This window comes from Coloeus monedula, assembly GCF_965178545.1.
Source record: "Coloeus monedula genome assembly, chromosome: 3".
In the NCBI taxonomy this organism is placed as follows: Eukaryota; Metazoa; Chordata; class Aves; order Passeriformes; family Corvidae; genus Coloeus; species Coloeus monedula.
Genome location: NC_138783.1, coordinates 111,442,898 through 111,503,100, shown reverse-complemented (window position 1 = coordinate 111,503,100; position 60,203 = coordinate 111,442,898). Strand labels below are relative to the sequence as shown.

The window sequence follows — 60,203 nt, the reverse complement described above, 5'->3', positions numbered from 1 at the left end:
ACTGACAAATATTCACCACTAATTTCTCCACTGGAAGATAGTGAAGCACTTAAATTGGTTACCCAGAGAGGACTTGGAGTTACCATCCTTAAGTATTTTCAGGGTGTGGCTAAGCAAATATATAGCTGCTCTCATATGGTGTTTGACAGGCTACAAGCAGAAAGTTGGACTAGAGATCTGCTCCTGACCTCATGAAGATCCTGTTTTATTGCTATGACCTCCAAGAAATTGGTTCCCTTCCCTGTTGTCCATATCCTCTGACAGAGAGGCAGAAATGGACAAATAAATTCCAGAGAAGGAGCAAGAGACAACATACCAAAGTTAAAATATAACAGACAGAATTGCAAGGTCAAGCAGTTTTGGCTTCTTCCTTTCTGGGCAGGGATTGCACAACTTTGGACTATTAGCACAGACTCAGACTTTAGGTTATCCTGCAGTATGAATCACAGTGTGCTTAGCTGATAATGCTCACAGACAGTGGTGACAGCTTATGCCAACATTATGCTATAATGTTTAAAATCCACCAAAAATAACAGTGCTATGTGTGGAACTTAACAAACTGGATTACTTCCTTGGATAACCAGCTTTACTACAGTTGTTTTCCAAACTTGCTTTTCCATCACCTCTGTTAACCAGAGAAATTTCCCAACTGGTTGCAGTAAAAAATCCAAAATTCATAAAAAATTAACACCCAACCTCTAGGACCACTCTAAAACAGTAGCAAATAAATCATAGAACTCAGAAAACATTTGGTTTTCATATGATGTAATGTAGAAATGATAAATAAAAATTACTTATTGCATATTAGGGTTCCTGTGAATGTGAAATTCCTGCACATTGTTTTTTAGAACTAATCACTTGTTATGTAACAAGTGTTAATTCTGTCGTTATTGAAGCTGACCTAAAACCATAGGAAAACATGAAATTAAGTCTCAGCTCTAATATTTTAACCTGATTTTGGAGATGTGGCAAACATGAGAAGCAGCTTAGTGAAACGCTGTCATACAGGTACTTTCCTGAAACTGGGGGGGACAGGCACAGCTATGTGGGTGCAGAAAGAAGCCAAAGCCAGGTCACAGAGGCAGGTCTGCCTGTTTAACTTTGAATCTCCCATCACACCATGCTTTTCCTGCACACCTCCAGAGTACAGAGACACAAAGAAAAGAGGTAGAGATTCACCTTGCAGCTTCAAGGAGAGAATTCCCCACCCATACTGGCCACGATATATATCTAAATGCAGAAACATTACCTGTACTTTATTCAGATAGTTATTTACTGGTTACAGTACCTGCAGCACACACTGACCTCAAGAATAAACATTCCTTCCTGACTTTGCAGCTAAATCCTACAGAAAAAATTAATAGTATTCCACAAACATTAAAAGGGATAATCCTCCAGTCTCCTGAAGTCACAGAGCTTGCTGCCTTGTGAGGCAAACGAACACTAAAAATGCAGGGAAAAAAACCCAAGAGCCTTTCTCTAAAACATTCACTCCTTCACAGGATTCTGCTGCTTTTGGCTCCAGGTTTCTGACCAAAGGCCACGGAACACCAGATAAAATTAAAGGATAAGCTTACCAAAATTGTTGCAGCAGCTTCTTGCTGGTCCCTGCTAGTTTTGCAATACTGACAAAATTCCTCACATTTAACAGCATTTTCTGTTTGCATTAAGACTTCTCTCATCCCACGAATAAAGTAACAAGAGAGGAAGGTGTATGACCCAGAGAGCGAGCTGTGCTGCTGTGCAAACGAGGGAAAACCAAGAACCAAGGTTCTTGCTCTGGCTGTCCCAGTCAGGGCTGGGCCAGGCTGGGGCTGACCCTGAACCTTTCCTTTGGTCAAACCCTACAGATGCAAAGATTTCTCTAAGGGCCCATTGCACCACTTGCAGTTTGTGCTTTTCTGTATGGGCTCATCGTGTCATATCATACCTGTGTCAATACCATTTTGCAGCTACTTTGTGTTAAATATTTGTACAGGAGCACGTGATGGTAGAATAAGGCAAAAGAAGACTTGCAGGATCAGCATGAGCAGGGTGGCTGCCCTACCAATGGGACTGTGGCTGTGGGGGGCTCTAGCACAGCCCAGACAGGGACTGTTGGCTCTGGGCTGAGCCAAAATGAGGGTTCTGGGCCCATGGGTATGGAACTGGGCAGGGCATAAACACTTATTCATACTCTTAGGGCCCTGATGAGAATGAAGTAGTCTACATTTTAAAATGCACATTTTCCTGGGGTTTTTTGGACCAAGTTTTCAATTATGCTATGGTAGTGTTAAACAGTGTGGGGCCCAGAAAGCGAAATATTGCAGCCTGCCTACCTCCTTAGGGTAAACTGCTTGCGTATAATCTGAAGTAGGTCAATTGCTAAATACTGAAGTGATTCCATTTAAGTTTCTACCCTCAAATACAATTGTCAGATAAGATTTTATGCCACCTGCACTGTAGGTGGTTTTGAAATATGAAAATTACTTTCTCATTTCCTCCTCCCCATAAGGAGAGACGCACTAGTGTAAATCAAGGTGATGGCGTATCTGTCAGAGAGTTGAAATTACAGTGCAAAGAACTTATAATTAAAACATACAAAAGAAAAGTTTGACTTTCTGGGAAATACAGACAGCTGTGAAAACGTCATGCAGGGTGACAGCTCCTGGTGGGATTTGTTCAGGACCCTTCATGCTGAACCAACCCTGAGACACTTGGGAAACGCAGCAATCTCCAGGGGAATTGTCAAACAGAAGTAAAATCCAAGAGAAATTAATAGTAAGGGAATGGAAGAGAAGAAAGAAAATAGAAGAAAGAGAAGAAGGGGAAGAAAGAGGAAAAAAAGGAAGAAAGAGAAGAAAGAGAAGAAAGAGAAGAAAGAGAAGAAAGAGAAGAAAGCCAGGCCATGGTTTCCCTCTTGGTTGTCCTCTGGCAAATGACTCTCATGACCTTCAAGCCCAGCCCCTGGGGGCTGAGCTTGTGTCATTAGTGACACGCAGGAGAAAGCAAATGTGGTTGAGGTGCCAAGGCCTCCAGTCTCATCCTGCAACCTCACAGGGAGGGGACAGTTCCAATGCCTCTTTGTCAGGTCACACCTTGTACTGGGGGTGACCCAACTCTGGCTGAACTGGAGTTAATTTTCCATTAGCAGACCTTACGGTGCTGGGCTCTGCATTGGTAGCTGGAAAGGTGTTGATAACACACCAAGAGTTTTGGCTACTGCTGAGCAGTGCTGGCACAGCATCAACGCTGTCTCTCCAACTTCCCACTCCCCCATCAGTAGGTGGGGGGTGGACAAGGTCCTGGGAGGGGACACAACTAGGACAGCTGACCCAAATTAACCAAATGATATTTTATATCATGTGATGACAGCTCAGATATAAAAGCTAAGGAAAGGAGGATGAAGGGGGAGCATTCATTATTTTACAGTATTTGCCTTCTGGAGCAAAGAGGAGGTGCTTAAGTCCTGCTTCCTGGTAATTGGCAGGACATCACTTGCTGACGGGAAGTAGAGAGAAAAAAAGCTTTGTTTTTTTGCTTTGCCTTTGTGCACACAACCTTTCAATTTTGCTTTATTAAGCTGCCTTCTCTCTACCTATGCTTCCTGTCTTATTTTCTCTGCTCTGTCCAGCTGAGAAGGGGTAGTGATGAAGCAGCTTGGTGGGCAACTGGTGTCCAGTGAAGGTCAATCCACCACACCCCTGTACAGGGGCTGCCTGATCCCAATTCCCACATGGACCAATTTCAGTAAGGTCCAGTGAGCAAGTGTCACCTACGAGGAAGGGAGCACCCAAGATTTACAGATACCTGCAGTTGAAAAGGAACCACCAACAGAGGATCCAAAAAATACTTTAAAAGTTTTATTAGTAAATTATACATGTGGCATGTAAACTGGTATAAGTTAACTCATCTTCTAGTAGCAAGAGAAATAAAAGAACAATAAAGAAAAAATAAAGTGGGAAGAGAGAGACAGAGAGAGAGAGGAAAAGGAGATCATCGGTCCTGGGACCGGTATCGATCTGGACAACAAGAGATCCGCGGTCCACAGGGGCACCATCTGCACACTGTGGGCGTCCCTTTTTAGAGATAAGCTTTCCTCGGGAGCTCAGGGTGCAGCGCCGGGTCCGGGCCCAGGGCGCAGCCGGGTCCGGCCTCAGCCCCGCCGTCGGCCGCCCAGGGAGGTGGTGGAGTCACCGTCCCTGGAGGTGTATAAGGAAAGACTGGATGTAGCACCCGGTGCCACGGTGGCGCTGGAACGTGGGTTGGACGCGGTGATCCAGGGGTCCTTTCCAGCGCCGCCGATCCCGTGATCCCGTGATCCCGTTCCTACCCCCCCTACAAGGCCTTTCCCCCGCGCGGCCCCGCCCTCACGGCCCGGCCGGGCCCGGCGCCGCCCCCCGCCGGCCGCCAGGCGGCGCTGCCCGCGGCCCGGCCCGGCCCGGCGCGGCCTCCTCCCGGCCGCCATGGCCGCGCCCGCCGCGGGGACCGAGCTGCCCGTGCCCGGTGAGTGCGGCCGCTCCTCGAGGGACCCGCGGGGCAACGCGTCTGCCTGTGCCGGCCCCTGCCCGCTTCACCGCCGCGGGGCTCCCCCGGCTGCGGGCTCCGGGCCGGGCCGCTGCCTTGCGGCGTCTGCGGAGAGACGCGTCCGCTGCCGTCAGAGCGGGGCAGGGGGCAGCGCCGGGCGCTCGGGGCGGGGGGGGGCGCGGTTAATTCTGAGCATTAATAGTTAGTTTGTGTCGCGTTTTGACCCAAGGTAATGGTCTAACGTTTGCTCGTTGCTGGGACAACAAACGCCTCGTGTATGTCCTGGGGGGTTTAATTTACCGAGTTGGTGGGATTCAGTTTCCAAGCTGATGGCAGCGTTGAATCACAGGATGGGTCCAGGCTGGAAGGTACCTCCATGGGTTATCTGGTCCCACCTCCCTGCTCAGGCAGGGTCATCCCAGAGCACATGGCACAGGATTGTGTCCAGCCGGTTCTGGGATACGTCTAGTGAGGAAAATGCCACACCAACACAGGAAAGAATTTCTTCCTCTTGTTCAGGTGGAACTTCCCGAGCATCAGTTTCTGTCCATTGTCCATTGCCTCCTGTCCTATTGCTCAGCACCACCGAGCAGAGCCTGGCTACATCTTCTCGGCACCCCTCCAGTTTAGATATTTATACACATTAATATGGTCCCTTATCAGCCATCTCTTCTCGATGCTAAACAGGCCCAAATCCCTCAGCCTTTCCTCATAAGAGAGATGCCCCAGTCCCCCAATCATCCTTGCTGCCCTCCCCTGGACCCCACTTCATGAGCTCCATGTCTCACTTATACTGAGGAGCCCAGAACCAGGCACAGTAGTTGTGTCCAGTTGAGCAATGATATGGCTTAGTCAAATGAATGAGATACAAAGCACATTGGGAAATGTAGCAGCTTTTTGTATACTCTGAATAAAGAACATACATATGTTTTCATGTTAACCCTTCTGAAGGGAAAATAAAGGAACCAGAGACCTCTAGGGCACAAGTGCCAAACAGATCACTAAGCAAGTTCAGAAGTGCACGGCTGTCTGGCTGGAGATGAAAACTCAAATCAGCGTTTTCAGATGCTGTTTAGCTTGCCTGTAGTTGTAGGTGTGTCTAGGTAAAATAAGGAAAAGCTCAACTCTTTCTTTAGAAGGCTTGAGTTTGTCTGCACAAAGCTTGTTGAGCAAGTGAAAGTGAAAAGCACATCTAGTGAGGTAATAATTTATACATCTCTGCTCCATCTGATACATAAAATAATGTCTTTTGAAAGAGGGAAAGCTTTTGCATTAAATAATTATTTTAAATGAAGTAAAATATACAGTTTAAGAAAGAATTTTTGGGGTTTGGAGCTGGGGTGCATATTGTTGATGAGATGGTTTTCATTGAAAATAAGTGCACTAGGATGTCTCAAAATAATTTTCAGAAGCAGTCCACTGTTATTGTGTGTATTTCTTAACACTTGTTATGTGTTAAAAAAATTTAGAAGGAAAAGATTTGGTTTATTCTTGGTTTTGTTTAAAAAAATTCTATGCTAGTAGCACAGGCTTTGACATTTTGAAATAGGAGGCCTAGTTGTGCTTGCCACATTGTCTGCAAGGATTTTGACAAATTATTTAACTTGTAAGTTCATTTATTTTTCTGTAGAATTAGTATTTTCTGTGTCAAGCCACATGCCTAAGCAAAAGATGAATGAATAGTTAACATTCTGTGTTTTGAAACAATGTTGCTAACACTTTTAAAAGTGTGAAGAATTGAGAAAACCAGGCAGGCAACAAATGCTGAAGAGCTGCTTGGACTTTATTTTGGGGTGGGTTTGTTTGGAGTTTTCAGATCATGGTCTTATCACTGAATCACAGAATGGTTGGGGTTGGAAGGAACCTCTGGAACCATCTAATTCAAGCCCCTTGCTAAAGCAGGTTCACCCAGAGGAGGTTGCACAGGAACACCTCCAGGCAGGTTTTGAACATCTCCAGAGATGGAGACTCCACAGCTTCTCTGGGCAGCCTGTTCCAGGGCTCTGCCACTGGCACAGGAGAGAAGGACTTCTTCTTGTTCAGGCAAAATGAGAGTTTTGCCAACCCATGTTTTGAAGGCTGAGAGAAGAAAGAAGAGAAAGATAAGAAAATAAAATGTGCCTTTGAATTGATAGAGCATGGCTATTTCAAAATAAGTGAGGCAAATTTTGCTTTTGCTAAAAGTTGACATCATCTTTTTTGTGTTTTAGAATCAGGTGCTGTTTTCACATTCGGGAAAAGCAAGTTTGCAGAAGATATTCCTAGCAAGTTCTGGTTCAAAAATGACAAGCCTGTACTTATATCATGTGGAGATGAACATACTGCTGTTATTACAGGTCAGTATTGGAAATGAAGGATATAGAATCAGAGTTGTTTAGGTTGGAAGAGACCTTTAAGATCATCAGGTCCAACCATTAACCCAGCACTGCCAAGTCCACCACCAAACCATGTCCCCAGGGGCCACTTCTATACATCTTTTAAACACCTCCAGGGATGGTGATTCAGCCACTTCCCTGGGCATCCTGTTCCATGAAGAAATTTTTCCCAATCTCCAGTCTAAACCTTCCCTGGCACAGCTTGAGGCCATTTCCTTTCATCCTCTTGCTTGTTAGCTGGGAGAAAAGGCCGCCCCCCACCTGGCTATGAGCTCCTTTCAGGAAGTTGTAGAGTGATAAGATCTTCTCTGAGCCTCCTTTCCTCCCACAACTTCCCTCATAGGACTTCTGCTTCAGACCCTTCTGTAGGCACATTCCAGCATTTCAATGTCTTTCTTGTAGTGAAGCTGATCTATATGATAAAAGGTGATATATTTGGACACCTTTGAAAGTTAGAAATCTTATTTGCATACTGAGGTAAAACATTAATTGAGGTTGGGGAGAGGAGAGAGGACTGTTCTGTGGGAACTGTTGGATGCCTTTGGAGTTAGTGTGAGGTCACTCAAGGTTTTCACAAGATGTGCCCAAGAACTGCCTGGAGGAAGCTTGTAATAACTGAGTGTATCACAAGATTTAAAGTAAGCGTAACTTTGTTCAGGCTGAATGTTTCTCTTGAATCTGACAATGTTTAGTATGTTAGATATATTGTATCATGGAAGTAACAGCATCTGCTGAACACCACAAGTTCACTAGAAATCTGCTGGAAACAATAAATACACTTGTATCTCTTAAATGAAGATTGGAACTACTGTTGACTGTCAGATGAAAAAAGCCCTTGCAAGAGCAACTCAATAAACTTCAGAATATCCTACAAAAATCAGAAATAAATGGAAAAAGTGTTCAAAGAAAACTCCAGTGTAATAGAGGGAGCATTATTAATGGCTTTTTTTCTTTGAAATGATGGAAACAGTACTCATTAAAGAATTTATTCATTTTATTTTACATGGAAGGGACTACTCTTCTGTGGATGAGCATGTGCGATGATTGTATTGACAATCAACTGCTGACAGATAATAAGACTTTGTTGTTGAAAAAATTTATATGTGTATTTTCAGGACTTTTAAATTGGACTGTAGTTATTCCTCATCAATATCCAATTGGTCGTTGCTTATTAAATAATTTCCTGAGGCTTCTTGCAATGTTCACAAGCAACATTGAAGGTGCTGGATTTTCAGAAAGAACTATTCCAGGCATGATAAAAAAGACTATTGATTTCATGGACTGCAGAACACCCTGAGGTGAAATTATACCATGAATTTTTCAAGCCTAACTTCACAGAAGATGAATTATACATTAATAGTTTGTTTTGAACAAAGCTTGACCCTTTTTCTTGGATTGAACCAGTAATATTAAATTACCTGTTGCATAAAATTAATTCGGATGTAACCTGGGGCACTGTGACATTTTCCTTTGGAATTTTCTTTTTACATATACTTTTATATGCACATACCCAGTTGGAAATAACACAGGTATAGTTCTCTGTTTAAACCAGTCAATTTAAATTGCCTCCCAGCATGTGCCTGGGCTAGCACTGTTAACCCCAGTCAGCAACAATCCCCTAGTTCACACGTCACTGCAATAGTGACCACTTAGATAAAGCTTTTGAAGAAGCCAGCTTGAGTAGGTTTTCATGCAGCACCATTTCTCTGCTATTTCCCCTTTCTCCATTATTTTAGTATGTGCAGCTTGTTTCAAAAATATCTCTGTAGCTTGCCTTAGCTGGTGTAGTGGGCAGGTACATCACCAGGGAAGCTTCTAGGTGATCAGATCTTTATTTCCTAAAAGCTTTAGCAGAGAAGGAACTGTAGAAGCATGAGAAAAAGACTTCTTTGGTAGCAAAAGGTTTTCTGGGTCATTGTAAAGGCAAAAGTGAGGGTAAAGTATGGATCAACAACAAGCAAAGGTAGAAAAACTCCAAGAGTCATACAAAACAGTGTGACAAAGGGAAAGAAAAAGCCTTTGTCCCTCATTTGTTCTTCACACCTGTGCATGCCCATGTGCACCTCACGTTTCTGCAGTTAGATGGAGATGGATGATACAGTGGAATTAAGCCCTTGGTGAATGATCCTGAACTGCAGTAACACCTGGAATAAACGCTCCAGAAGCACCTGCTGATAATGAGTTTACTGAGAAGGGTACAAACTTTGTGGGAAACCAGGAGCTTCTTCAGCTGAACCTGATCTGGAAGAGATAAAAGACAAACAGCACTGAGGAAGGAAAAGTATCTCAAGCAGGTGTGTGTGAATGCATGCTTCATTCTACCTTCAGTCTTTATTTACAGGTCAAAATTCTCCCCCCCTTTTTTTTCCCCACACTCTGAAAGAGGATGTGGGACATAAGTTTGTAAGGAACAGTGGGAATATGAGGTAGCTTAGAACAGAGGTAGATTAAAATATAGAAATATATCAATTTTGTACTTAACATGGCTCAACAATGATAAGTAAAACAATCACACGAACTGATACAAATCATTCCTTAATGCTGGATTTGGGCAGGAGAGACAGCTACATCTAGCACTGAATCTTGACTGAATACTAATGAAGAAAACATACAAGAACTAGTATTTGGCATTCAAACAAAATATTCAGAACCTTTCAAATACTTATTTTATCTAATCCAGCATCAGTATCCCTCTATGACTTTTATAAAGACAAGTGTAAAGTAAATATAAAGCACTCCATCCTTTGCCTTTCTAGGTCAGGAGTTAAGAGTCCAAAATTTTATTTACATGCTGTATCTGTATGTTGGAACAGAAGGGACCAGTGATAGTTACTTGCTGACTTTGAGTTGGCTTGCTGAGCTAGTGGAAGAAATGTTTCCTACTCCAGGAAGGAAGTTTGGGATTGAAATTTGTGTTTCTTTATTCTTTTTCTGTCTACCATTGGCATAACCTTAATTAAAATGTCCAAGCAGGAATTTTTTTAAGCAGTGGTCTCCTTTAGGTCTTCAATGCAGTCATGAGCAGTGTATATTCCAGTACCACTTGTAACATATTTAATTATGGTTCTTGCCTCATTTCTGTATATTTTGGCCCAAGAATACTGACAGTCCATTCCCTGCATCTTCCATAACTGCAGACTTTGGAAAGCAATTAATTCATCCTCATGGGAGATGGTGTGAAGAAGTATGGATATGCCTACATTTAAGAATCGCCTCCCAATGACTGTCTATTACATTTTCTTTCCTACAAAGCTCTTTAAGTTAACAGCTGTCTTATTGTTTATTTGCCTTGATTAGAGTATCCTAGGCAGCTTAACCACATTTAATCAAAGAGACTGATCCTGTTCACAAGGGGGAAAGTGCTGATGAATGAAGACACCTTTTCTGAACTCAGTGCTCTGGAGAGAATTGAAGCCCCCAGCATAAGAAGGCAGAAGAAAAGACAGAAGTATCAATTGTAAAAGCGGGAGTGAAAGGAGGTGCATATGGAACCACAAGAAGATAGTAGACTCATAATTTCAGGTTTTGTAAGGCACTGAACATTCAACAAAGAGACCTTGGAATCTCTAGGTGTTTTGCCACCAGTTTTCTTCTATTCTTTCTGCTTACCAGCAGGTCATCAGAACATGGCATAGTATCTTTTGCATCAGCTGCAAGGGGAGGATGAGAAAGACTAATACACATTTGTGTTGATGTGTATGAGCAAGCAGCATACTGTGCTGGTTTTGTTTGTGTGATGCCAAATGTCCTAAGCACGACCATTCTTGATGCTCAATAAAGTTTTTGAGAATATCATGACTTGCCTAACAAAACTGATGTCACTCCTATTTTCCTGGGATCTATTTGACTTGTATATGAGCTTTAAATCAACTGTTAACATAGTTTATTCATGAAATAACTCAAATAAAAATAATAATTAAAAACAATCATGGTGCCTGGCATATGAAACTCTGTACAATATACTGCCTTTTATGTTTTATTCAGATACAGTTTCTCAGTAGGATCTTGTAGTAAGTGCTCAAAGTTCGGACATTGTCTCCCTATCTTATTTCTCTCCCACACTACTATAATTTAGAAAGCAAGGGAGGGAATACGTAAAACATACCTTTAAACATAGGTGATTAGAGTACTTGGCTGCCTGTTATGACAAAGCACATGAGATTTCAGCTGGTATTTCCCAGCTGCCCAATGAATGCCTTTAAAAGCACTTCATGAACCAGAGGTTCACGTGACTGATGGGGTTCCCAGGAATCACAGTTGTGATAGCAACTATTCATGAGAAATGAGGTAGGAGACTCTCTCTTACTGAGGTGTCCCACAAAACCTGTGTTGCTAAACGTGGAAATGTCTCTGGCTTCCCTGGTAGCCCTGAATTGCTGTTGATGAAACATCTGCTGGTGTACCTGCCAGTGAACACATACCTGGGAGAAATAACTCCAGTTTTGCATCAGGATAAGGGTGGAGACTGCTGTTGGAAGTATGTTTTCATCACCAAAACAGTCTGAGTAGACCTTTTCATTGTATCCTGTTGTTTCCCTTCTGTCCAGAGTCATAGTCTTACCCTGCTGGACCTGTCCTGTGCCAGCTATTCCACCTGGCAGATGGCCACATCTGGATGACAGCACCAAAGTGGAAGCAAAAAAACCCAAGAGCAATTTGAGTTTAAGAAATTTTGAAATTTGATCCTTGCCTATTTGTCTGCTGTTGGATTCAGTGCATTTTTGTGATGGCTGGGATATCTCAGTATGCAGTTATGAAAATAGTGCCTTTTGCATGCAAAATTATATCAGATTTCTTGGCTACTTAGATTGAATCATGCCTCTTTCTAAACTTGATTTGCTGTACAGACCAAGAAACGTTGCTTCATTACAAGCATTTGTTTAGGTTCCTCTGTAGTGCCTGTTAATTCCCATTTTCTGTCTGAATTAACTGCTTCCCAGATTTTTTATTTTCTGTTATTCTCCTAGGAAACCTGAAATTATAAAAGACTGTCACTCAGTTGTAAAAGAATGTGAAAAAATTCCTCTCATCTATTAAGCTCCTTGACTTACAAAGCAACGCCTGAGAGTTTAAAGACTGATATAAAACCCAGCAGATTATAGGATGAAAAGCATAACCTTGTTTGAATTTTGCATGGATAAAAGAGAATGTGCTTAAATTGAATTAGGGCAGCTCGGCATCATACTCCCACAGAAGTACTGCTGTCTTAGGAAAGCAGTTAGAAAGTGTAAAGCAAGGATACAAGGAAGCCATACCAATATAGGATAGATGTCATTTGCTGATAAAAAACCTTTCTGTCAAGCTGTGTTTCCTGTCAGGGACAGGTGTGCATGTGTTGGACATGATTTCATTATCAAAATTAGGATGGAGATATAAATGCTGTTAGTAGAACACTGTGAGCGTGGACTTGACCTCAGTCTTTCTTCCCTTCCAGCTTTCCTGGAAAGACATAATATTGACACATAGCCCCATGTGCCAAGAAATGTAAAATCTACCTATTTGATTGGGATTTTAGATACCAGTTATTGTTAAACATTGGTTCATTTTATTTGTTTTTTTGTTTGTTTGTTTGTTTTGTTTTAAACTATTTTGTTATATTCAAGAAAATAAATTGATATTTTTATTGGAATAGGAGTTTTTTTGTTATATTTAAAACATTGCAAGATCGTATTTCAAAGGCTCTGTAAATCACATTCAGAACCCTCACTGGGAACCTACAGCACTGAAGTTACAAACAGCCATATTATTTTGGCATTATTATATGGGATTACCATTGTGGGCCGTGGTCATGGTAATTATAGATGATGAGGGTGACAAATTCTATGACCAAGTTTCTGCTTAGGGTGACAGCATTATGATGGAGTCTAATGCACAGAGTTCTGCAGACCTTCATCAAAAGTAAACAAAGTCCTTTTAACAGTTGTAAAAGGGTGGGGTTTGGGAGGGGCCGAGGTTTTTTTGTTTGTTGGTTTGGGTTTTTTTGTGTTTTTTTTTTTTTTTTTTGCCAAATCAGTTTCTATTGTTTTGCAAGCATTTCTGTTGGAACAAGGGTCTTATTTTCCAGTGGGAACCTTACAGCTTTGCAACATGCAATAGTTTTAAAAAAATGACATTAAATGAGTTCATTTTGAGGTATTGTCAGTAGTCAGTTTTGGATATCTAATTTTCATCCCAGATGACGAAGTTTTCAACTGTTCATATACCATCCTCAGAGAAAGTACTGGTTTTTCAGAATTACAACAAGTCATTGTTTGTAATGGTCAAACATGCAAGGCCAATGACACATCACATGAATTTCTGAAAGGTGATTCTAGCATTGCTCCTGTTGAAGATTTGTAACCTAATGTTTGCATTTAGGATTACAAAATCTCTGACTGTGTGGTGGATTTATGCATTCCATATTTATATGCAGAGTAACAAATTAATACATTTATGAAAATTTATCAGAAACTACGTTTGATAGAAATGAGTATTTGTAAATCATTTTAAGAGAAGACATTTAGCAGTAAACAATCTCCAAACAATCAAATAAGCCAAATATTACAAATTTTTACTTGTATTTATCAAATAGCTGCATTATTCATTCATGTTTTTAGGGTAGAAGATGTGGGTGTTCAGTTAGATATGCTGTTATTTTATAAGGGGGCCTATAAATACTGTGGTTTCTGAACTGCAGGGTCTGCCCAAGAGTACAACATCTTGTTTTCTGAAGAGCACTTCATCTGTGCTGAAGTTAAAGATGAGGATGTTTCTTCCTCTGGCTGGGGATTTCTTACTTAAACAATGCAATTACTATTTTTGAACTGAAAAATCACACAGATATTAATTATTGTTTACACTTACATATTGAATTGCCTAAACTTGAACCTTACATTAAAAAGGAAGTAATAAATTCGTTGTGAGTGAATGACCATCTTGTCTTGAATGAGGTATTCAAACACTTGTATGGATTCTGTCTGTGGTTTTTTTTCAGGGAAAGGTAAACTATACATGTTCGGCAGTAACGACTGGGGCCAGTTAGGACTAGGATCAAAGAACACTGTCAGCAAACCAACATGTGTTAAAGGTTTGTGTGATTTTTCTCTTTTTCTTCTTTGTTTGGTTTTTTTTTTTTTTTTTTTTTTTTGTCTTTTTGAATGGAGACCCTTACGAAAAGCTACTTCATAGGATGAGATTCCAAAATAACTGATTCTTTATTCATCACATGTACACATTACTGCACAAGATCATGAAGGTAGCTCAAAGGGATCCCTGACTGATTTTCCATTACTTCAGATTCTGAGTCCTTTTCCATCTGAAGATTATGTCAGATACATAGAATCCTGTCATTTTTGAGGGCTCTGATTTTATGTAGTATTTGCCTTTTGTGACAAACCACATCTTCTTTTTTTACTGCAGACAATAATCAGATGGTTGATCTCTGCATCGTCCATCTGTTAGAAACCAGTGTTCCAACAGCATGGTGTAATCTCTGTGTCACTATTGTCTTAGCAGCTTTTTAAACGAAAACAATCTATCAGAAACTTTTCACAAGTACTATTACATTTTTAACAAGTGTAAAAAATGCCCAAGGGGGCATAAATGTTAATACGTTTTTGTAAGACAGTAAAATAAATTCCTAGGCGTTGAAAAATATGTTTTTATTGCACTGTGATCTTCTTGATCTTTCCTAGCTGTTTTTATATTGTCAAACAAAGCTGAGTCAATACTTTTCCCTATCCCCTTATTTATGTCAAGTCAGATCTATCCCATTAACACATTTCTTTTCACTATTAAATGTTTATCTTCACTCTTTCTGCCAGCAGATCGATCTGTTAGCTTATTGTTAAAAACAAATTATCCTGCTTGTTCAAACTGTTCTTCCCGATTTAGTTTATTCTACTGTCCTTTATTTGCTCCTGTCTCTATTTCACTTCAGTGGGAGAATGCAGCTACTCTCAGGTACACATCTTCTGTCAGCCATGTGAGAGGTTGATTCTTACCTTGGCTTTAGTGGATTGGGCTTCAAGTTTTGGGTTTACTGTCAAATTGCAATGGAGAATAAAAGACAAAGAGAAGATGACAGCAATTCAAACCAGACCTGGCATCCATTGGAAAAAGTCACAAGGGGGGTATCTTTTTTCTCTTGGCAGTAGGCAGCAGGAGGAATTCCTGGAGCTTTACTCACTAGCTTTTCGTTTTGTCATCACTTGGCTTTGGGAATGGGGTTGCAAGGACACAGTTTCTGCTTGGAGCCAAATGGTTGTGTTTGCATGTTTTCTGAGAAAATATTTTCTGGGACTTGATTAGAGACTAATGAAATTGGTTATGAAAAATCACCTGCAGCACTGTAAATATAGCATGTCTCATAAAATACAATTGATTAGCCTAAGTGAGAGGAAGATAGGGAGCACAGGCTTCTGAAGAGCTCATCTCTGAAGTTGGAGACAGAGTTTTGGGATATAAAGATTGTAGGAAGAAGTCACCGTTGGAACTATTATGATTCCAGCCTGATGGTAGTGGTAGGTGTTGGATAGGAGAGGCAGAAACCTGTGTTTGGACAATTTAAATTTGTGTGATAGACCAGAGGCAGTTCATGCTTGAGTAGATAGATTTATTTGGTAACTTGGTAGAAGGAACTTCAATCTGAATGTTCAAGAGCTGATGAAAGTTGATCTGGAAGGACTGGAAAAGGGTTTGTGAAAGGGATGATTGTTGTTGGCTTTGTTATGGAGTAGTGCAGTGGAAAAGCAATTAAAGATTTATTATGTAAAAATAATCCTGGTTTAGAGCATTGTATAAGGTACATGGACATGACTGAGAGAAGATAATTTGTTGACAATGAACAGTAACTGGAGCAAGGATGGAAAAGTCAGGGAGACATTTTTCCTCTCTTTTTCTGAAATGAAGTGCACTTGTCATAGGAGAAGAGGAGCCTCTGTATTCTCTCTTTCCCACCAAAATAAGTCCTGAGTCCTCCCACATGTATTCCCAGTCTTTCAAAGTGACCAGACTGCAGAGAAGTGCATGCAATGGCACTCTCATTGGTGGTAACTCAGCTGAAATTGAGACAACATGATACATGCAAAAAAGTGTGGGCACTAGTCCAGGTAGGGCTGCCCTTTGCAATTGAGTTCAGTGATCAGGAAGAGGTCAGAACACAGCAGAAAAGGGATATGAGCACAATGAAGGGAGGTAGGGATGGTAAGACAAAGGAACAGTATGGTTTCAGAGATTTACAACAGTGGAAAAAGTCTAAGAGGGAAGTAACAATAGTACTGTTCATGAAAACCGCAGACAGCTTAAATCATTAATTTTATCCTGCAACTTAATATATTCTTTTAGGCATATGTCATAAATGGTAAGTTCCAGGGACTGTGTCATTGGGATGAAGTAACCATCATCAAGTTAACTTGAATGTTTTAAGTTTTTAAGGTCTGACCTATTTTCTTATCTTGGGGGAATACTGATTTGATAAGTCATGTGCTAGATTCAAATTGGCAATGACTCTTGTAATAATTCTGTTGGTAAAAATGTGAAAAGAAGAAATCAGAGCTCCCTCTAGAGCATAGAGCATTTTGTTGTTGAGCCAGCTATCAGCTCATTTGTAACTTTCCCTCCTCTTTGGTTTGAATTCTTAGCTTTAAAACCAGAAAAACCAAAACTTGCTGTTTGTGGAAGAAACCACACTTTAGTTTACACAGGTACGTAACCTCTATTTCATACATATTCAAGATATGTTTCTTCCTTTGCTTTCATGCAAAATTACACTGGGAACCCTAGAAGTGTTGAGGAACAAAAAATAAATGAAAATGGGACTGCTAAAACTTAGGAGTTTGACAACCATTTCTTAGAATTTGGAATTTTTTAGAATTGTTTGATTATTCTGAGCCAATGCACTTATAAACAAGTATTAGATAGTAGTTTCCTGGTAACGACATATGGAAAAATTTCTTGCTGGCATTTGAGGTGTGGTTAACAATTACGAATATTTTCTTTAAGCCTTGTGAAAAGATGTTGTTATTTTTATATGCATCTGGACTCAAATTTACCTTAGAAAAATAATCTTTATTTGTGTGGAGTTATGTATCTGAATAAATATAGTAGAACTGAATGTTTTCAAGTCTTCCAATTTTGTTGCATTTTTGGTTATATAACATAGTCTGGTATTTCAAAGACAAGTTGCTTTATTAAGCTATAAATAAATAAGCAGTAAATTTAAACTTAAAAATAAATTTGTAGAGACACAGTATACAGAGAATTTATGAAGGTTCTTGTCATGCTTCTATAATTTATGCAATGGAATAGCCATCTTTGTGATTGCAATCCTTTAACTTTCAGTAATGTTATGAAGAGGATTGTTTGATTATTAGGAGGTTTATATATGTGGAGACCCTGAGCACTGTAAATAAGATTATTAGAATAAACCAGTACGTTTTAATAACAATTAAGTATGCAAGACTGCACAGGGTAAATATTAGTCACCTTTGGTGTACACACTGGCTAGATAATTTCTGGCCATTTATATAGCAAGGACCATTTATAAATTATATGTCAGTTTATTAACACATTTCTGTCTGGGTTTGTGGTAATAATACACCATATCTGTTTCATCATAGATGAGCACTTTAGATGTGAAACATACTAAAATTAAAAATATAAATCTTAAAGTTCTCTAAAGTTGAAGATATCTGTCATCAGCGCTAACGTCAAGATTCTCAATGAAAATACCTTATTAATTAAATTGGAAGTTATTTAAATATTAAAATAAGTAAAATATTTCTAATAAAACCTAAGTAAAAATATATTTCATTCACAGTACTCAAAGCTATCAAGTTATAAATTTCTTTAAGTTATGTACTAATACAGCTTCAGTTTTACTTGTGAGTAACATCATTAACCCTTTTCCTCCCAGTTTATCTTCAAATGTACATTATTTGTGGCAGGAGCTGCCTCTTGCTGCCAGGGCCACTGGTAGTCATTTTGTCAGAGCTCTTGTAGAACTTCCAATCATGTTTATTTTTTAGATCAGTCTCCAGAATACTGGGGAATGCAGTCTAAATGCATGTAAGGCCTTCAGGAAGTTCTGATCCAACTGTGTGCAGGAAAACCTTGCTAGCTAGAACAGCTACTGCTAATTTCAGCTGGAGGGTATTTCAGGGCAATAGACCCTAATGTTTTTGTGATGTTTTTTTCCATTGAAAATTGAATTGCTCTGGTTTCTTCATTTTATGTTTTACCTGTGCTTTTCTGTATGCAGAAAAAGGAAATGTCTATGCTGCTGGAGGTAACAGTGAAGGCCAGCTGGGATTAGGTGACACAGAGGAAAGGACCACATTTCATTTAATTCGTTTTTTTACCAACCAGCACAAGATCAAGCAACTATCAGCTGGGTCGTACACCTCAGCAGCAGTAACTGGTATGAGCAACTGCTAATAAAATCTATTCATGCATGTCCATCCTGGTGTTCTAGAAAGACATTTATTCCAGCATCCTGTCTGCATATGTGGGTGCATTTTCTATCTTCACTGTCTTCTTTCCTTGGCAGCCACAGTCATTTTCTGGCAGGCAGTTGCCTTTTTTAACACAGTCTGGAAAGGGGTGTGTGTCTCATGAACTTCTTAGAGTTTTTGTGAAAGTTTAGTAGAAATCCTCACAAAGGAGAAACAGTATGAATACCCTCAAAAGGGAAAAAATTCTTCAGTTTATTTCCAGGGAAAGCAGCCACAAAACATGAATCCTATGAAAACTAAGCATGTCTAATTCCACTTCTTACTGGAACTATTGTGGTCCATAGGTACAGGCTACACAGCTGTGTCATTCATTCCTTACTAATTCTGAGAGAGGCTGAGCCTCTCATCTGTTTCTCAGGTGGCAAAATGATACCATCACAACATGCTGAAATCCACATAGTTACAATACTTCCAGTCACTGGATAGGTGGTCCTTTATTACCCTGTAATGCAATTTCTCATGTCTTGCTGTAAAGCAGCTTTTCTGTACCTGTTCAGGGTAAGTTATTGAGGCTGTTAATTTCAGAACTTGAGAGAGATGCTAGCCTGCTTGTTTGGTTTTTGGGGTTTTTTATGCCAATTGCTGACATTCTCTTAAGATTTTTAGGATGATTTTGAATTATTTTAACTCCTAGCACCGTCTCAGTAGCACTGTAGGTGGTACTTTTCTATTCGCAACTTACTTCCCACCAATAAGAAATATGCACAGAGAAGACCTTATCTCTTCTAGAAGAACTTAGAGACTTTTCATGTTGTTCACTGGCTTTTTTTTTTTTTTGTTTGTTTGTTTTGTTTTTTTTTTTTATTGTTGCCATTGGTCTTTGTTTCAATAGAAGCTGGTCTTAATCAAGCTGGAACATCTACTGTTGTAGTTTAAAGAAAGCCAAACGAAGCTGGTCAATATAACCATCGTGAGGAGAACTGAAAGATAAGGCAGGAGTAAGCAGGGTGTCTGCCAAAGTCAGGACAGAGAATTAGTTTGGAAGAATGAGAAAGGGGTGATTTGCACCTAGAAATGAGATGCCTTAAATTCACTGTAATATTTTCATACTAACCTCTGGCAACTGAATTGTCTCACACATTCAGTCTTCCTCTTTCTGAAGGAATGTTTTTTACATAGTACTTTTTCTGTTTCTATTTATGGTCTAGCATCAGTTGATGCATAAATGTTCTGTGTCACTTTTGAAAAGCTTAAGGGATACCCTCTTACTTCTCACTCCTTTTTTGCATTGTGTTAAATGATCATTTTATATCCCTGAGATCATGGCGTTCGGTGGTATCGTACACAGAGTTTCTGAAATACTCTTCAATAAATAGATAAACTTTTTATTAGTTTTTGTTTCAAATCTATTAACTACCTGTGCCTTCATTTAGAGGATGGGCAGCTCTTTGTGTGGGGTGATAATTCAGAAGGTCAGATAGGCCTGGCCAATGAAGCTTTCGTCAGTGTCCCCTGTAAAGTGGATATTGGAAAACCTGTTTCCTCTGTATCCTGTGGATATTATCACTCTGCCTTGATAACAGGTAAGAGAATGGGAATAGAGGTTAGTGGAGACAAGACAGTGGTTTTCAGATAGTCGTTCGAAACTTGATACACCATTGTTGTTAAGAACTGCCATGTGACAGAAAGCTGTCTATGTAGTTTAGTATTACATTAAAAGAAGAAACCTGCAGTTAATTTTCTGCATTTGCACATTGTTGTGCAAAAGTATATTAGAAATAATGAAATATCACATTTTGTTTTCATAAAGGTTATGATGTATATTGTGGAATAATACGGTTTCAAAAATTGAGATTACTCTTTTTTTGTGATGATCAAATAATAATCTTCATCTTCTCTAGAAATATAAATATTAAATATTGCTATGTTATGAGGAAAAATTAATCTCATTTGCTAGAAGTGCAAGCATGTTGTCCAAGTTTGCTGTTCTATCTTAAAAATTAGGTTTTGAAGTCAGTTAAACAGGCAGTATGTGGTATGAGGAGAAGCAATGCTACAGTGAGCTGTTGTCTGATCTCCAGACTAAACTACCTTCCTATTGCTTTCCACCTCTCTCTTCCCCACTCTCCACTGGTTTCCAAAGTGAAGATTCCACTAATTTTTTAATAATGCCAGTATGGATGAATTATCAGCCAGTACTGATGGCATTATGTATGAGCAGCTATGACTTCCTCTCAGCCATATAGATTTACATTATTAAACTTCACCATTTGGTCCCCTCAGAGTAATTAAAGATTTCAAAGGATCAATAGTTTTGATTGTAAAGCTTTTAATGGGTACCCAGGAGCTATTCTATCAGATACCTTTCCCAGATTACTTGGTAAGTGTTAATTTTCCACATACAATACCTGTACTGCTCTCTGAGAACATGCTGTTAACAGAATGAGAGCTTGCTATGGTGGACAAATATTAATTAGGTGTTATGCTGATAGTGGGCAACTTTTATTATGGATGCTTTATTACAGTAAATGAATTAAGTGGCTGGGACTGATCAGGAGCTCAGCAACTGTAAGGAAAAATACAGCCTCCTGAACTCAGAATAAATGGGGGAGAAAAACATGCTTACTTCAAGGATGTAGTAGGAATGTGTGTATCTCTGCCTTTGAGCCAAGAGCTGAAGATCCAGGACTGCAGCTGGATGCCACAAAAGCTCTCATTAGTAGAAGGGTTGAGGACAAGCATCTAAGAGTAAGGAGAGAACAGTGTGTGCCAATTACCCTAAGGAAGTGGAAACTTTTAATGGAAGGGGATAAGAAAAAAAGGCTTAGGGTTGCACCTGGTTAAGAAAAATGGAGCTTCTCAAAATATTAATAGAAAGATGTACTGGTTATCACCTGTGAAAATGAGGAGCTGCTGAACCTGTTACTGCTTAAACAGGCCCAAGTATGAGATGGAAAATCTTAATTTTCAGCCTTAATATTTGCAAGTCCTGCACGTATTGGGTTCAGTCTACTGACACACACATGACCTTCTTTGTGGTGAAAGCATAAATTTTTTTACTACTTGCCTTTGGCCCCTTGCTGACAGTTTTATTTGACTGATACTTCAGCTACCACAAAAATTTAGTATTGGACATCTAAGTACTTTTGCAGAATTGATTTTCTGTTGCACTACTGTCAGTGTGTATCCACACAGTGTTTAAAAATTAACTTTATGCATTTATTCTGAGCATACCACAGTCACAGGATGTGTTACTTATCAGTTATTCGAATACTATAGAATTACTACATTTTGATTTTCAGACATCAAACAATACACAATCTTTAATAATGTAACATAGCTGCAGGATCTAAGACTTGGTAAATGCTGTCAGGCTGAACTGATGAGTATGGCACCATATGGTTCCCTTTCTTAATATGTTTATATTTGACATAAGTTGTTCACTGACTGAAAAACCTGATGGGATCACAGGCATATCTGGGTTGAAACTAAACAGCGGCTCATGAGGACACTAGAAAACATAGTGTGGACACAGAGTGCCCTCTCCAGGGCAGGATGTTCATTAATAAGGGATTGAATAAAACAGTGGTGAAGTATGAATTCCAGCTTCTTTTTAATTTTTTAACTGAAGTTCTTATTTCTTTCACATTGCTGAGTTTTAAAAGATTTTTTTTTAGCAAACTTTTATCTTTAAAGTGTTTAATGTCTATAAAGCCAAGAGCAATGCCTCTTATGGCTCCAAAAAGATGATGTCACCATTCTTCCTTCTGCTTTCTAGAAGGTTTTCTTTGCAGACAGTAATTTTACTGCTGAACATGTCAGCCACCTGTATTCTACATGTGGACCCCATTCTACATGTGGACCCCATTGATGCCAAAGTAGTTGTAGAACAGAAGAACAGAATAAATCCTGAATATTCTCAATAAAAATAAAAAAAACATTTCTGAAATCTAGACTAGGCACATGCACAGGCAATGGCTAACTCAGTTCCATATGCAGATTAGGAACTAGTCTGATTACTCAGTTTGTGTTTGAAAGATGATTGTTTGCTCCCTTTCCCCCTTCTTTGCATTCTTCAAAGAGTTTCACTGAAAAGAAGCTTTTAGTCTGTAGCTTCCAGTTCTCTTTAGGATTTTTTCAGTGTGTTTTCTTCCTTTTTACAAGCTTGGGATGTTGGGTCCCAGTGTTAGGGCTATGTCTCAAGTAAAGCAACAGAGAAACAAACTGCTGGGAGAGTGTAGCAACAATTTTGAGCCCTTTTACAGATCTTTACTTGACTTGCCTTTGACCACACACTCAGGAGGGGACAATTTTCCAGGAAGCATTAAGCTTGGCAAGCATGTACAGCTCATTTGTCCACTGCAGGAGATGGAGAGCAGGAAAAGCTGATGTATCTCACCACTGTTCTGGATTCTACGGGAGAAGTAGATTTGTGGAGCCAGGAAAGAATTGAATATATTAGACCTCTTCTAGTGTTTCCCCTGCCTGAGCTGTAACTGTAATCAAGGTCAAGATAGATTCTTATTGATGTCTTTTCATAGAGAGCTTCACAGGTTCCTTGAATTCCTTTTTTTAATGTATTTTGTCATTATATTTAAGGACTGGTTTAAGAATCATTCGCCACACATGCCCTGAATTTCAGTGTTTGAGACAGTTTTAACCAATTTGCTCTTGAATAAGTATTTATTTTCTTTTTCTTCTTCATTTATTCAAGGAATCATAGACTATCCAGTTCTTTTGTCCACTCATTTTTGTCCCTCATTTGCCACCAGCCAGGTCTCTTATCTACTCTCAAAGGCACATTCTCCTTTGAGGGACGTTTTCCATTCACTTGTCCATTGCCTTTACATGCTCCCGTGATTTAAAGTTTAGTGATACAGAAAATGTGCCACATTAGGGAAAGCTCAGCATGTGAGAGTGTGTCTCATATGAGAGCAGAAAATTAAATAACCAGGTTCTGTTTTGAACAGTGTCCTTAAAATGCAGGTGTACTGCACACAGTATGTCATGTCCTCAGCATGCAAATATACTGCACACATACTGCACTCAAAATTTATCTGAGTTTGACTGGGTTCTTTTTATGCTTGACTGCTATTTTTCATAGTTTTTAGACCACTATTTGCCTAAAAGGGATGTGTAATATATTCAAAAATTGCTTTGGTGAACGGTTTTATCTTTGTTAGCTGGATTATTAAGTTGAAAAAATGTAATAAACTTGATTAGTTTGGTAGGCTTGGCCATTTGAATCTCTAATCCTCTTAATTAGATAGTGATTGGATTAATTTTTTCAGTGCAATAGTGTTTAAAAGAACTGCTGGTCTCTTCAAAGAGAACTGCATAAGTAGTTATCTCCCAAGTGCTTTTGGGGGTTTTTCAACTTGTTTCTAGAAATATATGGCTGATCTAAGAGTATTGAAAAAATACTTACCTTCCAAAAAATGCAGGGTTCTTTTTGTTGTTGTTGTTGTTGTTGTTTTTTTCTTTCTTTTCACATAGAATGCCTAATAAAATCTTTTTTGTCAGCAGAATATTTTGGTTACGGAAAACCTCACATTACAGTTGATTTTTATCTTTTTAATTGGGCTACTGTTTTAGAACAGAAAATTGATGCTGGTGCAAATAACAGCAAAGTATCAGCCTGTTCAGGGTATTTCTGCACATAGATATAAGAAAAAAATCAGAATTAAACCAGGAAACCAAACTGAACAGAGAAGCCTAAACATGGTCCATAGATTTGAAATTAAATTGAATACACTTTTTTGCAGCTGAGGTAATTTGCTGGTTCTTAAAAAGCACAGACAGGTTGAAAAAACGTTAGAAAATAAGTGTAGAAGAATGTAAGAAAGCCTCAAGAAGAGGCAGCTGAGAGGGCACCTCATCCCCCTCTGTCAGTGTCTGCAGGGAGGGGGCAGAGGATGGACCAGGCTCTGTTTGGTGGGGCCCAGCAATGGGACAGGAGGAACGGACAGAAACTGATGGCCAGGAAGTTCCACCTGGACATGAGGAAGAATTTCCTTCCTATGCAGTGACCAAGCACTGGGACAGATTGTCCAGAGAGGGTGTGGAGTCTCCCTCACTGGAGATATTCCAGAACCTGATGGACACAATCCTGTGCCATGTGCTCTGGGATGACTCTGAGCAGGTTGATTTTCCATCAAATTTCCATACAAAATTAATTTCTGTTTCAATTCAGATCCTTACAGGCCACCTCAGTTGACTTAAATACTGATTACAGAGGAAATTACCACCTCTCAGAAGCAGGGTGTGTAAGGTTTTGTTTCCCTTGGCTACATTCCTTGCAGGCTAAATATTGTGATTCTGAGCTTGGAGAGGACTAAAATCTAGCACCTTTGTGTCCCATCAAAGCAGAGTGCTTTTCACAGCTCTTTGGGCATTATACAAATATGTTAAGCTACCCTGTAATGTTCATACACTTTCCTGTCTTTATAATTTGTGTCTGCAGCAGTCTTTACAACCCATCCTTGCTCCTGAGTCTGTGCTGGAAACCATGTGCTGTTCTGTATTTTCACAGGAGATGGTGAACTCTATACTTTTGGAGAACCTGCGAATGGGAAACTGGGATTATTGCCTGAACAGCTGAAGAACAACAGAGTCCCACAGCCTGTACTGGGAATTATAGAAAAAGTTAATAAGGTTGCTTGTGGTGGAGAACACACAGTGGTGCTGACAGGTATGCAATTTAACTGGCTTTTCTTATAGCCCTATAACTGAAACTCAAGAATTTACATCCCACTGAAATGTTGGATGCTGTAGTGATCCTAACTGGAGCATCATCATACATCAAGGAGGTAGAAATCCAGGTACCACCCAGTTAAGGCAGGCCTGTGCTGCACTGCCCATGTCCCTTGGCTGCAGGATGAACTTGGCCAGGTGATTTTAACAGAGGGGCTTCCAGGCAGCTCCTGGTTGATACCACTGGTTTTACTACTTGCCTGTCCTTGCCTTTATCTGAAACTTCAGCAGCAAGTTCCCATGTGAACCCATTATTTTTATTCATTATAAAATGCTGAATTTATCAGTGTAAATGATGTATAGAGTTGTTTTGGTTGTAAGAAAATCCTGTAAGGGCTCAAACTGGGGTAGCCTTCCATGGATGGGATCTGCACAGCATACTGGAGTCCTCTTCAATTCCACACAGCTCGGGATTCCCAGCCTCTGATGGGACAGAAAATTATTGATACCATCTTCTTTTTCTTTATAGTCTTAGCTCAAATAAATAGCATTTTAAGAGAACTTTATATAAAAAAGGCTGAGTGCCTTCTTGCTGGAATTGTAATAAGCCAGCACTGCCTGGTACAACACAGATGATTGATATTTCTTTCCTCTGAGGAGCTTGAAATTGTTATTGCAGTGAGAGGGGAAATTCTAGAGGAAAGCTTCCATTCTGTAGTGAATTTAAATGCTCTTGAATACTTAGGAAAGTATGTAGGAAGTCACTTTTCAAGTAGCTTCGTTATCTACTGGATGCCCAAATGGATTAAATATCTCTTACTGTGATATAGAATTCGCTTGTGTCTTTGAGGAGAATCTTTGGCATAAATATGAAACTAGTGCAGGCATATACATTTGACATATTGTTATGAAACAAAAGTTATGAAAATCACCAAATACCACTGTTACATACTGGTTCACAGGGCCACAAGTATAGTACTTGGAAAATGATGTGTATTACTGAACTCCTAAATAGTTGTCTGCCAGTGGTGACTTAGCTTTTCCAAGGCATATGTGCAAAGCACTGCCAGCCATTTCTTCCCAAAAGTTCTATCCTGACCTAGAGTGGTTTAGAAGCAGGAAAGGTAAGTTTGACTTTGCCTGAAGATAGTTAAAAAGATATCAACTTTAGCTTGTAATGAATATAATATGTGTAAAACTGTATAGCCTGTAATTATTTTCCTGCCAAAATGCAAAAGCTATAAAACCAAGTTGGATGTATAGATATCAGTCCTTAAATCTGTATTCTGAAGGTTCTCTGTAGTTGTCTCTTGTCAATCTTGTGATGTGCCTTCAAGGTTATGTAGCCAAACTTCCTAAAATATAAATTGAAAATGTAACTGAGGAAGATGGTGAATAATATGATGTGGTGTTGTACTGCAAGCCACTGGAAAGAGTAAAGGTGGAAGCAAAATGCTGGGAAGGATTATGTGTAATGAGTCAAGCTGCAAGATTCTGGGTAGGTTAAAATTCCTTTGGGAAAACTATGAAGAGGAAATAGCAGAAGCCAATCCAGGAAATGCAAACATTTGTCTACATTTCAATGCCTTTATCTCCCTTCTTCCACCAACATACAGTCTGATCCTGGCAGTATTCTATGTCACAAAATAAATTTCTTTATGAGAAATCAGATTATCATTATTAGTGAAAAAACTGCCACAAATATGGGGCCAACATGTATAAATCATAGCATTATTTTATGAGTTATAAAGGGAAGTTTTGTAGAAAGAATTTGATTATCATTACTGATAATTTTTTAACCATAAATCTGAATTCAAGCAACAGATATTTTGACTTAATCGCACTTCATGTGATAAAAAATCATTATAACCAATGACTTAGAGAGATTTAGAAGAAAGATAAAGACCTGGATGCCATCATCATTATAGTGAAATCTGTACAAGAACTAGAACAAAGAGGGAAATACAAATGCCATAGAAAAAATGCAGTGAAGAAAATACCGTAGTAAGTATGTATGTATGTAAGATTGACTTGCTTACAGAAATAAATTATTTAGTAGAAGGTAAAGAAGAAATTTGGTGCTGGCTGAGCTAGCAGTTGATGATCAAAGTGTTGAGTGCCAGATGATCTAGTTGAGTCACAAAGAGAGGAAAACTGTATCCTCCAACAAAATACATTTCCTAAAGTTTAATAGCTGTGATAAGAGTGAAAAGTCAGATAGATGTTTTTTTAATGTGATTCAGCTGTTATTAAATAGGTTACAGCTGTGGACTTCTGACTAAAACACTTCAAGTGAAAGAGTAGATGATAGTGGAAATACTGTTTCAAATGAAAGATACTTAGTCAGAAGTATTGGCATAGAGAAATTTTTCTGACTCAAAGAAAAGTTTTTGGAAAAAAGTTGTGAAAAGAGATCACTATGGATACTAATAATTTTAAGTGAATGTGATATACATACATTATTGGCTTTCCACCAGAAACTTTACTTGCAATCAGTCCTGAATTGCATCTTGAGGTCAAGTGGTGTGACCAGAAACTGAGAATTCTGATGATATATCTTTAAAGAGGAGCAGAAACATTTGCACCTCTTTTGAGCTCATTTTCAAAAAAATTTGGAAAGTAATACAATTCTGAAGAAATTCTGAATTTCATGTGTCATCCTCCGTGAAAATGTGTGTGCTGCTTGCCCTTAGTAACACAATATATACTGATGTGCATTTCATCCTTTCAAGGTCTTTCCAGTTTTTAAGGATGTGACATTTCAGTCTTGGGAAACAAGAAATGAGTGTGTGACTACTGAATATTCCCCTGCTTCATCTATCTCATTTAACATAGCAATAGCACAGGAGAAAATGTCATATGGAAAAACTGTTTCACATCTTGGCTCATTTCTTGACATCATTTCTACTCAGGGTTTATCAAATTAGAAGAAAGCATAATTCAGTTATCTTACAGAGTACAAGGCAAATTTCTTCCTGACTCTCATGTGTAATTAGTCTATTCCAAAGCACTTCATTTGATTCCTTTTTTATGACTGTTATCTATTCTATTGGCAATTTTGTGTGGTAAGAACCACTATAATCTGGGTTATTAAATCAAGGTACTGTTCGGAATCTCTACAACAAGTATCAGAGTAAAAGGTAGAAAGTATATATTAAAATAATTCTTTGGGGTTTTTTGCTCTGAAATTCCAAAATGGGAAACTCAATTATTTTTCCCAGAGAAAAAGAATTAAATTGTTGAGAGCAGTGATTTAGAAAAAACCCCAGTTTTTTAAACACCGGTTTTAGAAATGTTGAGTACGGTATTGGAAACCATCTTCTTTGCAGGCCTTATTGCTACTTCTGCCTTTAATATTTGCAATTGTTCTAGACAATAAACAGAATTGCATTTAAAAATTCTGTCATGCAAAATCTGGATAGCACAAAGCTATTCATTTCATAGCAGTCAGTCAGCCAGTCCAAGAAGATTCTATCCTCATCCCAGATTCGTTCTCTCAGAGACTGAAAAAAATGCACTGACTATCCCCAACGCTTGCAGATACTTCCTGCTGCAAATGAAAGCTCTTGTCATCACTTTCAAATGAACTATGGGAGAGCAGCAACCACAATTTGTGTGCTTTTTTCAGTAAGGTGTTTTAAAAGGTAGAAAAACAATAAATGTGAATCTAGAAACTGGAGAAGAAGAAACAGATGATTTGGAGTGGCCTTAATATCTTGCAGTTTTTTTCAGATGGTGACAGATCCTCTGGGAATATTTTTTTCTATAAAAGGATATATTACTTCCTTTCATTCTCTGAAAGGAAGGAAAGCAAAGATAACTCTTCAAAGGAAAAAGTGAAGCAGACCTTTGAGAATAGAACGTTTGACATAAGAACATTAGTGCATTAGTATGTAAAATGTTGGATTTTTCATCTTCTGTCTCAAGGTCTTTTAAAAAGAAAAAAAAGCCAAGACACCCTTTTGAAAGAGGACAAAAAGGATGTCAAAGCTCTACCTTTTCCTGACAGAACTCACAATTCAGACCATGTAGGATTATAAGATTTTTCAAACCATTCTTAAGTCTGTATACTATTTATACTGAAATCCCCAAATCCAGTTACTAACTCTGGTAATACTGAACATTGTGTTGACAGCAGATTTTTTGCAGTAATAGTTTTCATCATAAGCTGTTTAAAAAGAAATCTATTGTGAGTGAACAGTTCATTGGCATAATAGTTATAGTAGAAGTAGTAATAATAATAGTAATAATGATGTTCAGGGGAAATGAATTTATGTGGACAGGCCACCAAGATGATTAGAGGGATCCAGCACCTCCCCTATGAGGAAAGGCTGAGAGAATTGGGGTTGTTCAGCCTGGAAAAGAGAAGGTTCTGAGCTGATCTAATTGCAGTCTCCAGTACCTGAAGGGAGCCTACAAGGAAGATGAAGAGAGACTATTTACTAGGGCTTGGCATGACAGGACAACAGGGAATGACTTCAGACTGAGAGTAGCTTTAGATTGGATATCAGGAAAAAATTCTTTACTGTTAGGGTGGTGAGGCCCTGGCACAGATTGCCTGGAGAAGTTGTGGTTGCTGCATGCCTGGAAGTGTTCAAAGCCGGGCTGGATGGGGCTCTGAGCAGCCTGGTCTAGTGAAAGGTGTCCCTACCCAAAGCAAGGGGTTGGAACCAGATGACCTTTAAGACCTCTTCCAACCCAAACCATTCTATGATTCTGTGTTTCTGTGATACAAGCATAACTGTCTGTTTCATTTTTAGGAAAATGGATTTTTTAACTTCATCTGTAGCCTTAGATACATAGCAGGGAATACATGATTTTGAAAAAAATTCTTTGAGCTCACACAATCTTTCAGCAAATGGCATGTTTAAAAAAAAAAAAAGAAAGCTATTGTGAGAGTGATTTTTGCCTAGGATTTTTGCCTATGTGGATTTTTGCCTAGGACTATTTTATTGATAGTGCAAAGGGTCACAGAGATTACAAAGATGCCTGCAAAGGTGGAAGATAACACAGACAGAGGGAAATATCCCTGTTCTTCCAGAAAGGGAAGTGTAGGAAGTAAAGAAGCAGCTCTTCTAGCACTCAGGTGTTGGAGGTCACTTGGAACAGCAGACCCACTGTCTTCTGTGTAAGCTCTGAAACCATTTCTCCCCATCTTCCACGGGCCCTCTCATGGGCTGCTGCTGTGTTCGGAATTATTGGCCTTTTTCCTCATCTTCAGTAGAAACAGAGGAAATAAAAAATGCTCTGCACTTTTAAAGTTAACGTTTGAGGAAATCTTCCTCTCAACACAAATGCAGAAGACACTGCATGTTTCATACTAGCATTAAAGAAAAAAACCTCGAAGTTTGCTCAAAGTAATTATGTTAATCAGATAAAGCCATATAGTTACAAGATCTGTCAGTTTCCAAAGAATTGTTAAAACAAATGCAGTACTTCTAACCAGAATTTATGGAATCAGCATCCTGAGAAAGCAACTTGCCAAAACAAAGATGATACTTTTGTTTTCTTAAAGAAAACTCCTGTCTTTCAGGTGTAGTTTCTTGATTCTTATGCAGGAATTCTAAATACTACAGGAAAGTTCTGACTTCTTTTATTTTATTAAGTTCTGGAGAAGGTGTTGCTTTCTTGCACTAAAATTTCCAGCAGAGGGAGCTTTACTATTACATTTAGTAAAAAAAACAGGTTTACTCAATATTTTTCATCTACAATTTAAAAAACTGTGAGACCATTGGGCTTTTTTTTTTTTTTTTTTTTCTTTTATGCTGTGAATTCATGGCATCTTAGTATGGAACAATTTAAAAGGAACAGAAAGGGCAAAGACCTTCCTAGAAAGAACATTTCCGTATGTAGTGTTACTATTTCATCACACTTCCTTTGAAATAGGAAAGTTCTTTTTACTTAAAATGGAATATTTTTTGGTTTTCATGATCTTTCCAATTTTTTAATAATAATTTTTCAAGTACTTTAAGTAGAATTACTGTCACTTTTCCTTTGTTGCCTACATGCAAAAAAAAAAAAAAAGGGGGCAGGAAGTAAAATTCTAGGAAAACTTCTTTTTTCCCAAAAAACTTCTCTGTTCAAGCATGACCTCATCAAGATTTCCAAGCTTCACAATCTTCCCCTGCTGTGATGGACTGCCAGGGATGGACACACCAAGAATCTTTAATGCTTTGGAGAAGCTCTTATTTTTCCTGGCACAGACAGTCCATTAAACAGATAAAATATAAATGTGGAAAGATGATTATTCTGTCACAAGATAACAGAATTATAGTGTTGCCTGTATCTATTGCAGGGCTGATTTAGTAGCTGAACAGAATATTGAGACCTATTCTGTTACTGTTCCAGTCTCTTCTTACATACAAATTAGTAGTGGTTTAAAGAGGTCTTGTCTATTAACATTACAGTCATACAGTGTACATGGAGGCAATGAGAAATTAAGATGAGGCTATTGTGAAAATGCATATATATGTATAAACACTGTGGTCTTGAATTGATTGTAGTATGTAAATTCCCATACATTTTTTTAACTTTGCTTAGTGTACATATGATCAGTGGACTATTTTGCATTTATGTTAGAAAATATATAGCATGTTGAGCCATTTAAAATTCTTTTCTATATATACTTCAGTGCTTCAATTCCTGTTTTTTTTATTTTGTTGTATGTTATTAATTGATAAATGTAATTGATTAGTTGGTACATTTTTTAATTGATTAAACATTGTTTTTTATGTTGTTTATGTCAGTGGCCTTCCATTTGGCTAATAGAACATAGGTTATTATATAAATAAATAAAAAAATCTATACATATCAACATATTTGTTGTTAATTTTGCCTGTATGATTTCAGAGACAGATGTCTATACTTTTGGACTTGGACAATATGGGCAGCTGGGACATGGAACTTTTGTGTTTGAAAGTTCAGTACCGAAGTCTGTGAAACACCTGAAGAGGCATAAAATATGTAACATTGCATGTGGGGAAAATCACACTGCTGTGATAGCAGGTATGGGAGTGCAAAATTCTGGAAGCACTTCTGGAAACTCTCTGTTATACTGCAAAAGCTTTCCTTGTACAATGAGCAGTAGCAGACATATCCATTACTGGTTCTAAAGGTGAAATGATCCAGTGAAAAAGCTGGATTTGATAGGAATTTCTGATTCACAGCCATGCCATGCATAACTCTCTATCTCCTGGGGAATTATAACCTCATAATCATGCCTTGCTAACAAATATTCTTGTTTAGAAGTCTTTGTTTTTCTGTATAGTTTAAATATTATTATTTTGTTGAGGTGTTTTTTTATGAATTGTCTAGACCAACATGTCAGACAGTACTTTGTCTGAAAACATACATATATTTTAATTATATTCATCTGTTGAAGATCTAAAAATAATTGTTGAGGTTTTGCTTTTGGAAGAGAAATATTCATTACTTGCATGGCCTGTTACTTTGTAATGGTTCTGTCCTGGTTTTGTATTGAATCTTTGTTTTAACATCCTTTTTATTCCCACATGCAGAGAATGGCCTCATGTTTACTTTTGGAGATGGACGACATGGCAAGTTAGGCTTTGGAGAAGAGAGTTTTACAAATCTGTTTGATCCCACTTTGTGTTACAATTTCTTGAAGTTCACAGTCCTTTCGGTAAAACTTTGGTTCATTCTTCTCAGACACCAAGATATTTTATCTCTTAATGAAATACATTATTAATGAGAGATGAAATCTCATTATAGAATTCTTTCTTTCTATAACATTTAATTAGTGGACAACACAAACTGAAGGAAAGAGGGAATTACATATGCTTATCAGTGTTCATTTAGTTTAGAATGTCTTTGACTTGGGCTACACATACAGATTGCTTTTTAGTGTTTTATTCAGTACTCTCATGCTATGGTGTTTTGGTCTTTAGAGATGTGGTAGTTTACAAACTGAATTACTTACTGCTCTTAGATGGTTGGAAGTATGGGGAAATTTATATCTTTTCTGCAAACAACAGAGAGTAATCTTTTCAATTTTGACAATTTTTGTACACGGGGATATTTCTAAACCTTAAGAAAATTTGAGGTGTTGGGGGTTTTTAACTTAAACCTCACAAGAAAGCAGGAGTAGTCTTTTCTTTTGAGAATGGTGTAGGGAAGTTTTTTCATCTGCTTCTTGAGGTGTAGAAGAAATAAATGTCACAGAATTGTCAGCATCAAAAATCCTGTGTGACTCAGGACTGAATAAAATTTGGGACAAAATCTGTTGATCACTTCTGTTTGTTTACTGGAATTAGAAGTGAAAGTAGTTTCATTGGAAGCAGTGAGTGTTTTAAACCTTCTAAAACATGAAACCTCTGATCTTTATGTAATAATATTGTGTCTATTGGAGTGTGTAAGATTTGCTTTACATTTTGTGGATTTTGTGATAAAACATTTAGGTTTGAGTCCCTGAAACTATCAGAATTGCTCTCATTTGACTTGTATCAAAATAATTAGCTAAAATCTCTTGAAAGTCAGTGGAAATATCTTTGCTATCTCCCGTATCAAAAATTTGATAGACCTGTCTTTTGTTCTGTTCAATACAAATATATTGTATTTAACAAAGAAGAAGTGAACATAGATCACTAGTCATTATTAAACATAGTTAAGTACTTTTATCTTGCTGGTGTAATTAGGAAGTAAATTTGAAGCCATTTGGTATGTCTTACTTTTATTGCATTTTTTCTTATAATCTAAGCCCATAGAGATGATTGTAAGAAAAGTGCATCCTTGATATATGCAAATGAAGTAATCAGACCTTTTTTTGAGCTGTAGGTTGCTTGTGGTGGTTGTCACATGCTGGTTTTTGCTGCTCCAAGACCTAAAGGATCTGAAGTAATCTTGGAAGATTTATATGAGCCTCATTTGACTGCTACTATCCCTAAAACAAGCGGGGACTTTGTACTAGCAAACACTTTGCAATTATCAGCAGCACGAATAAGACGTCGAGAGAGGGTGAGTTCAGAGCTGGTTAGATTTGCCATACTTCTTTCAGGAAACAAAATCACTTTTAAAGCAAAAATCACAGCATATACCAAGCAATTAAATATATCTTCTTGAACTGTATAATTTTAATGTATAATATAAAAAATATGTATTTACCCTGATCCCAAAAACTGACACAGGAGAAAAACAACAGCTATCGGTCAGATTTTGCTTGCTTATTTCTGTGAGAGAGATTCAAATTGAGTTTGTAATTTTTTTTGTTCTAAAATGTAGAACCTGTTCATTTTCATCTTGTAAACTATCATAGAAATACTTTTAGAAGAATAATAAGAACCTGGCTCTTTTGCTCTTCTGAGTCCTTGAATATATTAAACAATTTCATAGCTTATAAAATATCAAAGAAGAATATTAGATGTAGTTACTTAAAATATTACTTTTTGCTCCTTTATCTCCGCTACACATTCCATGTGATTTCCTTAAACATCACAATGAGTTGGAAAATTTCACTTATCTGTCTGAGAACTAACTCTACCAAAACCTGAATTTATTCTGTAAAAATGTATTGACATTGTGGATTAAATACGTTGATGTTATTTGAGGGACTAGTTTTTAATTTTAAATAAATAAATAAAAAAAAAAAAGGTCTTTTTCTCCTTTGTTTATATTTTAGGCTTGCTTGAAATAATTGCATAGAAATGATTTTAAAAATCCCACTATGTACCTGCCCACTTTTTAGGACTAGAAATAATTAAAATATTAAGGATATTTGTTCCTGCTTATTAAGTTGCAACACTATCATCAGCTAAATGCAAGTTCCACTGCTGAGTATGAGATATTGCTTATGTTTTGTTCTTCTACCCTTTTTCTCAACCTATTGTTTTTTAATCTTCTAAAGGAAAGGTCACCAGAGCAGTTTGTTCGAATGGCACAAACTCTGCCTCCAATGGGGGAAAGCTTCTTAAAATCTTCATTGCCTGTGACAAGCAACACCAGCCCATTCTGGTTTTTTGCAACAAGTCATCCTAAATCTAAATCTCTGAGGGATGGAGACCATGAAAAAGGTGAAGTGTCCCCGCATCTTGCTGCTGTTTTCTGATAAGAATGGTTTAACTCTCATCATTCATAAACAAATGTTCAGTTTGAACATGAAAGAAGGTTCAGGTTCAGTCTCACCTCAGGTGGGCCTGGCAGCATACAGACATGAAAGCTGAGAAATGCAGACAAACATTGCCTCACACTGTTCATGTTTGCAAAACAAGTTTAAAGATTTAGAGGAGGCTTGAGTGAAAGAAATACAACTTATAAACTGTACCAGTGGCTCCTTAGAAATACGATTCACAAAAATGCTGTAAGAACATTAACTGCTTACTTCATTTTCAAGGAACAAAAAGGAATTACAGAAAAAAAGAGTTAGGAACATCCTTAAAGACATAGGTAGGCCTACAAGGAACTTGGATAAGAAAAGATAAGAAAAGAGGTCTACTCATTCTTAGAGGACCTTTCTTCTTCACTTGGAAATGCAAAAGTGCTCCTTGCTCTTTATGTAAGATGATAAGGATTTATAATAATCAAGCTAATGGAGAAGTCTGGATAACGGTAACACAGCACTGGACCTTTGCACAGATTCTCTAGAGCAGTTCTGGACTTTTCTGGGTTCCTGGGCATGTGTGATTTCCTGGGAAGAACAATGCTGAAGAGTGCAGGATGCAGTGCTTCTATGTAAGAGTTAGCTCAGATTTACCGGACAGACAAATCTAATTTGAAAATAATTAATTAATAGGATGAAGATGATTATTCTTAAATCTGCCAGCAGGTCCATTAGCATTTCTGGTTCCAGGAAAGCAATGCAGTGAAATTTGAATTTCCTTTAGAGTCTTCTTAGGCCTAAAAGCTCAGGTTTTGTGCTGTGTGAAATGGTCATAGACCTGATGAGCTTAATGATGTAGGGACATTTTTACGATGCTGCATTAAACTCACTATCTCTCCATCCATTACATAATGTGCAATGGAGATAACATGACTGCAGCTGATTTGGTCTAATTGTTGCACTATTTTTAAAGAGATTATCCAAAAGAATCTTTGTCCCATGTAATATTTAGGCTGTGAAAGCCTGCAAAAATGGTCAGAGATCTACAGTGCACTGAGACCAGATTGCTGAGCTACCTCTGTTGTTAATACTGATGAAAGGAGATGGAAGTGTTTCTGCTGTGTTTTAGGCTGAGGGGATGAAGAATCTGAGGACTTCACTTCAATGTCAGTAAAACAGAAATAATCTCTATTTTATAAGAGTGGAGTGTTGTGTTTGCTATACAGTGCTTGTTCCTATGACATTTTTTTATTTCCCCCTCTTTTACCTTGTAGAAAATAATCATCAAAAAGATAAACCTGGTAAAGTCTCTGCAGAACAAGATTCAGATAATGAAAATATTGACAGAAACCTTGGAGATACAACTGACATCCTGAATATGGTAATATATTCCAATAATGAATCTGTAATTCAGTAATTTTTATGCAGGGCTAGACAAAGAAGCTAAATTGTGTTTCAGGTTCTAATACAGAATTCCCGGCTAGCCCAGAACATCATATGTGACAACAAGTACTGACACACTGTTAAATGAGCATGCATTTTATATCATCATTATCCAGTGCTAAAATATGTTTTAATTTCCAAGTAATATTGTGGTATGAGATTGAAGCAGTCCAGGTAGTGCAGTGCCACCCCATGCCTTAGCTCTGGAAATCAGAAAGAAAAAGAAAAGGATGCTGGAGGCCACATGGGGATCTCTATCTCTGACCTTGCTTTTCTTGATGACTTCCAACAGAGAATTGCAGGAAATTAAGCAGAAGAGCATCTTTTCCTGTTTTGAGAAGAGGTTTTTTAGTACAGGTGGATCATATCAAAGGGAAAGCCAAAATGCAGACAATTCGATTATTTGGTGATCCCCCAGCTTGTTCCTACATATTTCTTTTATTTAAAACACATGTTCACCTTATCACTTGTACAACTTTCTAAAACATTTTGTTCTCTCGGCAGATAGGACATGTCCTGGCCTTAATGCAGCCACAGTTAGCCTGGAAGGATTGCACATTTAACAGGAATTACTTTTTGTTTGCATTTAAAAGTATTTAGTAACTGAACAATCTGTTTGTGCATGCCATTTATTTAACATTATAAGACTCTTTTTGATTTACAAGTAAAAAATGTTATTTGATCCAATGCTCAGCATGTCCTTCATTAATTTACTGAAGTGTTATTTACATATTGCTCACTTTATATGCTAGACTTCCTTCTCTGTTTTGGTTTTATACCTATTGTGAATCAACTTTAAAACATTTAAAAAATTTTTAAACATAAATTTGAAAAAAAGCCCATCAGGCAAACTTGTCAAAATACAAAATAAATGATTGCTCTTCTTGGATCTGAATGAAAGCAATCTGTTACAATATAGTTTTTTCAATTTTTCTAGACTGTGGCAACATACATCTTATTGACACATGTGACAAGAGGAGGAAAAAAAATTAATGTCATATTGATGATGCAAATTATTAGGAGTCTGAAACCAGAGCTGTCCATGCTCACTGTGTTGAAAAAGAATATGGGGGTTAGACCATGAGCAGTTAACAATCAACAGCAGAGAATATTATCTTGTCATTTGGAATATATGGGAAGGGATGAGCAAAATTTCATTATATATTCCCACCTAGTAGTATTCTATGTTGCCTTTTGGTTTTTGCTTTATGTGGAAGACATAAAGGTATTAGATTCCAAGGAAAATGTCTCCTGTGTAACGTTTCTTTGAAGTTGTTCTTTCAAGGATGTGGTACCAAACTGGACGTTGAGTTGAAGGCTGTGATGATAAGGGAGTAAGGTTGTATTTGTAATTTCACAGTGAGTGGAATGTGGATCTCAAAAGTGCCTGTGGACTCTAAGAAAGTGCAAATGTAGCATTCAGTCTCTAGAGACAGTTTGGGTGTTGACATCTGTTCACCACTCTCTTTAGAAGCAGTGAATGAAGGAGTGCAAGTGAAGCAGGTGAGCTGAATGATCACACAGGCTGGTCTCAACCTGACTGTGCAGTAATATTAAAATGTTCATAAAATAGCTCTGTTTAGTAGAACTGGGCTTTGATGATGCATTCTGTAGTAAATATATTTATTTTTTTAATAGAGATCTTAATTTTTGCAGACACATGCAATGAAGTTGAGTCCTGGTGACCGGTCCTTAAAATTATCCCCACTCCAAAAACAGAAGGTACTGTAACTAATTACATATCTATGTACTTATACTGATATTTAAAGAATCTGCAATTCTTGTATTGTCCTAGTACTTCATTATTGTGCTTTGAGTTCTTAAAAAGCCAGGAAAATGTTATAGACCTCCTCTTGCTAATTTTCTGAATATCCATGACCTAAAATTCTAAGAAGCTGCACGAAGGCAGAGAGGATTTGGGCAGGCACCTAGAACTCCACATATCCAGTGTAGCTTCAGATGAGAGTACAATATTTCAGTAGTTTAAGGAGCAAACTATCATATACATACTGTTACTTCAGACAATAACACACATTTCTACTGGTTTGTTGATAGGAAAATATTTTGGGGTACAGTGTAAATAAATATTTTATTTACAGATATTCACAATGAAGTCTATTTAAAGTAGCAATAATAATAGTTTTAATTATGAAATTAAAGTACTTTGTAATACCTTCCTATTTCACTCCTAAAGTGATCCCAGCTTTTCAGCATTTTGTTATATTTCTTCATAATTTTGTTTTAGATTTTAAAAGTTATTCTGCAGAATTTGTTATATAAGTATAAAATTTAAAGCAGAAAGACAATAGATTTTGAAACTTCTTAGAAAGGGCATAACAGTGAGTGCATCAGAAGATTTCCAAAGGAGGAAGGTGTAAGAGAACTGCACTAATTTCCTTCTGCTTGCACAGCCTCGTGCATCACCCCTGCTCTGTTTTATGGGATGTGGTCCTGGCTGGACAATTCTTACTGCATTTCCTTGATGTGCTTGGATAGTGAGAAAGGTGTAGCACTGCACTGATCATTAACAGGATGTTACATTCTTCTAATATGTGCACTTCATTTCATGTGAAATGTTTACAATACGTTTAAAGTATGTAAATTCATTTCATGTGAAATATTCTACCTTTGATGCTGCCTTTTAATCCCCTCTCACAAATTGTTTCTTTTCTTGTTCAAATGCTTTTGTAATCTTTTTCTTTTGCTGCCATTTGTCTTTAATGCTTTTTTTCTTTCTTTTTAATTTTCTGCTTCTCATGTGGAATAGAAGAACAATAAAAATGTGAAACTGAAAAGAGATGGTAAGGGTGGGCTGAAAAACAAGGATTCTGATTTCACAAAGAAGGGCTCAAAATTGGAGTCTGGCTCTTTACTAAAGCAGTCCTCACTTTCAGAGTCACCTGGACAAGATTTAGAAAAGAGTAGTGCCTTTGTAGGGAAGCCTGTGGCCAAAAAAATTATAAAGAAAGGTAAATCTGAGCATGCACAAGGAGATAGTACTTTGAAAAGTGGTGCTCAAGAAATTACTGGGGACAAAAGCGTATTAGTGAAAAGGGAAAAAGAATATCTGGAAAATCCTGAATTTTTCAGAGATGATGCACCTTATAATCTTCCCACTGAAAATCAAATTCTGACTGAAAAAATAAATTCTTCCAATAAAAAGCCAAAAGCTGTTAAATCTAAGCAATCCCTTAAAATAGAGGTACTTCCTTCTGCTCCCAGGGATACGCCCCAGACTGTTTCATTAATTGTACAAGAATACAGTCCTGCTAAAAACCAAGGGAGTCAAGAAACAATTGAAAGTCAAAACAAAATAAAGGATGGTGTTGAAAAATCTGACAGGTGTGAAAGAATACACATCAGAGGAGAAGAAAGTAGTGCAGAACAGAGAGAGCTTAAAAAAAAGCATCAGTTTTTGAAACAAATATCTGTAACTTCATCATCGTCTTCAACTGAGGAAAGTACTAATGATCTCCAAAAATATATACTTAAGGAAGAGGTCTACTATGAACACAGAGCTGTCCAGAGAACAGTAGAAAAAGTGAAACATTTGGACTTAGAAAAAGAAGACCGTGAGCTTGAGGAGACGCAAGCTACAAACAATGAGAAAGAATGTGTAGAACAGACTGATTTTAAAAGCCTGAATGAGGCAGAAACAAGCTCTAATGATGAAGACAGGCCATTAGAAATTAAGAAGGAGGAGGAATCTGATCAGGAGGAGGAGAGTGAAGGCAGTGAAAAAGGTGAAGACAGGGTGCTGGAAATTAAGAATGAGGAGGAATCTGATCAGGAGCAGGAGAGTGAAGGCAGTGAAAAGGGTGAAAGTGAAAAACTAGATGAAACAATTGATAGTGAGGGTAAACTAGGGGAGGAAGAAGAGAGTGAGGTTAAAAAAGATAGAGATGAAGTTTCAGTAGAAAAAGATGAAGAGGAAAAAGATAACGAGGAAGAAAATGAAAGACAGGAATCACAGGCTGAGAGAGACAGTGAGAATGAGGGGGCAGAGGAGATTGAGGAGGTCAGTCAGCAAGATGGCAAAGATCAAGGAGATGAGCAAGGCAGGTTGATGGAGGAAGAAGAAATGGTGAGTGAGGGAGAAAAGGAGGATATGGAGGAGAAATATGAGAAAGAGGAAGGCACTGAAAAAGAAAAGGAGGAACAGGTTAAAAGTGAGGGAAGAGATGAGAGTGAGGAAGGAGAAGAAGATAGAGAGGGAGAGGAAGAAAAAGAGGTAGAGTCAGAAGAGGAAGGAGAAGATGAAGAGGAAGATGAAGAAAACAAAGAAAGGGAGAATGAAAAAGACAAAGAGGGTGAAGAGGAGGAGTTGGAAGAATCATTGGCAGGGAGGGAAGAAGAAGTATCTGAAGAAGAACATGATGAGGAAGATGCAAATATGAAAACTAAGGAAGTGGGTGAGGATGGAGCAGAAGAGAAAAGAGAAGATGAGAAAGAGGAAGGAACAGAGGCAGAAGCAGAAGGGCAGGAGGGGGAAGAAGATGAAAAGGAAGAAGAGGAGGGGGAAGAAGAGGAGGGGGAAAATGAAGAGGAAGGGGAAGATAAAGAAGAGGGAGGAGTGGAAGAAGATGAGGGAGTAGGAGAGGAAGAAGAGAGTGTTGGAGAAGATGAGGGAGAAGAGGGAGTGGAAGAAGAAGAGGAAGATGAAGAGGGAGAAGGAGTGGAAGCAGAGGGAATGGAAGAAGAGGGAGATGAAGCAGGAGAGGAAGAAGAGGTAGAGGAGGGAGAAGAGGGAGGGCAAGAAGAAGGAGAAGAAGAAGGAGAAGGGGAAGAGGGGGAAGAAGAAAAAGGGCAAGAGAATGAGCAGGAAGAAGAAGAAGAGAAGGAAGAAGAAAAAGGGGAAGAGGGTGATGAGGAAGAAGAACAAGGAGAGGGGGAAGAAGAAGAGGAAGAGAGGGGAGAAGAAGAAGGGGAAGAGGGTGAGGAGGAAGAAGAAGAAGGGGAAGAGGAAGAGGGGAGAGAAGGTGAAGAGGGAGAGGGGGAAGAAGGAGAAGAGGAGGAAGGGGATATAGGAGAGGAAGAGGATGAGGGAGAAGAAGATGAGGATGAGGAGGAAGAAGGAGAGGAAGAGGAGGAAGAAGGAGAGGAAGAGGAAAAACCAAAAGATAAAAGAAAAAATTATAGCAGTAAACTTCCAGAAAAGAAAAGCAAACCCAGGAAGCCAGAAAAGACAGAAAGTGCTGCTTTACCAAACATCTCTAGACAAAACATGAAGTCCAAAAGTCATGTAGCAAATGGTTTACATAATTCAGAACAATTTTGGAACAATGTGCTACCTCATTATTTAACACTAAAGTAGCGTAGACTACTGGAGATGCATTTTAAGCCTATTCAGGAAACTTTGGAACTATGGAAGACTGATTTTGATTACTTAAAAGAAACTTTTCATGGAATCAAAGCATATTATTATGCATAAGTGCCAATTTCTTGAAAAAGACTGAAGAACTTCTATGAGAGAAATCATACTTTGTTGATACAATCATTTTCACAATCATGTTTATCACATATGATATATAAAAATATTAATTGCTGAGGAGGTAGACTGTGTTTGCCTCTTAATTAAAGTGCAATATCATGCTGAAAATGAGTTCTACATTGTAACAGTGTAATCTTTGCCTTTGAATCAGCAATACACCAATTTAGTTACAGGACAATTTACTTGATCATGTGCCTTACATGAAAGGAGTTTCAGTAAATCAGCAGATGTACCTATTTTTAAATTTTGGTATCACTCCATAATTTATTCCCCCTACTTTTATTCTCTTCATACATTGGTGAAACATTCAAGTACTTAAATTAAAGAAAGAACAAGTTGCCAAATTTACGTGGCTCAGTGGATGGAAGGTAAGTGGAGATGCACGCCTGGGTAAGTGATGGCCTGGGATTTTTCAAGGGCCTTATGGCTGACTTCTAATTTTGGTGTTAGCACACAATTCTGTGCAAAAAGACACACACAGATCTCAGAATCTGGCCTAGATTACATTAGAGTTCAGGGATAATTTTTTAATATCACACTTGGTGATTAGATAGAATTAAGAATTTGAAATATACACCTGTAAACATTTTTTATTTGTTTATACTGTGCCATACACAAAAGATTCTATTTCTTCCTATGAAAGACTACATCACATTAATCCTCTAACTCTGAGGTACTCAAGGAGGGGAATATATGTTGTTGTGGGGTAAAACACATATATGTTTTCAGGATCAGATCTAAAGCTTCTCCTCATTGGAAGAGATTTATGGTTTTCCCTTCTAAAAAATCCTATCTGTAAGTCCAAAATAGGTAAACCAACAAGCCAGATGGAATACCAAAGAAAGTGGCAAGAAAGTCTTAATTTTTTTTTTTTGAAAAAACAAAGTTAATACTTTTGAAGTATCCTTAAAATACACAAACAAATTTTGCAAATTATTTCTGTCAGACAATGCATCACTCTTTCAGCCATTAGGGACTGAACTGGCAAATGAAGAGAGAGGGGCTCATCATGCAGCATTGTTACTTGAATATTATGCCAATGGGTTTTCTGAGAAATTTTTGTAAACTGATCTCAGCATTGACATTCTGTAAAAAAATAGTTACTTAAACCCTACTTGAAAATGAGGACAGAAGAAGAAAGGAATCAAAATGTGTAAATGTCATTCAACAAAAATGTGAATGGAATCAATACTTATGTTGAGGTTATGAAACATTTTAATATTGTTTTGTAAGATACTGGCATTAAACGATCTTTGACACGATGTCTCCAGAATTTATTTTCTAAAAAGCCTGTAGTAGATCAGTAGTTTGCCAGTAAATTCTAGTCCAGGTCCATCCCTTCTGCCTCACTCACCCCTTCCATATACATTACATTTGAAGGTAAGATCACTTCAGTCACGTGCCATGACCAACTACAGCAAAAAGTTAGCCCAGTGACTGTATTTTGTCCCTGTGAAATTTGTTTCAAACTTTGGAATTCTCTGGAACACATTGTCTTGACATCAGCATGTGTCTCTGCAACAGGGTAAGTATCCTCATACTCTGTTAGAGAATATTTTATCCGTTAAATGCCCTTCCCAAAAAATCAGCTCGCTCTAACAACAGAGCCATCGGTTTATTTTGCCAGTGTGCTGTGTCATCACTGAACTCCTCTGAAAACACCTCCTTCTGAAATTAAGTGGAACTATGATGTTTTATCTTTATTGGGAAAGAATAGGATGTTACTGTGATTAAACTTAGAGTAATATTGAAAACTATTTTTATAGGCCTAAAACTGGATTTCTTGGACATGACATCTACTTTTTTGTGGTTCTAGAATTGGTTGTTGGAAGAAAACTGTGCTGTGAAAAAAGAAAGAACCCTGTTATTCCTAGTAAAAAGTATTTCCTAGAGAGAGAGAGAAAAAAGTGAGAGCATTTTAAAGCAAGTGATTTCCAATGCCATGTAGGAATGACACTTCATTTACTTTACTGCTGCAACATTAGCTGCAGCATTTAACGTAAATTCTTAGGCAAATGGGGACCATTTGTTGTTTCTCTCTTAACATATGCTGATAGCATAAAGCTTTCCAAGAGAGTGAAGAAAGCCAATTTATGGGCATCTCCTCTTCTTTGTTTTGTCTGGATGAAAATTCATTGATTTGAGAACTTATTTTATGTAGCTTTGTGGATCATTCCTGTGGTAGGGGAAAAGCAGAGCTTTACTACAGCACTTCTAAGGGTTTTGCACAGACTCGTTACATAAATTGTGCTCTGTGCCAAAGTTTCTGGGCTTTGAGGGGACTTTGGAACTCCATTAGTGTAACGAGTGGAATTTTATTTAGTTTGACTCATTCTGGTTTATAAAGTTTGCTGCTTGTGGTTTTTTGGAAATTCAGTATGTCCTTGGTATTTATTATGGCATACAAAAAGATTTATATGCAGCACTGAAGCAACATGGCAGAAATACTCCTGAACTAGTTTCTAACAGAGAAAAAAATCTTGCAATAGAGAGAGAAAACAACAGACAATAGCCCAGACCAAAGATCTATCCATCTTTTTTCTACCAATGGCTACTGGTAAGTGCCTGGGAGAAAAATATTAGAATATTAGAGTAGCACAAACACTAAGTGTTACTTCTCCCCTGTAACCATTCAGTATAATGAATATATTCAGCATATTCAATAAGTGGCGGCTCAGCAGATATATGTGTTACATTTAATATCCATTTTCTTCACATGAATTTCTTTCAATCAATTTTTAACTTGTGTATCATTCTTTGGGAAATAATTCTTAGATTTCTTTACACATTGGAGAAGTAACTCCTCTTTTTATTTGCATCTGTCTTTCAGTACCATCATTTGATGTCTTTGTATTCTTGTACTAGAAAAAAGAGCATTTATTCCCTCTTCATGATTTATTCCCTAATGATTGTCACATGGAAAAACTGTTCAGTTCTGTGGTTTAAGTCAAGAATAATTGGTTTACTGATATATTAATTACAGTTAACCAGCAATCATGTTTACATGTTTACAGTTAACCACCTACATGTTTAATTCAAGAGCAGCAATAAAGCAGATGACAGCAACACTGGACATCCATAAAGTGTTAATAAACACCTGTGAATGTCTAGGCAACCCCTGCAATTCATCTCAGAAGTTTTAATCCCCCTGCCCAGTCTCACAGACATGTTCACAGGATTACAGAGATGCACCTGCTGCCTTTTACAGCAGGCATCCAACACAAGAAGCTCTGGCACTTTCAGAGGGGTGGGGTGCAGGTCTGCTGCTGCCTCACAGCTCTGGTTAGAGGTGAGGGTGTTCTGGATGACTCTGGAATATTCTGTAGCACAGCTCTTCTCTTATGCCTGCAAAATTTCAGCAGGTAAGTTTCTCCATTGTAGCTGAACATATCAAACCATTTGTTCAGATAGTAGATCTCTTTGCATAATTGATGCTGAATAACAAAAATGTCCTTTTCCGAATGACATAAAATTTCACTCATTATTTTTGTTCCAGTTTCTTATCTGGATCAGTATATGGATATTCTTTAGAACAGGGCCTTTCAAAATCATGCAGAAAAGGACATCCAGTTTTTGTTTTCATTGCTCTTGGGGTTTTTTCCCTCCTAGTTTTTCTTACCTTTAGCTATCTTTTATAATAAATTTTAGCTTACTTTCTCCCAAGATGACACTACTTTCTAGATCTTATCTCTCATAGAACATTAAGGATCTGTAAAAAGGTCAAAAAGGGCAAAGTAAATGTGAAAGGGTAATTTTTCAACTAATTTCTAATTGTGGAAGGGAGAGTGTTTTGTACCATGGCATTCTATGAACAACTGAGCAAATTCTTTGCTTGCACAAATGGCAAACCCAGAGTATTGTGCTCAGTAAAGTTCTGAGTATGCTTGGGATCTGAAGTCACTCACTGAGCTGTAATATTCTTATACACTTATTTATGTTTTAATGGAGACAGGAGAGGTTAAATTTTTGCATATTAAAAGGATTTTGGAGAGACAGCTTTGGCATCAGAAAATTGCATTGCAGAGAGCAACAGAGGTTTTATTTCACTATTGCCAAAAGAAGAAGCAAGTACACTTAATCGCTGTCTTTTTTTAAGGATTTATGATAGTGCCCAATGCTTTTTCGCTTGGCTACCTCATGCTATAATAATTTAAACAAATATTAATGCTGTTATCTCAAAACCCCATGCTTAGTTATGAAAATAATTTTCATCAGGGCCCTGAAATATCTAGTGTGAAGATATTTACCATTCTGGTTTTCTTATTTTTCCAGCATTTAAAAATCAGAAATGACTCTTTCTGTCGGTGATGGGTTGCAGGGCCATCTCCTGGTGTGTCCCAGGTTCAATAGTATGGATCTAGAGCCTTATCATTTGCCATGACTGCCACACCTTTCACACAGAGTCTTGTTTGTAGTTGTGTGAAATGTAAAGTATTCATGCTGTCATATGGAGAGTGTGTGAGAGAGAAACAATGGCGGCTCTAGAAAGAATTTCATATTAAATAAAGTCTTTATCTGCACCTTTTCTGTAAGGACATAGATCACAGTATTATTAAAGTGTCATATTTCAAATTCCCTGCGTACCAGTGTTAGTACAAGAGCTGTGCTGTTTGACTGGAAAGTGAACAATAAATACCAACCTAAAAGGAGCTTGGGATTGTGAGCCACCCTGGCAGAGCCTGGCTTTCTTACAGGAAGTACAAAATACTTCTCTTTCATTCTATCCAGCATCTATCCAAGGCACAAAACTACTTCCATAATTAGAAACACAGAGCAGCAGAACTGCTACAAATTTTAACCTCTTATACTAGGCACTTCATCACCATCCGTGAGGAGAAAAAGAACAAAGCAAACCTGAATGTGTCCTGTATCAAGGGTACAGAAAGAAGTCAAGCTGTGCTTTAAAGCCAGCCTTGCAGTGGCTGAGGAAGAACTTCCCCAGGTGCTGGCATGACATGGAGAACAATTCCATGGGGAAGCTGGTGGCACTTGCATTACTAAGTTGGATGTGCCTTGAAAAATCTATGAAATGAGACTGGGCTTAAAGATTAGTGATGGTTCTGTAAAAACTACCACTTTTACATCAGATTATTTTGAAATGGGATCTCTCCCCTGAGACCCAGTCTTGCAGGCTCTGGAGGTTTTAGCAGTGACTTGTGGAGCATCCCTTTGAGGAACGTACAGAGTCAGAAAATCTTAAAGAACTTTCCTGCCTGCTCTGGTGCTTTGGTGAAATTTTGCCTTTACCAGTATTTTTATCAAAACACTGAATAAAAAGCAGCATGATTAAGGCAGGATTTTAATGAATAGTACAGGATTTGGGAGAGATATGCAGTACTCTAAGATATGTGCACAATAAAAGCAGACAGTAGTGACTGTCCTCATTCATTTGCAAATATGTAGGAGGTGCATGATAAACTCCAGACACTAAAGTTTTTTCTATAAGGATTTGGAAAATATGCACAATCTGTATCCAAGTGTGGGCCAATATTCCCAAGTCATTTTTTTTTCTCCGTGCCTGTTAGCATTAAGAATTCATTTTATGCAGCATAATATCTTCCAGAGACACAGTAAGTTTTTCAGATGACACCAACATATTCTGATTTGGAGCTGCTCATTATATTTCTCCTGTTTTGCTTAAGTACCCAGGAGTTTTTTTGATGTGCTGTTTCTGAGTGACTAAATACTAGAGGGTATTTATATTACTGGGTAAAATACTTCATAAGAGATTACACTTGATGTAAACAATCTCTAACTTGTTTTATGGTTTTCACAAAACACCTTAAAAATTCTTTCTAGTTCTGTAGATTTTTTTCCCCCTTTTTGCTCAGAAATTTATCTTCTCTATTTGTTCCCCAAAGAAAGAAAACTTCTATGAGAAGGTAACAGTTTTGTATATGACAGCTGTAGTACATCTGAGCTATTTCAGATGTTGATTTATCTTGGGGAATAAACAAAAGATACCTCTTCAGAATGTCGTTTTACATCAGAATTTTATACATTGATAAGTAGTTGTTTTTATTCAAAGAAGAATACAGAGATATATCTTTCTCCAGGTACACCTACCGCAGCATGCTGGCAAACCACAGAATAATTACACCAATGCCAACTGAAATAATCTTTAAGAGAGTGCCTTCAAAAATAACTGGCTACTCCGTGTAATAAACGTCAGTGTGCAGTCTCAGGATGACACCTAAAGCCTTGGCTAATAAATTTAATCTGATTAATCCTCTTAAGGCAAAGTATGTGCACTGCCAGCCTGTGACAAAAGTGCACAGGTCTGTGGAGACTCGTAGGTCGTTGTGTTTGGCTTTTAGTAAATAAAATACCTTCCATGGCAAAGTATGGGCAGAAAAAACACTTAATAAAACAACAGTGGAACATGACTCTGTTCAGTCAGTCTCTACCCAATGTCGTTTTTGGCTGTGTATTCACTATTTTTTCCCTCCTGTTGGAGGGCACTGCTGTGGTAGTCATCACACATCCAGGGTAATCAGTGTATCACTACATGGCAACTGCTACTTAGGTAAGTTTTCTTCCATTATATTTACAAGAAGGCATAACTATCTTTAAAGTTCAGTTTTTGACATAAAACTGGTTTCCAGTGGTTTCACAGTGTGCACAGTGTGCCTGAAATTAAGAGTGCAGCATTTCCTTAGTGAGGATACTCACACAAAAGCAGTGTTAAGGGAGTGTAATAAGTATCAGGTAATCCATGTTAAGTGCTCTTAACATAAAATTGTGTAATTAGGAAACCAATATAACCTAGTAGAAACCTAGATGTCACCTTTTAGACAAGTTATGGTTGCAGGCTCAGCTTTTTACAGGAAATTCTTTTAAGTGTATTCGGCTGAGCTTTTCTGTTTGTGTCCATGACAATAAATAAGGAAAGCCTAGTTTGGCTGCCTTATTGCTTGTAAGTGGAAGGATAAGCTGCTAAATCTCTCATTTGAGTACTCATGTCTTCAAATTTTGTCAGTCTTTAAACTGGACAGCTTTCTTTAATAATTGTTAAGGTGAAGGATATTTCTCTAAGGCTTAGAGTAGATGAGCTAATAACTTCTCTATATTAATAGCTACAAAATGAAAGCCAGCTCAACTACCTGATGACAAGTGGCTAACACTGTGTGGATTTTAAAGTGTTAAGCTGTCTCTGTAACTGCTTGGTAAGAAACTACAAGGTATAAACCTTAGCTTTGCTAAGAGTTTTGTCAGGCAATATTTCCAGTCACTTCACATCAGATACCTTGACATTATTGATCAGTACCAACAAAATGTTACATGCCTACCCATCCATGTATCTCCAACCCACAAAGAGTAAACTGAGATGTTTGGTTTTGCTTTTTTTTCCCTCTCATCTGTATGTAAGATCATGGTTGGTATTGTTACTTTCAATGCTGTTTTAGTAAAATGTTAACTCAGTGCATTTTCCCAGCATGGACAGTTCAGGAGTGACATTGATGTGCACTAGGTCTTTGGGGAGTAGAATGACAACTAGCATAAGATATGATTCCTCCACCTATTCCTCTTCAGTCCTGTATCAAAGCAGGAAGATAGTCTGCAGAATGTGTTTTTTATTTGTCTTTACTAGTGCTCTACAAAGGGAGCACTCTTCAGTCCCATATGAAGCAAAATGCCCATTGTCCAACCTCCTTAGGCCTAATAGCCATCTACTCAGAGTCTTCTACTTCATAGGGAAACTCCTGCTTGCTATTTATACCATTCATTTGTCCTGTAGACATGTAAGAGGGCCATGGCAATGCTTTTGGGCGTGTGCAGCTAATGAGCTGGGCAGGTAATGGGAGAAATCTGTTCCTTAAATGATTTAAATCTCTGCTACGCAATTGCTGGTTTATGGCTGCTTGGCAGAACACCACCAGGAACAGACATGTAGCTACCTACCTCATTCTCAACTCTCTTTAATAATCTTCTCTGTGGATTTTTAACAGTTTCCAAGGCAACTGGAAACAGAAACATCTCTTTAAACCAGATCTTCCCAGAACTCTCCACTGCCAGTGGTACACATAGAGATTACCGCTTTCTCTTCATCACTGAGTTTTCACCAGATTTTTAAAAGATCGCAACTGAATTTGTCTCATCAGTGGCTTTGAGATTTTCTTCCCTAGAAACATAAAATGGTGGTGACTAACATTTTTTTGACTTCTTGAGGAGACATGGAAAGATACCATAAGCCTTTCCTAAACGCTAATTATGAGCAGCCCATCTGCCAGAGCTGTTTCCATAAACTAAGCAGGAGGGGTCCACAATGAAACAGTTACAGAAATATAGTGAAACCTAGTTTGAGCAAGGTCTACCATGAGATATGTCTCAGTCTTTAGTGAGATTTTAGCCAGAGCATGACACCAGGTGAGACAACAATACAGAACAGAATGAAATTTTTCACCCTCTCCCCAGTAGACGTAAGACCGCATTTTTATAGAGTGTTCTGAAAAGAAATGTCTTTATTCTGTATTAATCTGCCCAAAGAAAAGCCAGTTGCAGCCATTTTAGCAAAAGACAGTTATACCCACTGAGTTATGCCCACTAAGGCAATATTTTTTTCAAAACCAGTGCAAGTAAAGTCATTTGTCCCCTAAAGCTTGGAAACATCAAATTTATGCTAAAGAATGTCTAGTTATGAAGATCTGGATTTACAGGAAAACCAGAATAAATGCATGAAAAAAATTAAGCAAAGAAGACAGCTCTACAGAAATCTTTAGTGTTGTGTTAAATCTAGAAGGTCATATTTTTTGGAATGCTGTTCTGCTACACTGATTTATTATACTAGAGGAAGAAAATGTTTAAGGCTGTTTCATAGTAACAACCACTTTTTTGTCTTTGAAGAAACTGGAACCTCAAGCCTAAATGAAACCAGTTTGAAATATTTCACTTGTATGCTTCCTAATACTTTAGACTTTCTGTGTGTGACGGTGGTCCAGTCAGCTTCTCTGTGCCTCAACTTTAGAGGTATTGAAGGTATTCTTTCAGCATTATCTTTCTGTGAAAAAGAATTTAGAGTGAAATAAGAAAATAAACCCCCTAAAGCATGATGAAAGAGAGTAATGAAGAGATTATATATATATAGAGAGAGAGAGAGAGAGAGTTCATATATATATACACATATATGTGCTTTAATTAGTAGCCTAAATTCTTAGATTGTTAAATTCTTCAGGCATAATTTTTAAGGGTCAGATGAGTCATCTTTTAAAGCAAAAGCATATCTGTAGTATGACATTCTCAGATCATTCCCTACCATTAGTAAAATCTCCAAAACATGCCTGTAAGTGAGCAAGCAGAAGTAACAGAAATAGAACTGTGCTGTCAGAGTTATGATGCAAAATGTGCTATTTTAGGAGTTGAACAGATGAGGTGACAGCCAGAGACACCTGTGAAAAGCTGCAAATGCAGTAAATGGAAACAGGGTCAGTCTGGGAAGCTGTTCAGTTAAACAACAGTTGGTGTCTTCTTTGGAGTAAAAAGAGTGTCTCTCTCCTCCTGCCTTATTATTTTGGATGAGGAGCATGGCTCAGTTGCTGAAATAAATTCATCTAGTGTGATTTTAGGTGCTGTAGGCTGTGAGCTGGGGTCCAGAATGATGCAGGCCTCCGTAAGTCCCCTGTAAGGATGTCCCAGGATGTTCCTGGGATATGTGAGTCATGCTTAGCAAAGGAGTTCCACCAAAGATCCCTCTGTTCCAAACTCTAGGAACATTCATTGGTGGTCTCCTTCTGACCAGCAAGCTACCTTCTAATGACCATGAGCACAGTTGTGGAGCCAACAGGCAAAACTCCAAAGAAGTAAGAGGGAGTAAGGAAAACATTAAAAAAAGACAGGAGACAACGTTTGGACACAGGTGTAGGAAGGAGTTCAGTGTAAGACTCATTCTTCTCCCACACTTCCAAAAGAGTGTGCACATACTTCCCACCAGTTACCATCGTGACATTGGCTGCAGTGGAACAGAAATGTTCTCCCTCTGGGCAGTGATGACACTTCACTTGATTTGACCTTGGAAGTCCTTGCTTTAGGCCCTTATATATTTCTGCAATGGGAAGGACACTGTTCCTTATTTAACTGTTGTATTTTATGCTGTTATAAGTACATAATGGCATAATAATGACAGTCTGATTGAAGCGAGTAAGAAGGATATAATTGGTTCATTTTTCTACACATTTTACAAAAATAACATTTGTGCCTTTAAATATTTATTTTATAGTGCCCTTGGCCATTTTATTTTACTTTATTGAAGTTTTATCTTAGGCTGAAAATAACTTAAATTCAAATGATAATGTCTGTATTGAATCACATGAATCAAAACACTGTATCAGGCATTTCTTCATTAATTTTCTTGGGAAATAGCTTTGAATTATTTTTTTCAGTGTTGGAATTACTACTGTTTGCATCAATTATGCTCATTTCAAACATGCAAAAGAAATATTTTCTTTCCAAAAAAAAGTTTGTTTTCATTGTTTTTCCTTTAAGGAGTCACATGTTGGCAAAGCATAAGTCAGCTGCACTCCTAATGTTTCCTGGAGGTCAGTTTTTTAAAAATATATTAAAATTAACAAACCTTGATTGAGGTCTCCTGTGTTTGTCCTTATTCTATGTACTCCTTAGAACCTTTTCTTTTGAGTTTTCTTGATCTTAGTCAAATTGTGATGTGTGATGAACTGGTTTAGGATGAGGATTGTGATCATTGTACAGTTTGAGTTTCAAAATCATGTTTTGGCAATTTTGTCCAAGGAACAAAACTTGTCTGGAGATGAAGAAATAGATGATGATGATGAAGAAGAAGAAACAGAAGAAGAAGAAGTAGAAGAAGAAGTAGAAGAAGAAGTAGAAGAAGTAGAAGGAAAAGAAGAAAGAGAAGGAGATGAAGCAGGAGAAGGAACAGAGAAAGAAGAGGACAAAAAGGAAAAAAATGAAAAAGAAAAGCATAGTAAAACACCTGAGGGAGAGAAAAGCAGTAGTAGCACTGTGGAAACTGGAGAGGTAAAAGCATTTACTTCTATTAAGTTACTGGTCTCTGAAAGGATTTGGTTCTATAACTAACTTCAGTTGGATACACGTGTAGCTATCCTGTAAATACAAAGTTGTTGTTTGGGGTGGTTTTGTTAGCGGGAGAAACACATGTAGGTGTTAATAGTTAAACATCTGGTTTTTTAAACAATTTTGAAAGAGGGTTTTTGGTTTTTTTTTTTTTGGTCTATAGACAGAGGAGACTACTCAGGAAGAGACCATCGTTCAGCAGGGTAAGAATACAGTTCCTAAGAACTGGACATCCTGAAGACAAATAAAACTTTTTTAAACAATAGTATACAAATAGTGGACAACACAGTTCTTGTTGGTAGTTGGCAAAGCAGTTCTTGAGAGTAGATGAAATTTGAGAGGCAAATCCCCATTATTAATTGTTAATGATTTGAAAGAAATAAATACTTTTCCCAGTCATGTATTGGAGGAAGTCCATGAGAAGGACTTTCTCTTAGCAAGACTGCATCTTACTAAGAGCAGTTCTGGTTGTGCAGTGCCAAAGTCATGGAAATTTTATTATCTCTCAGCCAACTTCTTTAGGTACCCTGTGCCTCACTTCAATCAAGAAGCTTCTCAGAATTCTTCCTCATTTTTTTCAGCTGACATTTCCTCATTCAATTCACAAAGAGATTATTTTAGGTGAAATGTGATAATGTGAATGCTGTTCAGGATGCTGAAGGTGTAAACCTAGATGCTCCTTGTAGTTTTGATGGCAGTTTATGAGAACTGTATATTCCTGTAGAAAAGCTGGGGAACATGAAAATGGGTGCCCTATGCGTGTAGGACTTCTTTTATTTTAGAAATTTTGAAGTAATTTAGAATTGTTTTCTTGACAGAAAATAACAAGTGTGGTATAAAACAGACCACTGCCTTTATAATGAAGAAGCTATGCCATTTATTTTCAATATTATAATGGAAATAGCTTGTACAGAAGGATGCTTAAATATTTTTCCATTATCCAGTGATCTGGAAGTTTTGATATTAAGTTCTAAATTTATATGATTCATACAGGGAGTATAGGAAAATTTAAACACAGGAACATCAACTGAGATGGAAAGTTTTTCCTTTCCCAGAATTGTTTCTATGGAATAAAGTTCATGTTGAACTGTAACTCCTGCCCTAAAAGTCAGCTTTCCTAAATTAGAATATACTTTCAAATAAGTGTGCAAGACATTGTCTTCTGTCATCAAGAGGAAACTGTGAGTGTCAAGTGAAAATATTTTATATACTGTCACTGCTGTAAGTGCTCTGTTCTTGAAAATCGAGCATGTGGAGAGTAATGTCAGGGCATTATATGGAGAGATTAAAAAATAAAAATAGTCTTGTTGGGCTGGGTATCAAGTTACACTGAATATTCTGATTGCTTTTTCAGTATTATTTGGTGACTTCTACTTCAAAAATAATTTGAAGAACAATTGTTTTCTGTTTTTCTGTGATATTTTTCTGATCTGTACGAATCAGAAAAAAGTTAATATAAACGTTTATATTATTGTAGAGAAGGAAAGCACTGACAATCACACTGTGAGCAATTCTTCAGAGAACACTGATGACCAAAAAACTGGAGGAATTGTGGGGAAAAAAAAGGTTTGTGTCCTGATGTTTCTTTCCAGCTTTTCCAGTGACCAAGAAGGCAGTGGGCAGTTACCAAAGCAAATACCTCAACTTACACGATCTGCATAGATAATTAAACTGCTGAGAAACCTGCTCCTTCTGTTTAAGACTTGATTTTATTTTTGAAAGAATAGCTTAAAATTGTCCAAATAAAATAAATGAGATAATGCCCATTATCACCTCAGGATGGCATGTCCATGAAAGAGAGATTGTTTATCACCTCACGTACTGGTGAGGTGAAAACTTAGGACTTGATTCCTATGGGAAATTATCTAAAAATATTCCCCCCCCCCCCCCCCAATTGTCTCTGAAAGCAGCAGCTGAGCTGGTTGATGTTGCAACTCCTTCCAACATGCACTGATTTTGTGATCATATATATCTCTCTCTATAGGTGTATGAGCATGTTGAGGAGTACCTGATATGGAATTTCTTACAGGTTTAGGATCCAGAGGCTCCTGCAGAGGCTGATGAGTTTCCTGTTGAACAAAGACCCTAAGATCCAGTTAACTTTGAGCACGTGTGTAGTCTCACTGAGCACAAGCCCTGTCATTAATGGCAGTACACACGTTTATCAGTAAGCACTTACTGCTCTGGGGCTTTATTTTTGGACCTTGCCTCAGGCTCTAATCTGAAAGAAACCCAAATTAAATGCACCACTTGTAGCATTTTGCACAAATTGTACAGTGTCTAATTTGACAAAATGCAGTCACTTTAACATTTCTGATTCTGATGTGCTATTTTTCCACATTTCAAATATTGCAAATGTTTCTCATTAATATTTTTAGTCATTTTGTTTAGAAAAAAAAATATTTATTTCACCAAGGAGCAATTTGCCAACCTCATTGACCTTGGTACATACAAAGGGGTTTGTGGGTTTTTTATCTTGAATTTCACTGCTAACTGTTTCAGTCATATAATTTACCTGGTTTTTTCACTTCAGTTTTCCCTGTTTAAGCGAAAGCCACTGACAGGCCAGAAGAATGTATGTAGCAGAAAGGAAGACAGCTCTGAAAAGCCATTGCAGAGTGAAGAAAAAGAAAAGGAAGATTTATCTGCTGAAGACAGTAAGGATGAAAATCAGAATCATACACTGGAGAATTCCAGTGAAACTGTGACTAACCAGGACAGAAGGATGAAAGTTAATACATGTATATTGCTCTAACACTGTTATAATATGTAAGAATGTGACAGTCTTGAAGCACATTGTGCAATTTTTACTTGAAAACAGTTATGACTCAAGATGTTGATGGCTGCTTTTTTTGATTGGTTCAATTGCTGTAATTTTAAATAGCCAGATGATTTTCTTGGTATTTATTGGTAATTTTAATAGCTCAAAAGTATATGCTTAACAGCACCTTTCTGGAGTTCTGTGGCCTTACCTGTTGGTGTTCTAAAGCAAAATATGAGGGGTTTATATGTGAAAAGTTGAACACGGGCATTTTATGGATTTTTGCTAAATAATTTTATTCTGTTTCAGTCTACAGAGTACCACTTTCAGCATGATACTCTTGCAAAATTATAATTGATGTAAGATACTATTTGGTTTAACAACCTAGTTAAGAATATTGAGGGTACTCAGTTACTTAGAAATATATATGTTTCTTTCTGTTTTGACATAGAAAAATTAGCAGTAAAATTTTCAATTTAATGTGTAGGCCCTTATGGAAGAAGTTACTTGAGTATGTGCCTAATTTCATGTGTGGCAGCAGTTCCAGTGGAAACAGTGCCTAAGAGCAGTGTAAGTACAGAAGTATCCTGCCAGACTGGGACAGGGAGAAAGATTTTACTTCTGAGAGGTGCTGAAAACCTTTGCTCCTGCTGAAATTGGCATAAGCTGATGGGCCTCTCTCCTCACTGAATCAGGCCCAGTGAAAACTGGACACCCTCGCTTTTGTTTCACTTGGATTCTAATCCTGTATTCTCTGAACATCCACGCCTTGCTGCGTCTCCAGTGAAGCTTTTCTTACAGGAAAATAATGCAACCAGAGTTACTGTGGCACATGTTGGTATGACAAACTGATCATTATGGGTAAATATTCATGTTCTCTCAGGCAGACTGGCTTTTCTTCAGATGGAGACGGTGCCGGTTTGGCTAAATTTAGAAATATATCCTCTGAGAGAGGGCAGGTTACAAACCACCGCTCCCCTACCAGGTTCGGGAAAAAAACCTTTTTCCTCGAAGGAAAGTGAAAGAGATAAAAACTATTTATTTAAAGAACACACAGGAAAAGGATAATAATGCTAAATAATACAATCTCTCACTGTGATGAAAAATACCTGGGAAAATGTTAGAGTCCTCCCTTTGGTGCTTCTCCTTTGAGCTGGGACGGGGTGGGCCCCTCCTGCAGGGGCCAGGGCCCTCGGTGGAGAACAGTCCCGATGTGGGTTGTGATGTTGAAAACAATCCAGCAGAGAAAGGGAAAAATCCGAAATTCCAGAAAAAAACAAAGGTCAGCTCTCCAGAGGAGAAAAAAACCTGAAAGCTGGCTGAACAAGCATGCAGGGTGCTTCTCTGCTCCTCTCCCCCAGCAGCAGAATGCAGAAGCCAAAAAAAAACCGCCGAGAATGAGAGTGTGTTATCTCTGTCTGTGTCCTTGAGGTTTATTTTTTTTCTCTCCAGTCAGGCTCAGTTTAAAAGCACAGAAAGGTATATATACTAATTTCTGGGCATAGTGCAGTGACAGGGAATACAACATCAAGTCACCCCAAGACAGAGCTTAGCAGGAGGAGCCAAAAATCAGTACAAATAAAAACTGCTTAACACCACTGTAGCATTAAGAAGTAGGAATTCTTTATTCAGCAGATGCATGAGGGGATATCCCCTCCAAAATATCATGCAGGCTGAGTGCAGAAAAAGCTCCTGTTTTTATACTGTATTTTACACACAGAGTCATTGACTTCCCCAGAATAAACATACACATGATAAATAATTTCCCTGAAATCATTATTATATTTTCCCTCCCCTTTGCATGTGTTCTTCTGTCCTGGAGGTCTCTTTGCTGTTCCCTGGTGGTCAATGACCCCAAAGGGATCCCTGACCACCCGGTGACCTGGTAAAGGTTGGCACAACTGGGCTGGTTATTTTCCAGTCCTTCCTTCACCTCTTCCTAGTTTCAGAGTTGCTTAAATTTTATATAATTCGTCAGAAGTGTCCAGAGTTGATTTCCTCCTAGGAGTTGGTTCACCTGAATGCTTTGTCCTTGTAGTATGGCAGGTGCCCAGATTGTTTCACAGGGCCTCCTCTGTGCTACCATAATCATCACTGAAAACCTGGATGCTTGGGTTATCCTTTGCCAGAGTTGATTAGGATCCTTTCATTTCTTTTATTTTTCTTTGGGCTACTCTTGAGTTCTGCAGTGAACCTGACATGAGGAGGTTTTTTCCTCCATTATATTTACATACTTTCTTATTTTTCTGAATGCACATGTGGTTTCTGTTCTACTTGGATACTGTTGAGAAGAGTAAATTGGAAAAGGAGAAATAAAGTAAATGGTGCCCTCATTAATTTAAATAAGCTTTAACTATTTTTTAAGGGGAGATCAGTCACAGAAATTGTTCCTGTAATTTCTTTTTTATAAGGTGAACTAATGAGAAATGTTCCTTTAAAATGGGAATTACCCTCCAATCTAATGCTATAGAAATTTATGTAATGGACTGTGAACTGCTGTATGTCTGAGCAGTTTCAGGGACTGGTACATTTATCTTGTCCACACACTTTGCTCAACAAGAAGCAGAAACATATTAATCCATTCCAATGTCTTTTTTACATGTCTTCATTTTTAATAAAAAAGATTAAACAAATAAAACAATTTACATGTGCATGTGTATTAATTTATGGGGTTTTTTAACAAGTTCACAATTCTTATGATAAAAATGTGAAGATGTTTTATTACTGAAATGTTTTCATAAACATAAGTAGCAAAAAGTTATAGAAGCATTTTTAGTACATCTTTCTCTGGTTTTTTTCTTACTTTCCCAAAGATTAAGTGTATCAACTTAACACTTTATTTCTCATTTTTGTAGTCCTGCCATACAACTGAGACTGTGCTTTAGAATTGTTGGTTTTCTAAAGTTTTACCGCTGAACCTATCACTAGGTGGAGTTTGTGCTCTTCGAAGGTGTAACCAGCCTCTGCAGCCAGAAATTCTCCTTCTCGTGGCCCCTGAAAGAAGTTAAAGATACTCATTCTGTATCAAATTTTCTGTTTCAAAGTTTTCAGAAAACCTTATGTTTTCTGGCATATTGCTTTTGGCATTAAAGTGCTCTGATACCTCAGCGTATTTATATAGTGTATTTTGAAAGTTTTAGACGATGTGTATTTCTAAAAATATAAAGATAAAAAAATACAATTACTCATTTATTTCTCAGTGTCTACATAGATGGACAGTTGTCAAATTCTGTTACATAAATGTAAGTCTAGATATACATGTTCCACCTAAATTGAAGTGCTATTAGTGCATACACAGATACACAGGCATGTACACTGATACACATAAGTGTGTATTTATATACAAAGATACATACTTATATATAGATATATGTGTGTACGCCTATGGATGATCCAACGTGTGCCTGACCTCCTGAAATTTCCATTTAATCCATATATTTACATATGCAAGTTTACTGGTTTCCAGAAGTACAGGATTCCTTTATGCAGCTGCTGGTCCTATGCAAGTTTGTGGTGATTGAAACAGAAAAGGAGAGAACACGCTGTTTAGACACTGTTTTATATGCCCAAAGATAATAATCGTAATCATAATTATAATTTCATGCAACTTTTTCCTTTTTCTTCCAGGAATTACTTGTCCAATATGCAAAATACATCCAGTCCTTGTCCCTGAGGAATACTTTAAGTCATGCTGTTGACATTAGAATAGTTGAAGTAAACTGAATTCATATCATGATGGTAAAACACTGTAAGTCCTGATAATCAAGAATACAGAGGCTAATCTAGCATGACTATTGATAGACTGAGTACAGGTTTATTTAAAACATACTCAGGTACACCAGCTACTTTATCTCTTTAAAATATAAATGTGAATATAAATATAAATATACTATCTCTAAATTCCCTCACAGCACTTTTAGGAGCTATATTATTTATACTCCTCATTACTTAGAGGAGTTTACAACATTTTCACACTCTGTTATGTCTAAATTCCTTTAAGGACCTTGTCTTGGGGTGACAAATAGTGTTTCGATTAAGTGTAATGAGACCACCATCAGTGGTGAGAATTGGAGATATTAATGCTTTGGTAGTAAGTCTGCTTTGCTCAGTATCTTATACTGATGAGCTCTCAAAGTTCACACCTATTTGCCTTTTAAGACTGTTTTGGAATTACAATTTATTCATGCTATGTAATTACCACTTTCTTTTTCAGGACCAGATTGTAATGACTCAGCAAAAGCCTTGCAAAATCTAAATCTGGTTAAACTGTAGTTCTTTCATTTGTACACAAAGAAGTCTTTTATTTTTGAGACCATTCTCATTTAATGTCAAAACAGTTTAGACACATTTGTTTCCAATCACAGTCATCAAAACCTGAAGAGATTTTAACAGTTAGAATTTTAAG

The 60,203-nt window shown here is 37.7% G+C and overlaps 1 protein-coding gene across 5 annotated transcripts; it reads left to right on the top strand.

The window, feature by feature from the left end:
- Nucleotides 1-4,410: 4,410 nt before the first annotated feature.
- Nucleotides 4,411-58,337, top strand: RPGR (retinitis pigmentosa GTPase regulator). 5 transcript variants are annotated; one of them, XM_082277697.1, is made up of 17 exons: nt 4,411-4,485; nt 6,717-6,842; nt 13,855-13,947; nt 16,502-16,564; nt 18,121-18,279; nt 19,747-19,896; nt 24,846-25,004; nt 31,862-32,011; nt 32,524-32,648; nt 33,800-33,979; nt 34,866-35,031; nt 36,332-36,438; nt 38,157-38,222; nt 52,732-52,980; nt 53,201-53,240; nt 54,515-54,603; nt 55,571-58,337. In XM_082277697.1, the coding sequence occupies exons 1-17, from the start codon at nt 4,446-4,448 to the stop codon at nt 55,790-55,792; spliced, it is 2,184 nt and encodes a 727-aa protein (XP_082133823.1). In that variant the 5' UTR covers nt 4,411-4,445; the 3' UTR covers nt 55,793-58,337. The 5 variants fall into 5 exon arrangements, 3 of the variants coding, with proteins under 3 accessions (XP_082133823.1, XP_082133822.1, XP_082133824.1); XM_082277696.1 differs by having other exon boundaries at nt 31,856-32,011; XR_014226263.1 differs by lacking the exon at nt 53,201-53,240 and having other exon boundaries at nt 31,856-32,011; nt 55,571-55,696.
- Nucleotides 58,338-60,203: the final 1,866 nt, after the last annotated feature.

Coding starts and splice junctions, on each gene's coding strand:
- RPGR (XM_082277696.1), top strand. CDS start 4,446: ATGGCCGCGCCCGCCGCGGGGACCGAGCTGCCCGTGCCCG. Junction 13,948..16,501: donor CAAACCAACATGTGTTAAAG/GTTTGTGTGATT, acceptor TTGAATTCTTAG/CTTTAAAACCAGAAAAACCA. Junction 33,980..34,865: donor GAATAAGACGTCGAGAGAGG/GTGAGTTCAGAG, acceptor AATCTTCTAAAG/GAAAGGTCACCAGAGCAGTT.